This window comes from Haematobia irritans, chromosome 2, assembly GCF_050003625.1.
Source record: "Haematobia irritans isolate KBUSLIRL chromosome 2, ASM5000362v1, whole genome shotgun sequence".
In the NCBI taxonomy this organism is placed as follows: domain Eukaryota; kingdom Metazoa; phylum Arthropoda; class Insecta; order Diptera; family Muscidae; genus Haematobia; species Haematobia irritans.
In genome coordinates this window covers 213,003,440-213,075,528 of record NC_134398.1, presented here as the reverse complement: position 1 = coordinate 213,075,528, position 72,089 = coordinate 213,003,440, and the positions used below count along the sequence as shown (strand labels likewise).

Below are 72,089 nucleotides of genomic sequence, written 5' to 3'. Positions count from 1 at the left end.
ATTCGATTTTTATACAATTTTCCTAAAAAAAATTCGATTTTCATCAAATTTTCTGTTCGATTTCATCAAATTTTCTTTGAAATTTCGATTTCATAAAAATTTTTATGAAATTTCGAATTTATAAAATTGTTTATACAAATTGTATTTTCATCAAATTTTTTATAAAAATTTGATTTTCATCAAATTTTTTACGAAAATTCGTTTAAAAAATTCTATTTTCACAAGAATTTCCATAAAAAATGGATTTCTATAAATCTTTATCGATTTTATCAATTTTTTTATGATTTTCGCCAATTTTTTTTATGAAAATTCGACTGAAATAAAATTTTCATAAAAATTCGAGATTCAATTTTTTTTATGAAAATTCGATTTTATAAAATTTATTATAAAAATTCGATTTTCATAATTTTTTTATGAAAACTCAATTTTCTTCAAATTTTGTATGAAAATTCGTGTATAAAATTCGATTTTTATATAAATTTTCATGAAAATTGGATTTCTATAAAATTTTATGGATTTTATCATTTTTTTATGAAAATTCGACTACCATCAAATTTTTATGAAAATTCAATATTCATCAAATTTTCTATCATAAAAATTTTCAAATCAAATTTTCTTCATAAAAATTGCCATGAAAATTTGATTTTCATCAAACTTTTCATAAAATTCGATTTTTATAAAATTTTCTAAAAAAAATTAGATTTTCATCAAATTTTCTGTTCGATTTCATCAAATTTTCTTTGAAATTTCGATTTCATAAAAATTTTCTTTGAAATTTCGATTTTACAAAATTCTTTATAAAAATTGTATGTTCATCAAATTTGTTATGAAAATTTGATTTTCATCAAATTTTGTACGAAAATTCGTTTATGAAATTCTATTTTCACAAAAATTTCCATAAAAATTGGATTTCAATAAATCTTTATGGGTTTTATCATTTTTTATGATTTTCGTCAAATTTTTTAATTCAACTGACTTAAAATGTTCATGAAAATTAGAGATTCATTAAATTTTCTATTAAAATTGATCGATTTTATTAATTTTTTTTATGATTTTCGTCAATTTTTTTAATGAAAATTCGACTGACATAACATTTTCATAAAAATTCGAGATTCATCAAATTTTCTATTAAAATTCGATCTTCATAAAAATTGCCATAGTAATATGATTTTCATTGCGCATAAAATTCGATTTTAATAAAAATTTCCATAAAAATTGGATTTCAATAACATCCCAGTAAAAACGTTTCGTAGTGAAAATTAAATTTTCAATAAAATTTTATGGATTTTATCAATTTTTATGGTTTTCATCAATTTTTTTATGAAAATTCGACTATCATCAAATTTATATAAAAATTCTATTTTCATAATTTTTTATGAAAACTCGATTTTCTTCAAATTTTGTATGAAAATTCGTGTATAAAATTCAATTTTCATAAAAATTTTCATGAAAATTGGATTTCGATAAAATTTTATGGATTTTATCAATTTTTATGGTTTTCATCAAATTTTTTATGAAAATTCGACTATCATCAAATTTTTATGAAAATTCAAGATTCATCAAATTTTCTATCATAAAAATTTTCATATCAAATTTTCTTCATAATAATTACCCTAAAAAATTGATTTTAATCAAACTTTTCATAAAATTCTATTTTTATACAATTTTCCTAAAAAAAATTCGATTTTCATCAAATTTTCTGTTCGATTTCATCAAATTTTCTTTGAAATTTCGATTTCATAAAAATTTTTATGAAATTTCGAATTTATATAATTGTTTATACAAATTGTATTTTCATCAAATTTTTTATAAAAATTTGATTTTCATCAAATTTTGTACGAAAATTCGTTTAAAAAATTCTATTTTCACAAGAATTTCCATAAAAATTGGATTTCTATAAATCTTTATCGATTTTATCAATTTTTTTATGATTTTCGCCAATTTTTTTTATGAAAATTCGACTGAAATAAAATTTTCATAAAAATTCGAGATTCAATTTTTTTTTTATGAACATTCGATTTTATAAAATTTATTATAAAAATTCGATTTTCATAATTTTTTTATGAAAACTCAATTTTCTTCAAATTTTGTATGAAAATTCGTGTATAAAATTCGATTTTTATATAAATTTTCATGAAAATTGGATTTCTATAAAATTTTATGGATTTTATCAATTTTTTTATGAAAATTCGACTACCATCAAATTTTTATGAAAATTCAATATTCATCAAATTTTCTATCATAAAAATTTTCAAATCAAATTTTCTTCATAAAAATTGCCATGAAAATTTGATTTTCATCAAACTTTTCATAAAATTCGATTTTTATAAAATTTTCTAAAAAAAATTAGATTTTCATCAAATTTTCTGTTCGATTTCATCAAATTTTCTTTGAAATTTCGATTTCATAAAAATTTTCTTTGAAATTTCGATTTTATAAAATTCTTTATAAAAATTGTATGTTCATCAAATTTGTTATGAAAATTTGATTTTCATCAAATTTTGTACGAAAATTCGTTTATGAAATTCTATTTTCACAAAAATTTCCATAAAAATTGGATTTCAATAAATCTTTATGGGTTTTATCATTTTTTATGATTTTCGTCAAATTTTTTAATTCAACTGACTTAAAATGTTCATGAAAATTAGAGATTCATTAAATTTTCTATTAAAATTGATCGATTTTATTAATTTTTTTTATGATTTTCGTCAATTTTTTTAATGAAAATTCGACTGACATAACATTTTCATAAAAATTCGAGATTTATCAAATTTTCTATTAAAATTCGATCTTCATAAAAATTGCCATAGTAATATGATTTTCATTGCGTATAAAATTCGATTTTAATAAAAATTTCCATAAAAATTGGATTTCAATAACATCCCAGTAAAAACGTTTCGTAGTGAAAATTTAATTTTTCAATAAAATTTTATGGATTTTATCAATTTTTATGGTTTTCATCAATTTTTATATGAAAATTCGACTATCACCAAATTTATATAAAAATTCTATTTTCATAATTTTTTATGAAAACTCGATTTTCTTCAAATTTTTTATGAAAATTCGTGTATAAAATTCAATTTTCATAAAAATTTTCATGAAAATTGGATTTCGATAAAATTTTATGGATTTTATCAATTTTTATGGTTTTCATCAAATTTTTTATGAAAATTCGACTATCATCAAATTTTTATGAAAATTCAAGATTCATCAAATTTTCTATCATAAAAATTTTCATATCAAATTTTCTTCATAATAATTACCCTAAAAAATTGATTTTAATCAAACTTTTCATAAAATTCTATTTTTATACAATTTTCCTAAAAAAAATTCGATTTTCATCAAATTTTCTGTTCGATTTCATCAAATTTTCTTTGAAATTTCGATTTCATAAAAATTTTTATGAAATTTCGAATTTATATAATTGTTTATACAAATTGTATTTTCATCAAATTTTTTATAAAAATTTGATTTTCATCAAATTTTGTACGAAAATTCGTTTAAAAAATTCTATTTTCACAAGAATTTCCATAAAAATTGGATTTCTATAAATCTTTATCGATTTTATCAATTTTTTTTATGATTTTCGCCAATTTTTTTTATGAAAATTCGACTGAAATAAAATTTTCATAAAAATTCGAGATTCAATTTTTTTTTATGAAAATTCGATTTTATAAAATTTATTATAAAAATTCGATTTTCATAATTTTTTTATGAAAACTCAATTTTCTTCAAATTTTGTATGAAAATTCGTGTATAAAATTCGATTTTTATATAAATTTTCATGAAAATTGGATTTCTATAAAATTTTATGGATTTTATCAATTTTTTTATGAAAATTCGACTACCATCAAATTTTTATGAAAATTCAATATTCATCAAATTTTCTATCATAAAAATTTTCAAATCAAATTTTCTTCATAAAAATTGCCATGAAAATTTGATTTTCATCAAACTTTTCATAAAATTCGATTTTTATAAAATTTTCTAAAAAAAATTAGATTTTCATCAAATTTTCTGTTCGATTTCATCAAATTTTCTTTGAAATTTCGATTTCATAAAAATTTTCTTTGAAATTTCGATTTTATAAAATTCTTTATAAAAATTGTATGTTCATCAAATTTGTTATGAAAATTTGATTTTCATCAAATTTTGTACGAAAATTCGTTTATGAAATTCTATTTTCACAAAAATTTCCATAAAAATTGGATTTCAATAAATCTTTATGGATTTTATCATTTTTTATGATTTTCGTCAAATTTTTTAATTCAGTTGACTTAAAATTTTCATGAAAATTAGAGATTCATTAAATTTTCTATTAAAATTGATCGATTTTATTAATTTTTTTTTATGATTTTCGTCAATTTTTTTAATGAAAATTCGACTGACATAACATTTTCATAAAAATTCGAGATTCATCAAATTTTCTATTAAAATTCGATCTTCATAAAAATTGCCATAGTAATATGATTTTCATTGCGCATAAAATTCGATTTTAATAAAAATTTCCATAAAAATTGGATTTCAATAACATCCCAGTAAAAAAGTTTCGTAGTGAAAATTTTCTTTTTCGATCCGGAAGTGGTGCAAAATTGACGCAGAAGCGATAAAGTTAACATGGTCTTGTCATAGGACGGAAGTCCTCCATTTCAACCGGTGTTGCACTGAATTTTTATAATTTTTAATGGATTCTAACGCTTGTCGTAAATGTTTGACCGCAAATATTTTCAAAAATTCACAATTTTTTCACATTGGATTTAGGATTTATGTCGACAAAATTTAAATGATTTGTACCATTTTATAAATTCTTACTCTGTTTTTAACCTATTTGAGACAAAAAAAGTTAAAATTATCCATTAAATGTATGAAAAAACCAAGTTATAAAAAATTCTATTAAAGGAACTTCCATGGTAGTTAAAATAAATAACATCTTTTGGAGGACATTTTTGGAAGTGCTTTTAATGTTGTGCCTTTGGAAGAACTTCCAAATTTTTTTCTGGGATGTTCATTAAATTTTCTATGAAAATCCGATTTTAATCAGAGTTTAGTGAAAATTCTATTTTCATGGTATTTTCTATCAAAATTCGATTTTCGTTAAATTTTCTCCAAAACTGCAAATTTCAATTTTAAAAATTCAATTTTCATCAAATTCTATAAATTGGAATTTCATCAAATTTATTTATGGTGGTGTGATTATTCCGTTTTTGTCATAAAAACACAAGTGTCTCCAATCTAATAAATTGAATTTAGGAAAATTTTGTGGTAAATGTTTCTGATGTCTTCATCTGCATGCATACAATGGGAAGCAAAGGAGGTGTCTTTATGACAACGTTTCCAATTTGTTGAAGAAAGATAAGAACAATTTTGGGAATAAAAAACTGACAAAAATTTTCACTTTCAAGAACTGACAAGGATAAGAAATGGGACACCAAATATTGACATACCCACAAACTAAATGAAAAAAAATGTCTGTATGAATCCATGGTGGTTTAACGTCAACATTGTTGTCATCTTTTCCAAGATATCCAGGCTTAGAACAATTATGGGAAGACAAATTTTCATTTCACTGAATATTTGGGGCAGATAAATTGCAGAATTCATTGTTTCATAAGGGAAAAGTTTATTTTTCAAAAAGTATAAGAAATTCAAATTAAGATTAGGTATCAGTTCGTTAAGAAATTCTGAAAAAATAACATTACTTTTCCAAAATTAGCAAAATTTTATTTTTTGAGTTAAAAGCTCACAACAAATATAAAAAAAAATTATTTGAAAAATCGAATCAAAATTCTAAAGAAGTTGGTCACTTATGTTCCCGTTGCCACTTTGAAGAACTTGCAATCCGAAAATGTTGAATCCAATGATGATTAAAAAGATTCCCTTGGATACCGTCCATTCTAAAGTGTATTGCCAGTTGGGGCAATATGTTGACTTTGTCTAGGATTTGATAAATTGTTTGTTCTAAAACGGGCCTAGTTAAAAAAAAAAACAAGTATATACGGTCGTAAGATCGGCCAGGCCGAATCTTATGTACCCTCCACCATGTATTGCGTAGAAACTTCTACGAAAGACTGTAATCTACAAATTTCAACTCACTCGGATGAAATTTGCTCCTCCAAGAGGCTCCAAACCAAATCTCGGGATCGGTTTATATGGGGGCTATAAATGATTATGGACTGTTATGGACCACTTTTGGCATGGTTGTTAAATATCATATACTACCACCACGTACCAAATTTCAACCAGATCGAATGAATTTTGCTTCTCCAAAAGGCACCGGAGATCAAATCTGGTGATCGGTTTATATGGGAGCTATATATAATTATGGACTGCTAGGAACCAATTCCTGCATGGTTGTTGGATCCCATTTACTAACATCACGTACCAAATTTCAACCGAATGGGAAGAATTTTGCTCTTCCAAGGTGCTCCGGAGGTCTAATCTGGGGCCATATATTAACATGACGTACCAAATTTCAACTGAATCAGATGAATTTTGGTCTTCCAAGAGGCTCCGAAGGTCAAATCTGGTGATCGGTTTATATGGGGGCTATATATAATTATTGACCGATATTTTGCATGGTCATTTGAGACCATATACTAACATCACGTACCAAATTTAAGCCGGATCGGATGAAATTTGTTTCTCTTAGAGGCTCTGAAAGCCAAAACGGGGGATCGGTTTACATGGGGGCTATATATAATTATGGACCGATGTGGACCAATTTTTGCATGGTTGTTAGAGACCATATACTAACACCATGTACCAAATTTCCGCCGGATCAGATGAAATTTGCTTCTCTTAGAGGCTCCGCAAGCAAAATCGGGGGATCGGTTTATATGGGGGCTATACATAATTATGGACCGATATCTACCAATTTTTGTATGGTCATTTGGGACCATATACTAACATCATGTACCAAATTTCAGCCGGATCGGATGAAATTTGTTTCTCTTAGAGGCTCTGCAAGCCAAATCGGGGGATCGGTTTATATGGGGGCTATATATAATTATGGACCGAGGTGAACCAATTTTTGTATGGTCATTTGAAACCATATACTAACACCATGTACCAAATATCAGCCGGATCAGATGAAATTTACTTCTCTTAGAGGCTCCGCAAGCCAAATCGAGGGATCGGTTTATATGGGGGCTATATATAATTATGGACCGATATCGACCAATTTTTGCATGGTCAGTAGAGACTATATACTAACATCATGTACCAAATTTCAGCCGGATCGGATGAAATTTGTTTCTCTTAGAGGCTCTGAAAGCCAAATCGGGGGATCGGTTCATATGGGCGCTGTATATACTTATGGACCGATGTGAACCAATTTCTGCATGGTTGTTAGAGACCATATACTAACACCATGTACCAAATTTCAGCCGGATCAGATGAAATTTGCTTCTCTTAGAGGCTCTGCAAGCCAAATCGGGGGATCGGTTTATATGGGGGCTATATATAATTATGGACCGATGTGGACCAATTTTTGCATGGTTGTTAGAGACCATATACTAACACCATGTACCAAATTTCAGCCGGATCAGATGAAATTTGCTTCTCTTAGAGGCTCCGCAAGCCAAATCGGGGGATCGGTTTATATGGGGGCTGTATATAATTATGGACCGATTTGAACCAATTTTTCCATGGTTGTTAGAGACCATATACTAACATCATGTACCAAATTTCAGCCGGATCGGATGAAATTTGTTTCTCTTAGAGGCTCTGAAAGCCAAATCGGGGGATCGGTTTATATGGGGGCTATATATAATTATGGACCGATTTGAACCAATTTTTGCATGGTTGTTAGAGACCATATACTAACACCGCGTACCAAATTTCAGCCGGATCAGATGAAATTTGCTTCTCTTAGAGGCTCTGCAAGCCAAATCGGGGGATCGGTTTATATGGGGGCTATATATAATTATGGACCGATGTGAACCAATTTCTGCATGGTTGTTAGAGACCATATACTAACACCATTTACCAAATTTTAGCCGGATCAGATGAAATTTGCTTCTCTTAGAGACTCTGCAAGCCAAATCGGGGGATCGGTTTATATGGGGGCTATATATAATTATGGACCGATGTGGACCAATTTTTGCATGGTTGTTAGAGACCATATACTTACACCATGTACCAAATTTCAGCCGGATCAGATGAAATTTGCTTCTCTTAGAGGCTCCGCAAGCCAAATCGGGGGATCGGTTTATATGGGGGCTGTATATAATTATGGACCGATTTGAACCAATTTTTCCATGGTTGTTAGAGACCATATACTAACATCATGTACCAAATTTCAGCCGGATCGGATGAAATTTGTTTCTCTTAGAGGCTCTGAAAGCCAAATCGGGGGATCGGTTTATATGGGGGCTATATATAATTATGGACCGATTTGAACCAATTTTTGCATGGTTGTTAGAGACCATATACTAACACCGCGTACCAAATTTCAGCCGGATCAGATGAAATTTGCTTCTCTTAGAGGCTCTGCAAGCCAAATCGGGGGATCGGTTTATATGGGGGCTATATATAATTATGGACCGATGTGAACCAATTTCTTCATGGTTGTTAGAGACCATATACTAACACCATTTACCAAATTTTAGCCGGATCAGATGAAATTTGCTTCTCTTAGAGACTCTGCAAGCCAAATCGGGGGATCGGTTTATATGGGGGCTATATATAATTATGGACCGATATCTACCAATTTTTGTATGGTCATTTGAGACCATATACTAACATCATGTACCAAATTTCAGCCGGATCGGATGAAATTTGTTTCTCTTAGAGGCTCTGAAAGCCAAATCGGGGGATCGGTTTATATGGGGGCTATATATAATTATGGACCGATGTGAACCAATTTTTGCATGGTTGTTAGAGATCATATACTAACACCATGTACCAAATATCAGCCGGGGCTATATATAATTATGGACCGATATCTACCAATTTTTGTATGGTCATTTGAGACCATATACGAACATCATGTACCAAATTTCAGCCGGATCGGATGAAATTTGTTTCTCTTAGAGGCTCTGAAAGCCAAATCGGGGGATCGGTTTATAGGGTGGCTATATATAATTATGGACCGATGTGAACCAATTTTTGCATGGTTGTTAGAGACCATGTACCAAATTTTAGCCGGATCGGATGAAATTTGCTTCTCTTAGAGGGTCTGCAAGCCAAAATTGGGGGTCCGTTTATATGGGGGCTATACGTAAAAGTGGACCGATATGGCCCATTTGGAATGCCATCCGACTTACATCAATAACAACTACTTGTGCCAAGTTTTAAGTCGATAGCTTGTTTCGTTCGGAAGTTAGCGTGATTTCAACAGACGGACGGACGGACATGCTCAGATCGACTCAGAATTTCACCACGACCCAGAATATATATACTTTATGGGGTCTTAGATCAATATTTCGATGTGTTACAAACGGAATGACAAAGTTAATAAACCCCCCATCCTATGGTGGAGGGTATAAAAAAGGATGAAAACACATCTGGTCCAAGGGTATCCAATCCACTCCATTCCGTGTTCGTGTACGCTTGGCTCGTCGCCGTAATGACGATGAAGACTCTCCCAACAAATTGTACGCATTGGGGGTACGTGAAGGAGTGGTCCGATCGGAACCAAATTTGTCTTAGTTTTGACTATCAACAAGGCTCTCCAAAGTTTCGCTTTCCTACGATGTCTCCTTCTATTTTTGTTCATTCGTTGTATGGAATCGAAGCACTGTGGGACAGCCAGACACAAGGACATCGCTAGATCGACCCAGAATTACACCACCACACAGAATATAACGTATATTATCGGGTCTGAGACCATATTGGTTGTTAGAATACCCAACTTTATCATTCCTATGATGAAGGATATAAAAATAGATATAGAGCATATTAGCCACCCAGGATTACCATGGTGTAATTTGGGCAGATTTAAGTCGTACAACCCTCCTATTAATTAGTTTCAAACAGCTCTCTAGATCAACCCGCATTATTCATAAACTCCTTGGTAACAAAAAATTTAAAATTTTGATATTCATAATTACCTGTCTTCTACTTAAATCATTTTTGGGCAATTTAATGTATTTTTTAGGCTATCAAAGGAAATGGAAACCATAACCGAAATTTAACATAAAAGTAAAGCAATTCCATTAAAATTTTGAGCCTAATATAAAATTGTAGAAAAACTTTTGATGCATCTGCTATGGGTTACCAAAAACAGAGAAGAGATAGGACTTTATAGCAGACAATTTTATGCAAATCACGTCAACGCCCGATATAATTATGCAAATACCATAAAAGGCCGGGTGAAATGAAATATTGACAAAAAAAAACAACAAAACAAAGAAGGTAAAACTAGGTACGAAAACAATTCCAATCTAATGACAAGCGGATGGCAATGCCCGGGCTGGCAATGGTCCCCATGTACCATGCACAGTGAAAACAATGAAAATTGATGAAGAAATTAAATCAAACTGCACTTCGGCAGCATTAAAATCAAAGGAACTTCAATTGAAAGGACATGCAAACATGTACTCACACACATACACATTAATGCTTAGCCCACCCCACAATGCCTTGGCTACCAAAAACAAATTGTAGATGATCATCATTGAAGATGGCAAATAAATGGATGCTGATGATATCGACGTTGGCATAGATGCTTAGGTTAGTCCACAAATGCAGATTGCATGCTGGAAGTGAATGAGTAGAATACAAAAAAAAAAAAATAATGATGGTGATGATAATAATGGAACAAACCAACAACTACAACAACAACAGCAATTGCATTACTGTCCCTTGCCTCTGGCCGGAATTATGGGGTGAATGAAATGAGTCAGACCATCATCTAACAATGAGGAGATTACGTACAAGCGGGAGTCGTCGAATGAATGAATGAATTATGAATTCATAGAAAGATGGCAATAATACAGGACCAACATCAACTGCTCGCAGTAATTACAACTGCTCAAACTTCCGAACTATAACTAGAAGTTTGATAAGGACAATTGTGAGCTAACTATGTGTTTGCGTGTATGTTTGCAATGGGCCTGAATGTCTGTCCACATGCCTACCTATCGGCCTGACTGTCTGTCTGTCTTTCTGATAAAGGTCATATGAAATCCGGCATTGTTAAATCCCCTAAAGAATTGTTAAATTGTTCCAGGCATTCATGGCCAGATTGAATTTGATATCTATGCAAGAAATGCCAGATAGGGGTGGCATGGTGTAATTTGGGCAGATTTCTGTTTTTTTCTTTTTTGATAACACCTCCCCCTTTTACTAGTTTTATTTTTCAAATTACTGAAAGCACAGTGTTTAAAAAAGAATTACACACGGCACATTCAGTAATTTGCACTACAAACGACAATAGACTTGTTCTCTATTCTATTCTAGTATTGGAGAACCAAGCCATGAGGGACAATTTTTCCATATAGCTCTAGACTTGGCTCTTTGGCACACACAACCCATTTTCTTTTACTCGATATGAACAATTATTGCCTTGATTATTTCTCCCAGCGTGGTGATTATTATTATTTCTTGATTATTTGATTATTTCTCCCAGAGCCAGCGTGGTGCAATGGTTAGAATGTCCGCCTTGTATACATAGGATTGTGGGTTGAATCCCAGTTTCGATTAAATACCAAATAGTTGTTGTGCCGTGGATTATCCCTTCCCAGTAATGTGAGTGACATTTCTAATTGATTCAAAATTATTCCAAATGATTTCACCGTAATGTGAATATCCTTTGACATTCAACTAAAACATCACCTTAGACGGAAAAAACTCATTAAATTTTGAGTCGATTTAGCGACGTTCGTCAGTCTGTTCGTGTATTTTTTGTGTGTACAAAGTACAGCCAGCAGTTTAAGTCCAATCGTCCTGAAATGGGGCATGGGGTCTTATTTCGGGTCAATGATAATCCCTATTTGAAAAAAATCGGTTCAGATTAAGAAATATCTGCCGTATATATTTATCACCGATATTTCCATAATTCACGTGTTTATTAACCGAAATTTCATACATTCGAATGTTTTGCGAGTCTTGTTTTGTAATGTTCCAAAATCGTGAACAGAAGGTAACAAAATGAAACGGAAACATTCAGGAAAAATCAAAATTGAATTTTAATGTTTTCGACCACGGAGTTCACAATTTCATGAAAGGCTTTTGTTGTTGTTTTTTTGTTTTTTGCCAATAAAAATAATCGTTAGAGGTTATTATGGCAATTCCATAGGTGATGCAACATGCTAAGGCGACTGTTACCCATTAAGTTTTCAAATAATTTTTCCGTTGTCAGATAGACACCATATGCTCTTCGTTTGACACCATATGAATTTTGATTCATTTGCAATGAAATGTTGACAAAATTTTCTGTAGAAATAAAATTTTGACCAAATTTTCTGTAGAAATAAAATTTTGACAAAATTTTCTATAGAAATAAAATTTTGACAATATTTTCTACAGAAATAAAAATTTGAGAATATTTTTTATAGAAATAAAATGTTGACAAAATTTTCTATAGAAATAAAAATAAAACTAAATATTCTATAGAAATAAAAATTTGTTTTTATAGAAATAAAATTTTAACAAAATTTTCTATAGAAATAATATGTTGACAAAATTTTCTATAAAAATAAAATGTTGAAAAATTTTTTATGAAAAATTTTGACAAATTTTTTATAGAAATAAAATTTTGACAAAATTTTATATAGAGATGCAATTTTGAAAAAAAAAAAAATTAAAAATTAAATTTTAACAAAACTCTCTATAGAAATACTATATTGACAAAATCTATATATATATAATTCAATCTATGTTTGTTTATTTGTTTGTTTGTTTGTTTGTATGTTCCGAGTTGGCTCCGAAACGGCTGAACCGATTTACTTGAAACTTTCAGAGATCGTAGGGGGCGTTCATGTGGTGAAAATAGGGTACCTCGTTTTTTGACACCTGGTCGCGGAGGGGGACATCCCCTTTGTCGGACTTTTTGAAAATTGGACCAAAGTTGACCAATTTGCTTGAAATTTTCATTGAAGGTTGGGGTTGGCATCTAGACAAAGATCCGCTACTTTATATTTCGATATTTGGTGGCGGAGGGGGACCTCCCCTTTGTTCGACTTTTTTTTAAAGTAGAGTGAAAAAACTAAAATTCTCTAAATTATCTGAGATTTACAGAGAACATGCGGTGAAGTTATTGAATTAATATGGGGTACCTGATGATTTCATATGTGGACGGGGGGGCCCCCCGCACCTTGCCCTACTTTTTGAAACTTGGAACAAAATTATGCTTGAAATTTTCATAAAATGTTGGGGTTGGTATCTAGAAAAAATCCGCTACATTATTTTTCGATATTTGGTCGGGGAGGGGCGCCACCCCTTTGCCCGACTTTTTTTTAAAGTACAGTGAAAACAAAACTAAACTCCCCCGACTGAAATTTTACGGAACAAATGGGTGAGGTTATGAAATTTATATCAGGTTCCTGATTTTTTAATAAAAATAAAAGGGCATAGGGAGACATCCGCTTCTCTTAAGTACAACAGAGAAACAATTCAACTTTACCGAGTTACTTGAAATTTACAGAGGACTGGGGATAGGTTACGATATTTATAGTTGATACCTGATATTTGAATGGAAGAGAGGTCGCCCCTTTAGGCTTATAATTTGCTTGAAATTTTCTGGGACGTTTACAAAAGATACGCTACATCACTTTTCGATATTTGGTCGGGGAGGAGGTCCTCCTCTAAAGCTGAAAAAAAAATTCTTAAGTTTTCTTGAAATTAACAAAGGCAGTGGGGGAAGGTTATGAACGAAGAGGCAACCTTCCTTGCCCCACACTTGAAGGAAAGTTTCAAGAATTTTCAGGGAAAGTTAGGGGTGCTATTCACAACGGTGTTTGTCGATATTGTATCGGGGAAAGTGACGTCCCTTTAAAACAATAGAGCAAAATTTAAACATCTCCGATCTACTTGAAATTTACAGGGAACGTGGGAGGAGGTGATTAAATTTATACATGATTTTTAAATTAGTATATGATTTTTCGATATCTGGTTGGGGAAGGGGAAAATTGAAATAAACTTTGTCGATTTACTTCGATAGAATTTATAGGGACCATTGAGTAGTTGTCAAATTAATATATGGTACGTGATAGTCCGATATCAGGTCGGAGTAGAGCGAAGGTGGGGAGAGGGTTCCCTTTTGTCCGTTTTTTTTTTTTCTTAAATTGAAAGTAGAGGGTTTTCTGTAAATGGGAACTCGGTACATAATTTTATGACATATTTTATGCACAGGCTTCTGCCAGACTTCTTTTTAGTAAAGAACTTAAATTTACATGAAATTGGCAGCCAACGTAGAGGGTGCATCATTTTCAAACATTTTAACAAATGTTAATGTGGTAATATTTTTTACTACTTTTGCTTTTTCCGATTTATTGGATGGGAAACAGTAATTCTTTGTATGTTATTATAATGTAGTGCTTAATTTTCAGATATGTTGAGGAGAAGGATACCTTTCCTTGCAAACCACACTTAAAATTCACAAGAAATATAGAAGATTGTCCAACTACTTGAATACAGAACATTATTTAAAACATTTGGAGGAAAGGGTACACCCTCTCCCCCACATTTTTTAGGACGAACCGTTTTACATACGCATATCCGTCGTACTTGTACCTAACGAAAAAGCACGTAGTCGGATTTGTTTGAAATAATTCAAATCTTTTCGAATTTGTTTTCAGCACGAAGGATATGGTTGACTAAGTTAACGCAAAATATTCCTACAAATACGCTTTGGAAGGCGCAGCGAAGCGGGCCGGGTTACGCTAGTTTTCTATAAAATTAAAATTTTGACAATTTTTTGTAGAAATAAAATTTCAACAAAATTTTCTATAGAAATAAAATTTTGACAAAATTTTCTCTAAAAATACATTTTTGACAAAATCTTCTATAGAAATAAAATTTTATCAAAATTTTGACAAAATTCTCTAAATAAATAAGATTTCAACAAAATTTTCTGTATAAATAAAATTTTGACAAAATTCTCTAAAGAAATAAAATTTTGAGAAAATTTCCTGGAAAAATAAAATTTTGACGAAATTCTCCATAGAAATACAATTTTAACTAAATATTTTATAGAAATAAAAATTTGTTTTTATAGAAATAAAATTTTAACAAAATTTTCTACAGAAATAAAATTTTGCCAAATTTTCTATAAAAATAAAATTTTGACAAATTTTTTATGAAAATAAAATTTTGACAAATTTTTATAGAAATAAAGTTTTCATAAAATTTTCAATAGGAATAAAATTTTTATAAAATTTTCTATACAAGTAAATTTTCGACAAAATTTTCTATATAAATAAAGTTTTGACAAAATACTCTAACGAAACAAAATTTTGACAAAATTTTCTATGGAAATAAAATTTTGACAAAATCTTCTATATAAATAAAGTTTTGACAATATTCTCTATAGAAATAAATGACCAAATTTTCTGTAGAAATAAAATTTTCTATAGAAATAAAAATTTGAAAAAATGTTCTATAGAAATTTTGACAAAATTTTCTATAAAAATAAAATTTTGACAAAATTTTCTACAGAAATAAAATTTTGACAAAATTTTCTATAGAGATAAAATGTTGACAATTTTTTTATGAAAATAAAATTTTGACAAATTTTCTATAGGAGTAAAATTTTGACAAAATTTTCGACAAAATTTTCTATATAAATAATTTTTTGACAATATCCTCTATAGAAATAAATTTTTGAAAAAAATTTTTTTAGAAATAAAATTTTCTAAAGAAATTTTGAAATGTTTTTATAGAAATAAAATTTTGACAAAATTGTCTATAGGAAGAAAATTTTGACAGTATCATCTATAGAAATAATATATTGATAAAATGTTCTATAAAAATAAAATGTTGACAAATTTTTCTATAGAAACAAAAGTTGGAAAATTTTCTATAAAAATAAAATTTTGATAAAATTTCCTATATTTTCACAAAATTTTTTATAGAAATAAAATTTTGACACAATTTTGTATGGAAATAAAATTTGGAAAAATTTCTATAGAAAAAAAATTTTGAAAAAATTTTCTATAGAAATAAAATTTAAACAAAATAAAATTTTGACAAAATTTGCTTTAGAAAAAAATTTTAACAAAATGTTCTATAGAAATCAAATTTTGACAATTTTTTTTATATAGAAATAAAATTTTGACAAAATTTTCTATAGGAATAAAATTTTGACAAAATTTTCTATAGGAATAAAATTTTGACAACATTTTCTATAGAAATAAAATTTTCCATTCGTTTTGTTTCGTTATTGTTGGTTTCTTTCTTTAATCATTGTTGCTGTTTTTGATTTCAGCTTAAAACCATGCATTGACTAAACTACAAGTGTATCTTAACCAACAGAGGAAAAGTATGCTTGTCAAATTTATTTGGGCAAAGCCCTATAGACTGCAAGATGGTTGGATGTACAGCTGTTTCGGAATAACCACATTCCTCATCAGCATCCTCTACTTGCAGCAAAACTAGCAACCAATTATCAGAATAAATTCGGGTAATTCACTCAACCCAAAGTAAACTACACTTGAACCTTCCGAAACAAGGTTTGATAGTCGGCTACTGCCTAAACAAATTTATAAGCATATCTCTTTTCCTTTGCAAAATTTAAATCATCGATTTGAATGTAGTTGGCTGGGTTTGTTTTTGAGCGTTCTTTGGCCAAATTTTCTATAGAAAAAAACTTGTAACCTAATTTTCTATATAAATAAAGCTTTGACAAAATTCGCTATAGAAATAACATTTTGACAAAATTTTTTATAGAAATAAAATTTTGAGAACATATCCTATAGAACTAAAATTTTGACGAAATTTTCTATAGAAATAAAATTTTGACAAAGTTTTCCATAGAAATAAAATTTGAACAAAATTTTCTATAGAAATAAAATGTTGAGAAAATTTCTATTGAAATAAAATTAAAAAAAAAAATTCTAGAGAAATAAAATGTTGACCAAATTTTCATTAAAAATAACATTTTGACCAACTTTTCTATAGAAATAAAATTTTGACAAAATTTTCTATAGAAATAAAATTTTGACAAAATTTTTTTATAGAAATAAAATTTTGAGAACATTTCCTATATAACTAAAATTTTGACGAAATTTGACGAAAAATACTCTAAAGAAACAAAGTTTTGACAAAATTTTCTTTAAGAATAAAATTTTGACAAAATTTTCTAAAGAAATGTTCAAATGTTTTTGTAGAAATAAAAATTTTATAAAATTTTCTATAGGAATAACATGTTGACAAAATTGTCTATAGGAATAAAATTTTGACAATATTAGCTATAGAAATAATATTTTGACAAAATTTTCTATACAAGTAAATTTTCGACAAAATTTTTTATATAAATAAAGTTTTGACAAAATACTCTAAAGAAACAAAGTTTTGACAAAATTTTCTTTAGAAATAAAATTTTGACAAAATTTTCTAAGGAAATGTTGAAATGTTTTTATAGAAATAAAAATTTGATAAAATTTTCTATAGGAATAACATTTTGACAAAATTGTCTGTAGGAATAAAATTTTGACTATATTATCTATAGAAATAATATTTGGACAAAATTTTCTATACAAGTAAAATTTGGACAAAATTTTTCATACAAATAAAATTTTGACAAAATTTTCTATAGAAATAACATTTTGACAAAATTTTCTATAGAAATAAAATTTTGACAACATTTTTTATAGAAATAAAATTTTGATAAATTTTTTATAGAAACAAAATTTTTATAAAATTTTTATAGGAATAAAATTTTGACAAAATTTTCTATACAAGTAAACTTTCGACAAAATTTTTTATATAAATAAAGTTTTGACAAAATACTCTAAAGAAACAAAGTTTTGACAAAATTTTCTTTAGAAATAAAATTTTGACATAATTTTCTAAGGAAACGTTGAAATGTTTTTATAGAAATAAAAATTTGATAAAATTTTCTATAGGAATAACATTTTAACAAAATTGTCTATAGGAATAAAATTTTGACTATATTATCTATAGAAATAATATTTTGACAAAATTTTCTATACAAGTAAAATTTGGACAAAATTTTTCATAGAAATAAAATGTTGACAAAATTTTCTATAGAAATAATATTTTGACAAAATTTTCTATAGAAATAAAAATTTGACAACATTTTTTATAGAAATAAAATTTTGATAAATTTTTTATAGAAACAAAATTTTGATAAAATTTTTATAGGAATAAAATTTTGACAAAATTTTCTATACAAGTAAATTTTCGACAAAATGTTTTATATAAATAAAGTTTTGACAAAATACTCTAAAAAAACAAAGTTTTGACAAAATTTTCTTTAGAAATAAAATTTTGACAAAATTTTCTAAGGAAATGTTGAAATCTTTTTATAGAAATAAAAATTTGATAAAATTTTCTATAGGAATAACATTTTGACAAAATTGTCTATAGGAATAAAATTTTTACTATATTATCTATAGAAATAATATTTTGACAAAATTTTCTATAGAAATAAAATTTTGAAAAAATTTTCTATAAAAATAAATTTTTGGTAAAATTTTTTATAGAAATAAAATTTTATCAAAACTTTCTATAGAAAGAAAATTTTGTCAAAATTTTCCATAGAAATAAAATTTTGAAAAATTTTGTATAGAGCAAAATTTCTACAAAATTTTCTATATAAATAAAGTTTTGACAAAATACTCTAAAGAAATAAAATTTTGATAAAATTTTCTATGGAAATAACATTTTGAGAACATTTCCTGTAGAAATAAAATTTTGATAAAATTCTCTATGGACATAAAATTTTGACAAAATTTTCAATAGAAATAAAATGTTGACAAAATTTTCTACAGAAATAAAAATTTGACAAGATTTGTTAGAGAAATAAAATTTTGACAATATTTTCTATAGAAATAAAATTTGGAAAAATTTCTATAGAAATAAAAGTTTGAAAACATTTTCTATAGAAATAAAATTCTGGCAAAATAAGATTTTAACATAATGCTCTATAGAAATAAAATTTTGACAATTTTTTGTAGAAATAAAATTTTAACAAAATTTTTATAGAAATAAAATTTTGACAACATTTTCTTTTGAAATAAAATTTTAACAAAATGTTCTTTAGATATAAAATTTTGACAAATTTTCTTATAGAAACGAAATTTTGACAAAATTTTCAATAGAATAAAATTTTGACAACTTTTTCTATAGAAATAAAATTTTGACAAAATTATCTATTAAAATAGATTTGGACCTAATTTTCTATAGAAATAAAATTTTGTCAAAATTTTTTGAAGAAATAACTTTTTGACAAACCGAAAATCGGTAGAAATAAAATTTTGCAAATCTTTAAATATGGTATAAATTATACAATATGATAAGTTTTACTAAGGTTGTGTTTCATCCGAGTCGAATTTTAAGTAAGGAGAATTTGTAGGAGTGTACAAACTTTTGTCTAAAATATATTCTTTGTCATCAGTCAAGAAATTAATTGATCCAGTTAGTGTCTGATTAATTTTTTTCCATCACAGTGATAATAATAATCCAGAAAAAAAAAATCATTGGTACAATTAATTGTGTTTAATAAAAATTTAGTTGAATTCATTAAATTAAATTTAATTGAAAGTTTTTAAATTTCAATTTTAATATTAATTTACTTAAAATTTAAATTTTGTTTGGAAATTTGTTTATTATTTTGTATTTTTTCTATTTTCTAAAATTTTCCCACAAACTAATATCCAACCCACTGTACACCAATTGTGCGTTTGCAATCTCCATTTCCGTTTATGTTTAATTTGCAATAAGCGTACATTCTCATTCAGACACAATGCTGTCACCGTTATTATGGACTACTTTTGTAGTCCATGGCGTAATCGTCCTCTTTGCAATTACATTCGAAAACAGCAAATTCGGCAAAGCAGTTACGACAGGCACGGCGATGAACGTTGCGCAGATGAAGCGACAACTTATGCAATAATAATAATAATAATAACAGAATATGAAGATAAAATGCGTACATATACCAAGGGAATAGATAGACAGTGCGTTTGAAGAGAATACATCATTGGAGTAATTTCATTACACATAAATAAAAAAAAATCATAAAAATTGAGCCAACGAATTTTTTTCATTTAAGACAATGATAATGTTCATTAATGGTATGAAATTTAATAAATAGAAAAATTATTGTAATAATGAGTGGTTAGCAAGGCATGTCCAAGATTATCCAAACAATTTTGAAAATGTTGCATATTTTATTAGAATCGAAATCGCCAAAAATCGTATAGTGTACCCCCAAAAACATCTGGCCATTAATGTATGGACTCCATTGCAACCGGTAGAATTATTTGCACGAAGAGAAGGAATATGATCACCCCAAACATAAACCAAAATGTCATTGAATATATAATATTTTCGTTGTAAAAATGTTGTTTCGCGTCAATCATATACATTTTTGCAGAAATCTGATTTCGGCATACATAATTTTAGAGAATATAACATGGTTGCCACTAATATGTTACATGTTCACTATCCAAAAGTAACATTGTGCTCTTAAAACATGTTTGAGGTGATCATATTCCTTTTCGAGATGTGGGTCATACTGATGATAGAATTTTTCAATGGTCTAAGAAGAAATCAAATTTTGATTAAACGAAATTTTGTGGTTCCCAAAACCGACTTTTCATGTTAGCCATAATCGATAAATTTGTAATAAAAAATTAAAAACTTCTCCCAACTTTGTTTTGCTTTCTATAGTGATTCGTTTTTGGTCTTCCCATGTCATTTCTCAAATTTTCCCATCAAAAGACGTGTAGCCAAAAATTAATGAAAATATTCGTTTTTGGTTCGAAGGTGGTGTAAATCGGCTCAGAAGTTATACATTTTACATGGGCTGCTCATATGGCGAAAGTCATCGCTATATTAATTTCGAATAAATTGTTCAGATGTGATTCTATTTCAGTCGTACATACTTTATTGCAAATTTAATGTCGGCTGAGAAATGGTTCGATATTTAAAATATCCCAAAAATTTATATATCTAATTTTTTAAATTTATTTTTTGTTTAAATTTATTTTTTGTTTATAAAAATCTCGATATGTCGACTCTTAGCCTCTTATTGCAATCCCTTAGATGGGAAATCTAAACCCCCACTAGATGGAATTATGTTTCTCACCATTGGTCGATAAATACCCATCTTGTGAAACTCACTGTATATCCTCTTACTTCATCGTAGAATAGCAATATAATGACATTTGACACAATAGCACTATTTCAGCTTGAACCATCATCAAATTCATAGTAATTGTAAGCAGAATAGTTGCAGCTAAAACAAAATCTAGGAAAAATCATACAAAGAATAAAAAAACAAAAAAAAAAACAAAATTATAACAGACGCTAGAGAAAACGACATCTGACACCCGACAACAATAAAACCAGGATACCCAAATACACTCCAAAATTCAATGCATCAAAAAATATTGAAACCAAAGCATTAACCACACACACGCACACAGGCATTACACAAAACAAAACGACCGGATGGAATTTTTATCAGATTTTTCATCATTGCCATTAAGAAGAAGGACGTTCGCCCGTTTCCTCCAGTCAGGGGTTATGTTTAATTGTGAAACTGTAATTTCCCTGCACATGCTATCATTATAAAAGATTCCCAATTCACAATTTTAGATATTAGATTTTTTTTAAGTTTAAATTGGCATAATTAAGTTGCCTACATCATAGGCTTGCAAGAGAGTCCTAACGCAGGACACTTTTTATTTGCCGAAATGGGGTGTCCAGATCACGGAAATGAAACAGAAATAAAATTTTGATAAAATTTTCTATAGAAAAAAAAAATTTCACTAAATTTTCTAAATAAACGAAATTTTGACAAAACTTCCCATGGAAATATTTTTTTTGACATAATTTTCAAAATTTTAACAACATTTTCTATAGAAATAAAATTTTGACAAAATTTCCTATAGAAATAAAATTGTACCAAATATTCAATAGAAATAAAATTTTCACAAAATATTCTATAGAAAAAAAAAATCAAAAAATTTTTCTATAGAAATGAAATTTTGACAAAACTTCCCATGGGAATAAGTTTTTGGCATAATTTTTTATAGAAATAAAATTTTAACAAAATTTTCTATAGAAATAAAATTTTGACACAATTTTCACTCAAAAAAAGTCAACCCTTTCACTAAAGCCAATTTAACTCTCTTGTAGTTCATGGAATTATTACAGTTTAAGAAAGTTTCCATGTTTTTATTATTTTTTTGCTTACGTTAGTAAAATTAACTAAAACAGAGGAAAAATTATACACAAATGAAGCATAACGATTAACTAAAATCGTGTCTCCAACAAAATAGTTCAGAATTTCTTAAAATTTGTAGATTTTCCCAATAATGCGCACATCTTGAACTTCGTATGTCACTAAAGACATTCTTGCATTTTAAAACTCCAATTTTATTTATCAAGTGAAAAAAATTATTTATTTCTTATTTTTATGATATCGGCGTGATGTTAGCATTTGTAATACTGTTTTGTTAAAATTTTCTAAAAATATACAAAACTTTCTCAAATAAACCAGAAGTTTTCTTCCTAGTGGGTTCACTGTTTTTTCAGTGTTCTATGGAAATAAAATTTTGACACAATTTTCTATAGAAATAAAATTTTGATAAAATTTTCTATAGAAAAAAAATTGTGATCCAATTTTCCATAGAAATAAAGTTTAGACAACATTTTCTATAGCAATTAAATTTTGAAAAAATATTCTATAGCAATTAAATTTTGACATAATTTTCTATAAAAATAAAATTTTGAAAAAATTTTCTATAGAAAAAAATTGTGACAAAATTTTCTATAGAAATAAAGTTTAGACAAAATTTTCTATAGCAATTCAATGTTGAAAAAATATTCTGTAGCAATTAAATTTTGACAAAATTTTCTATAGAAATATAATTTTGACAAAATTTTCTATGGCAATTAAAGTTTGACAAAAAATTTTCTATAAAAATAAAATCTTGACAAAATTCTCTATGGAAATACAATTTTGACAAAATATTCTATAGAAATAAAATTTTAACAACATTTTTCTGTAGCAATTACATTTTGACAAAATTTTCTATAGAAAAAAAAAATTATTTTCTATAGCAATTAAATTGTGACAAAATTTTCTAAAAAAATAAACTTAAAACAACATTTTCTACAGAATTAACATTTTGACAAATTTTTCGATAGCAATTAAATTTTGACAATATTTTCTATAGAAATCAAATTTTGACAAAATTTTCTTTGGAAATAATTTTTTGACAAAATTGTCTAAAGAAATATAATTTTGACAAAATTTTCTATATAAATAAGATTTTAATAAAATTTTCTATAGCAATATAATTTTGACAAAATTTTCCATAGAAATAAAATTTTGAAAAAAAAAATCTCTAAAAATAAAATTTTGACAACATTTTCTATAGAAATAACATTTTGACAAAATTGTCTATAGAACTAAAATTTTGATCATAATTTCTATAGAATAAAATTTTTGACAAAATATTCTTAGAAATAACATTTTGAGAAAATTTTCTGTAGAAATAAAATGTAGAGAAAATTTTCTATAGGAATAAAATTTTGACAAAATTTTGTATAGAAATAAAATGTAGAGAAAATTTTCTATAGGAATACATTTTTGTTAAAATGTTCTATAGAAATAACACTTTGAAAAAACTTTCTATAGAAATAAAATTTTGATAAAATTGTCTATAGAAATATAATTTTGATAAAATTTTCTATGGAAATAAAATTTTGATAAAATTTTCTAAAGAAATATAATTTTGACAAAATTTTCTATAGAAATATAATTTTAACAAAATTTTCTATAGAAATAAAATTAAAAAAAAAAAACAAGTATATACAGCACTAAGTTCGGCATGGCCGAATCTTAAATACCCACCACCATGAACCAAATATTAGGGTTTCTTTTGAAATTTCAGGAGGGCTTGAGGACTTGAGGAAGATACATTTAAAGATTTCACCTATGAGGACTATATCAGATTCTGGATTTATAAGAACCATTTTTGTTTGAGTTTTAGAGGAATCATTAACATCTCTTTTAAGTGTGTAAGAAAATTATAACATAACGTCTTGATTTGAAATCTTAAATCTGTAGAAGTAAAATCTGGAAAATTTACATTGAGTTTCAAGCAATTTTCATGATCAGTGGGCCTTCTACACCCTCAAGAAGTGAAGTCGGTCAATATGGAGGCATTACCAAATGGACCGATAAAAACTTAATCCGATACACGTTTTTGTGACCCTAAAATACCAGAATATTTACAATTTCAGGCAAATGAGATAAAAACTACGGTTTCTAGAAACCCAAGGAGTTAAATCGGGAGATCGTTCTTATGGGGGATATACTAAAATATGGACAGATATTCACCGTTTTCGGCACACCTCTTTATGACCCGAAAATACCTCTAGATTTCCAATTTCAGGCAAATAGGATAAAAACTTCGGATTCTAGAAGCCCAAGAAGTAAAATCGGGAAATCGGTCTATATGAGGGATATACCAAAATATGGACCGATACTCACCATTTTCGGCACACCTCTTTATGGTCCTAAAATACTTCTAGATTTCCAATTTCAGACAAATTGGATAAAAACTACGGTTTCTATAAGCCCAAGACCCCAAATCGGGAGGTCGTTTTATATGGGGACCATACCAAAACATGGACCGATACTCACAATTTTTGGCACACGTATTTGTGGTCCTACAATACCTCTAGATTTCCAATTTCAGGTAAATTGAATAAAAACTGCGGTTTCTACAAGCCCAAGAAGTAAAATCGGGAGATCAGTCTATATGGTGGCTATACCAAAATATGGACCGATACTCACAATTTTTGGCACAGGTATTTGTGGTCCTACAATACCTCTAGATTTCCAATTTCAGGTAAATTGAATAAAAACTGCGGTTTCTATAAGCCCAAGAAGTAAAATCGGGAGATCGGTCTATATGGGGGCTATACCAAAACATGGACCGATACTCACCATTTTCGGCACACCTCTTTATGGTCATAAAATACCTCTCGATTTCCAATGTCAGGCAAATTGGATAAAAACTTCGATTTCTATAAGCCCAAGACCCCAAATCGGGAGTCGGTTTATATGGGGACTATATCAAAACCTGGACCGATATAGCCCATATTCGAACTTGACCTGCCTGCAGACAAAAGACGAGTTTGTGCCAAATTTCAGCACGATTGCTTCATTATTGAAGACTGTAGCGTGATTACAACAGACAGACAGAAGGACAGACGGACATCGTTATATGGTCTTAGAATTTCTCCCTGATCAAGAATATATACTTTATATAGTCGGAAATCGATATTTCGATGTGTTACAAACGGAATGACAAACTGATTATATCCCCGTCACCATTCTATGGTGGTGGGTATAAAAATATCATAAAATAAAATTTTGACAAAATTTTCTACAGAAATACAATTTTGATAAAATTGTCTATAGAACTAAAATGTAGACAAAAATTTCTATAGAAATAAATCTTTGACAAATGTGCTATGAAAATAAAATTTTGACACAATTTTCTATGGAAATAACATTTTGACACAATTTTCTAAGGAAATAAAATTTTGACATAATTTTCTTTAAAAATAAAATTTTTAAAAAAAATTCTATAGAAATAAAATTGTGACAAAATTTTCTATGGAAATAAAGTTTAGACAGAATTGTCTATTGCAATTCAATGTTGAAAAAATAATCTATAGCAATTAAATTTTGACAAAATTTTCTATAGCAATTAAAGTTTGACAAAAATTTTTTTTTAAAAATAAAATTTTGACAAAATTCTCTATGGAAATAAAATTTTGACAGAATTTTCTATAGAAATAAAATTTTTACAAAATTTTCTATAGCAATTGAATTTTGGCAAGATTTTCTATAGAAATAAAATTTAGACAAAATTTTCTATAGCAATTAAATTGTGACAAAATTTTCTATAGAAATAAAATTAAAACAAAATTTTCTACAGAATTAACATTTTGACAAATTTTTCTATAGCAATTAAATTTTGACAACATTTTCTATAGAAATAAAATTTTTACAAAATTTTCTTTGGAAATAATTTTTTGACAAAATTTTCTATAGAAATAAAATTTTGACAAAATTTTCAATAGAAATAAAATTTTGGCAAAATTTTCTATAGAAATAAAATTTTGACAAAATTTTTTATAGAAATAAAATTTTGGCAAAATTTTCTATAGAAATAAAATTTTGACAAAATTTTCTATAAAAATAAAATTTTCACAAAATTGTCTATAGAAATAAAATTTTGATAAAATTTTCCATAGAAATATAATTTCGACAAAATTTTCTATAGAAATAAAATTTTGAAAAAAATCTCTAAAAATAAAATTTTGACAACATTTTGTATAGAAATAAAATGAAGAGAAAATTTTCTATAGGAATAAATTTTTGTTAAAATTTTCTATAGAACTAAAATTTAGAAATAAAATTTTGCATAATATTCTATAGAAATAACATTTTGAGAAAATTTTGTATAGAAATAAAATGTAGAGAAAATTTTCTATAGGAATAAATTTTTGTTAAAATTTTCTATAGAAATAATATTTTGACAAAATTTTCTATATAAATAAAATTTTGACAAAATTTTTTATAGAAATAAAATTTTGACAAAACTTTCTATAGAAATAAAATTTTGACAAAATTTCCTATAGAAATAAAATTTTTCCAAATTTTGTATAAAAACAAAATTTTGACAAAAATGTCTATAGAAATAAAATTTTGACAAAATTTTCTACAGAAATAAAAATTTGACAAAATTTTCTACAGAAATAAAATTTTGACAAAATTTTCTACAGAAATAAAATTTTGACAAAATTTTCTGTAGAAATAAAATGTTGACAAAATTTTCTATAGAAATTAAATTTTGACAAAATATTCTATAGACAAAAACATTTGGAGAAAATTTTCTATAGAAATAAAATTTTAACAAAATTTTGTATAGAAATCAAATGTAGAGAAAATTTTCTATAGGAATAAATTTTTGTTAAAATGTTATTTTGTTAAAATGTTATTTTGAAAAAATTTTCTATAGAAATAAAATTTTTATAAAATTTTCTTTAGAAATATAATTTTGAAAAAATTTTCTATAGAAATAAAATTTTGACAAAATTTTCTACAGAAATAAAATTTTAACAAAATTGTCTATAGAAATAAAATTAAGACAAAATTTTCTATAGAAATAAATTTTTGAAAAAATGTGCTATGAAAATAAAATTTTGTCACAATTTTCTGTGGAAATAACATTTTTACAAAATTGTCTATAGATATAAAAATGTTACAAATAAATTTTTTTATTTGGTAGGTTCTTGGTAAAATGTTTTCCATATTTTGGTAGATTATTTTTGGCTCGAGTGGAAGTAGGGCATTGGTTGGTCGAATTGCCTAATATGTCATTTAGTTCAGCTTCCATGGCAGCAGTTTTCACCAGATTTGATAACAGAATCTGTTCTCTGGCTACCATGCAAAAATTAATCCACATCGTTAATTAATAATACATCTCAAATACAAATCGGTTCCCAAAAAACTTCTCAAGTTTTAAAGCTTTCTTTTTATTAGCTGACATCTCTAGCGTCATTGTTAAATGTTGAAGTTGAACGAAAACTTGGCCAAGGATACTTTGTGAAAACAATGTAAAGAAATAAATTGAATGCCCTTAGGCCCCGTTTTAAAAATTTTGCTTTTTGCTATAATTTTTGTTTGATATAGCTATTGACAACATTTCGTGTCAGCTACCCTATATTTCATAGTTTTAACTCCTCTCTTGATTATTGTAACGAAGTCACAAACCATGGTAAGATTGTCGTAGAATATCGCTCTTACCTTTAAATAAAAGCATAAGGGTCTAAATTCATGCTGGTGAGTAAGAGAATTTAATCCTATTACATAATTTATATCAAAACTATAAAAGGATTCCAATCTCCAAAATTGTTCACCTCCCTCTACCATTTCGATAAAAAAAGAAAAACTTGACATCTGATGTTCTCCTATACTTTCAACAAAAACAACGACAACAAAAAAAAGAAAGAAAAGCTATACCACTATTCATAATTTGATATGACACGAATCGTTGAAACCGGTTCGTCTACAGCTGTACTTCAACCGATTTAAATCGCAACCAACCAACCCCTGCAACAACAAGAGCAACAAAGAGAACTATGCCAACTATTTGTTCCAAAGGCAATGCCACATTGTAGCAGTGAAGTTCTGATTTAAAGGAGTTTACGTTGGCATGTGCCATTTATGGCATTGTTCCAACGTAGCAAATGTTCTCTGGGCAAATCCCCGAGAAAACATACAAAACAAAAGCAACATCGACAACATGCAGCAGCTATCAAGCGAGAGCAGCCCAAACTACAAAGGACATTAAGAACAGAAACCAAATCCTTCAAACGCTCAGAAACCACACATACACACACCAATGTACTCGTGGGCACAATGAACGATTTATACGAGAGTCGTTGTAGCAGTATAAGTTAAAGGAAATTAAAACAATGTCGCTTTTGGGAATAGTGAATAGCGTTCGGATCTTTTTGGGCAGAGATGCAGATAAAATCAGAAAGCCATAACTGCCCAGCAAAAAAAGGGCTTGGTTCTAAGAAAAATAAAATTGTCCTCATCTAAAATGTTATTATATTGATAAAAATAATTTAGTTTTAATCAAAAGACAATGGTCACGATCTAAAATGTTATAGTATTCGACAAAAATGTTTTTCTTCCAGTTAAAAGAATATGGTCACTACCTAAAATGTTTTGATCTTTATGAAAAAACTTTTTTCATCGTCGTGAAAGGACGCCACTTGAGAAAAAAACACAAAATAAACTTTATTTATTTGTTTTTATTTATTTATAAAATAATTCATTGTTTATTTGTATTTATAATGTCCTGTAAGCAAATATCACATAATTTTACACACTCTATTTTGGTTCAATTTCAACAATATGTAATCATTCCATATTTACGTCGCTTTGCGACTAATGCGCAAAATGAAAATCGTGTGTACCTACCTACTCAGTGTTTTTATAAAAGTCTTTTCGCTGCAAAAAAAGTAAAAAAATTAAATGGTCACGAAAAAAATGTACATGATCTTTATGGCCACACAGAAAAAACTGAAGCAAAATAAAAATCAATTATTGGCATAATTGAATGAAAAAATTATATCAAATACGATTTTTATTAAGTCAAACATGAAAATAATTGGTTGAATGAAAAACTGGCAAAAATATCAAAATTCTCTGGTAATTGAATTCACAACACATCAATTACTATATTCAATTGGACCAAGTATAAAAGTTATTGATTTAAGTATAATGCGTAATTGCCTCATAAAACTGTTTATGACGTTGCTACGTAACGAAAAATAAATAAATAGAAACAATAAAATGTCATTTATTTTTATTATTAAGAAACTTCGTAAGTAACATACATGGTCGAATTTACCCGCAAATAAACCGTCGTATCTGTACCGCGAGTCGAAATGATTACATTAATAACATTTTTGCCGCATCATATTTTATTTTTCTCCCAGGTAAGTACCTTTATCTAAATACTAGTGTTTTTGGTCAAACGCATTTTTTTTTGTGGAAACTACACTCAAAGAATTCTCTTAGTAAAAATGAACATTTTCATTGTGAGTCTAACGTGTGAGGTGTTAGAGTAACTCTTTCTCTCTCAAGCATATTTACGAAATACTAATGTACGTTCACGCATACAGAACTCTTAAAGACGGTTAATAATTTTTAGACTCTTCGATTATTAGTCGGAATCATGAATGTTTCACGGCACTAACTTCTTACGATGGAAAGTTACTATAATATATTTAGTTATATTTCGTGTATTCGTAAAAACCGTTCGTAAAATTTGCAAAATTCACAGACAACTTTAATAAAATATGTAAATGAATTCTTTTGTTGTATAAACGTATGTTACACACATCCTGAGTTGGACCATTCTAAAACTTGCGAAAAAGCTTTGGAATATACATATAATTACATTCTTTCTATTTATACCCTTCACCACTACTGTGGTACAGGGTATAATAAGTTTGTGCATTTGTATGTAAAGCCAAGAAGGAAAAGTCTGAGACCCATCGTTTAGTATATACAGAGTTGTACATTGATTCAAAGACAATCGCTATTGATTTTGGAAAAAATCGGTTCAGATTTAGATATAGCTGCCATATATATTTATCACCGATGTGGTCATAATTGACGTATTTATCAACTTATTTTCTTAAAATTTCGCACAGCCACGTGCACTGAAAAAAAGCATACTCGGTTCCAAAGATTTTGTCTTTACTTTAAAATATTTGGTATTGATTCCGAGCCATAGAAGCGGAGAATACAAGTAAGGATACCTTTAAGACACAATTCTCTTTTAAATTTAGGTTTTGTGTACTTGCTTCTAGGAAACAAATTTTAATTTTTCGCTTTCTTAGCTTTTTTTCTTCATATGCTATCAAAGTCCTTTAAAAACGAGTTAACGGCAACTTTATTTTCCAAATTAGGACTCGACTTCCAGTAGAAATTATGCTATGTTTGAAGTAAAAAACTTCTTTAAAATAAAGTTTTGAAAAACATGTCCTATATTTGAACGATTTTTTGCTTTGTAGTCAAGATGCAAAAAGACAACAACATTTAAAGACAATTACATTAAATTTAAAGAATTTTTCTGAATTATTAAAGTCAAGTTGACCTTAGCCTATAAATTTTTTCTTTCATGTTAAGATACCCATTTTTAAGTCATCGACCTTTGGACAAGGAAAATAACTTTATTTTAGAGAAATGCGAATTCTATGCTAAGCAAACTTTGTATTCGTACTTTAAAGACATGAAATCTTTGACCTCACGACAATATTTTTCTCAGTGTGCAAAATATTAGCCAAATCGGTTCAGATTTAGATATAGCTCCCATATATATCTTTCGTCCGATTTGCACCTATATGATTATTAATAAATTTATATTTATTTTTATCTTCAGATTGATATTGATTTTGCTTTAAAATTTCCTTTTGCAAAAGATATGAAAATTACATGGACATCTTTGGAAAATAACATTTTTAAAAACCAAATTGCCGAACTCTACTTTACATAAGAAATTCGATGACGGGTATACATCTTCAAATCAAGGTTTGTATTATTATATAGTCGATACTTATGTAAATAAGCAATCTTATGATTTCAGAATCGAAACAATTTGCAATATTCTGGACTTTGCATCAAAGGGTAAACTCTGATGAAAATGGGTGCAAAATAAGGAAGACATATAGTATTTTAGTCTCGCAAGAATCTTTTGCATTTATAAGAAGTATATTTAAAATATTTTATGTCTTTAATTTACAATATCCAGAAGAATCAGATATTTTTTATAACTTCATTCAATACTTTTTTTATGACATGCCTAAAAAGAAAAAATACGAAAAAGTTTCCGTTATAAAAAATTAAATTTTAACACTTGACTTATAATGTTTAACTTAAATTGTTTCATTTACCAACACATTATCTGAAACCATTTCAATCTTTAACTGATATATGAATTATACGTATTTCATATCTATACAAAAAATTGTTACAAAAAACTATTCTGAATTATCGTTTGTAAGTTTTTTTTTATATTTTTAGTGTTATAGATTTAACACAATTATTCATATTGCTTTTTTCTCCAACTCGTCCATATTTTATATAAATTTGTATTATTTTATATTATTCATTTCACTTATATATGTTTGTAAAATAAAACTTAATCTTAATAAAAACCAAAAAACAAAACATTTCTCAGTGTATTTATTCATAAAAATTTTTTATGGGAATTTAATAATCTATATACTTAAATCAAATATCATAGTAATTGAATGAAATGGGAACACCAATTACTTCGTCACTTGAACTCAATACAGAAGTAATTGGCTTACAGTACTAAATTGATTACCATCGTATTAAACTTAATTACGATTTTAATTGATTTACCGCACAAAATTTAATAAACATTTAACTCAGTTCAATTACGACCGTAATTGAAAAGAAGCATATGATTCAAGTACAAATGTATTTAGATTGATTACTATCTCATTTGAATGTCATGCCAAATTCCAATTACGTTTCTACTCAATACAAATACCCCATCATTTGAAAATAATTTTACAATGAAATTACAATTTGGGTAATTGGATTTACAATTTTCGTCATAAGCTGAAAATCAAATACAAAAATAATTGAATTCACAATTTTTGTATTTGGTTCAAATATTCACTTTTTTCTGTGCATGTAATGGTTCTAGAAGTGTCTATACCTAACCTAAAACAATACTTTTTTCCCTGCAAAAAATCGAAAAATTGAATGGTCAGGTACATGATTTTCGTGACCATGTAATGGTCTCAAATTCTATCATTTAAATAACAGAACCGGTTTGCAGCATTTAAATGCTTATTGCCAGCATACAATTTTCTCTGCTCGAAAATTATTATTATCAACTTAAAAAAAAAAAAATATTCATATAATCTCATGTGTAGAAAATTTTATTTATGCAAAGGTATGTATACAATATTTTTATAATATTAAATTGAGCCGACGGCCTTTTTGGGCAGCAAATAAATCAATGACTTATTCAGTCGGCACATTTATTCGGCCATGAACCGACATTAATGCCAATCCATTGAGTCTACTCTCGACAGTCGAATTTCTAAGATACGTCTTTAATCTCTTCATTTTTGAAAATGAACGTTCGGATGAGCACGTAGTAACTGCAGGGATGGAAAATGCAGTACTAAAGTACTTTTTTCAATACTTTTACACCCCGGTCAGTACCGTAGTACCCCCGCGAATGATTTAGTACCTTTTGTGTAGACATTTATGAGTCGATATCAGATTTATGGTACAATAGCTTTGTCAAATTATTTTAATATTTTGAGAAAGTCTTTATCAACCTTATTTGCTAATAGTCTTTCACAAATATGGCAAAACAGACATGTTCATGTGGGAAGAAAATCTCGATTTTGTAAAAGATATAGTCAAAAACAGGATTTTATTGAACTTCAAGAATGTTTTAGTCGAAAAAAGAATGCGATTCTATATTATCAATTTTTTATTTCGGTAGAAAATGTTGTCTAAATTTGATTTCTATATAGAATTTTTGCAAAATTTTATTTTTATAGATAATTTTGTCAAAATTTTATTTCAATTGAAAATTTTGTAAAAATGTTATTTCTAGAGGAAATTTTTGCAAAACTTTATTTCTATAGAAAAAATTTTGCAAAATTATTTTCTATAGAATTTTTTTGCAAAATTTTATTTCCCTTCGTTTTGTTTTGTTATTGTTGGTTTTGTTCTTTAAGCATTGTTGTTGTTTTTTATTGCAGCTTAAAACCATACATTGACTAAACTACAAGTGTAGCTTAACCAACAGAGGAAAAGAATGTTTGTCAAATTTATTTGGGCAAAGCCCTATAGACTGCAAGAAGGTTGGATGGACGCACGTTTCGGAATTACGACATTCCTCATCAGCATCCCCTACTTGCAGCAAAACTATCAACCAATTATAATAATAAATTCAGGCAGTTCATTAAACCCAACAATAAACCACACTTGAACCTTACGAAAAAAAAGGTTTTTGTATGATAGCCGGCTATAGAAAAATTTTGCAAAATTTTATTTATGAAATTTTTTTCAAAATTTTAATTTCTTTAAAATTCAGTCTCTTGACAATAATCTTCCAGTGAAATTTTTGTTGAAATTTATTAAAAAGTACCTTTCCGATCCAAAAATATCTTTTTTTTTTACTTTCTTAAAAATTGTATTTTCCATCCCTGAGTTACTGGCAAAGTGATCAAAATTTTTAAAAGAATATGCACGTTTGGAAATATCTCTTTATTGCACTCTCCAAGTGCTTCCATCGCTGAGTTAGGCAGGTTCTTTTCGCAGGTTTTGCGCCATTTCATTTACACATGTGTGTTTGGCTGTTTCGTTGTTGTTGCTATGGCCAAACAAAGCGTGTCATGTTCACAAAAAGAACAACAAACACACATAAAAAGCAGAAATACATTTTCCAAAAATGAAATTTGTGGTGAGAGAACAAAAACAATTTGTTTTTTTCGACCGTCGTTTGACGGGCTTTTCAACTAGTATTCTAGGATTTGTGCAAGTTTTATAGGTAAGCGTTTTCAAAATAAAACCTTCAGCTTTCCTTCAACATCTTCCATAAGATTTTTCTATGCAGCTCAAAATATATATTTATTTATATAAAAATATTCATTCATTTCGTGGGGGGTTTGATCCCCCTCACACCCCCCCCCCTTGAATACGGCCTTGTATATAGCCCCCATATAAACCGTTCCCCAGATTTGTCCTCCGGAGCCTCTTGGAGGAGGAAAATTCATCCGATCTGGTTTAAATTTGGTACGTGGTGTTAGTATATGGTGTCTAACAACCATGCAAGAATTGGTCCATATCGGTCCATAATTATATATAGCCCCCATATAAACCGTTCCCCAGATTTGGAGGAGGAAAATTCATCCGATCCGGTTGAAATTTGGAACGTGGTGTTAGTATATGGTCTCTAACAACCATGCAAGAATTGGTCCATATCGGTCCATAATCATACATAGCCCCCATATAAACCGTTCCCCAGATTTGTCCTTCGGAGCCTCTTAGAGGAGCAAAATTCATCCGATCCGGTTGAAATTTTGTACATGGTATAAGTATATGGCCTCCAACAACCATGCAAACATTGGTCCATATCGACCCATAATTATATATAGCCCCCATATAAACGGACCCCCAGAGTTGGCTTGCGGAGCCTATAAGAGTAGCATATTTCATCCGATCTGGTTTAAATTTGGTACGTGGTGTTAGTATATGGTGTCTAACAACCATGCAAGAATTGGTCCATATCGGTCCATAATTATATATAGCCCCCATATAAACCGTTCCCCAGATTTGTCCTCCGGAGCCTCTTGGAGGAGGAAAATTCATCCGATCCGGTTGAAATTTGGTACGTGGTGTTGGCATATGCAAGAATTGGTCCATATCGGTCCATAATTATATATAGCCCCCATATAAACCGTTCCCCAGATTTGTCCTCCGGAGCCTTTTGGAGGAGGAAAATTCATCCGATCCGGTTGAAATTTGGAACGTGGTGTTAGTATATCGTCTCTAACAACCATGCAAGAATTGGTCCATATCGGTCCATAATTATATATAGCCCCCATATAAACCGTTCCCCAGATTTGTCCTCCGGAGCCTTTTGGAGGAGGAAAATTCATCCGATCCGGTTGAAATTTGGAACGTGGTGTTAGTATATCGTCTCTAACAACCATGCAAGAATTGATCCATATCGGTACATAATTATATATAGCCCCCATATAAACCGACCACCAGATTTGTCCTCCGGACCTCTTGGATGAGCAAAATGCATCCGATCCGGTTGAAATTTGGAACGTGGTGTTAGTATATGGTCTCTAACAACCGTGCAAGAATTGGTCCATATCGGTCCATAATTATATATAGCCCCCATATAAACCGTTCCCCCGATTTGGCTTGCGGAGCCTCTAAGAGAAGCAAATTTCATCCGATCCGGCTGAAATTTGGTTCATGGTGTTGGTATATGTTCTCTAATGACCATGCAAAAATTGGTCCATATCGGCCCATAATTATATATAGCCCCCATATAAACCGATTCCCAGATTTGACCTCCGGAGCCTCTTAGAGGAGCAAAATTCATCCGATCCGGTTGAAATTTGGTACGTGGTGTTAGTATATGGTCTTTAACAACCATGCAAGAATTGGTCCATATCGGTCCATAATTATATATAACCGATCCCCAATCACACAAAAATTGGTCCATATCGGTTCATAATCATGGCTGCCACTCGAGCCAAATATAATGTACCAAAATTTTATTTTTGTAGAAAACATTGTCAAAATGTTTTTATATAGAAAATTTTGTCAAAATTTTATTTCTATAGAAAATTTTGTCAAAATTTTATTTTTATATAAAATTTTGTCAAAATTTTATTTCTATAGAAATTTTTTCCAAATTTTATTTCTATAGAAAATTTTGTCAAAATTTTATTTCTATAGAAAATTTTTTCCAAATTTTATTTTTATAGAAAAATTTTTCCAAATATTACTTCTATAGAAAATGATGCCAAAATTTTTTTTTGTCAAAATTTTATTTCTATAGAAACTTTAAACTTAATTATATACGTATTAAGTCGGCCTTTTTATTCCACGTATGGACTATCACAATGGACTGAATAGTTTAAGTGAGCCTGAATTTTAATCGGGCTGCCACTTTAACCTAATGGACTATGTGGTATATATTACGGTGTTAGGAAGTTTTAAGATACCTTGCCATCAGCAAGTGTTACCGCAACCCAAGTAATTCGATTGTGGATGACAGTCTTTCGTAGAAGTTTCTACGCTATTCATGGTGGAGGGTAAATAAGATTCGGCCTGGCCGAACTTACGGCCATATATACATGTTATTTTTTTACTTTTTTATTGATTTTCTATTTCTTTTTGCGAAATTTTTTTGTCCAAAACTTAAAATTTCACTTAAAACGGCCAAATTCCATACTTTCTAAGACATGTCCAAAAGGATTGCTTCGGAAGTGAAAAATAATCGATAGGAGATCCCGGGATGGGCTTTAAAATGTTTGTAGACTTGTCCAATAGGACTGCATCGGAAGTGGAAAAAAATTTTAAAAGAAATGTTGCAACAACCTCCATTTTTTTTATGGGTAGCCCTCATATAAATCGATTATCAGATTTGATTTTCGGAGCCTCTTGGAGGTACAAATTTCATCCGATCCTTTTGAGATTTAGACCACTAATAACCGTGCGAACATTGTTTTATAGAAATAAAATGTTTCAAGGTACAAATGTTATGTTTGAACGGGAAGCATGAAATATTTTGGTCACAAAAATGATGTTTCCACGCCATGATTCTCGGAACCAGATACATAATTTCCCAGAAAATACCATGGTTGTTTTACCTATTTTAAAACAACATAATAGTGAAAGTAACCTACAAAATTATTGCCTTATAATACGAATTGTCATCACTTTTTAGGATATGGATATCGCTTCAATGATTTCGAGGACGACACACCTACATAAAGCGAATGCTGAAAGTACGTCATCATGATGATACATCAGTAACACCATCGTAAAACGATTAGATTCAGTTACATTGTGTTATCAGGACAAAACGAAAAATTGAAAAGCTTTAAGGATGCGGACAAAATACTGAAGGCAGCAAACAAGGCATAACAGCGGTAAATCAAAATTGAAACCATTATACAGGACACCCCATACCAGGACCCATCTCTACTGAACTAAAGCGATAACGTTTGGATTAATGTTGCCGTTGTCAATGAAATGGAGAAGGGTAAACGCGAGCCTGAAGATGAATCAGAAATCATAAAAAGATTAAAAACATTTCACATTTGTATTTGTTACACTTCAATACACACAAAACCATTTACACGCATATACATAAGCACTCGTTATCATTGGAATTGTTATGTTCGAATTGATGCCTTGGTTAAAGGATACTCTGATGTCGTTTATCGGGATTCTGGTGTTGATGTGATACTCACAAACCCTACACACATACATATATACACTCACACAAATATTTGTGAATACTATAGTAGAATGACATCCCACTTTACTTTGTAAAGGGTGATTCTTTTGAGGTTAGGATTTTCATGCATTAGTATTTGACAGATCACGTGGGATTTCAGACATGGTGTCAAAGAGAAAGATGCTCAGTATGCTTTGACATTTCATCATGAATAGACTTACTAACGAGCAACGCTTGCAAATCATTGAATTTTATTACCAAAATCAGTGGCAGAAAATCCGCTTTTTTATCGACAAATTTTGTTCAGCGATGAGGCTCATTTCTGGTTGAATGGCTACGTAATAAGGAAAATTGCCGCATTTGGAGTGAAGAGCAACCAGAAGCCGTTCAAGAACTGCCCATGCATCCCGAAAAATGCACTGTTTGGTGTGGTTTGTACGCTGGTGGAATCATTGGACCGTATTTTTTCAAAGATGCTGTTGGACGCAACGTTACGGTGAATGGCGATCGCTATCGTTCGATGCTAACAAACTTTTTGTTGCCAAAAATGGAAGAACTGAACTTGGTTGACATGTGGTTTCAACAAGATGGCGCTACATGCCACACAGCTCGCGATTCTATGGCCATTTTGAGGGAAAACTTCGGAGAACAATTCATCTCAAGAAATGGACCGGTAAGTTGGCCACCAAGATCATGCGATTTGACGCCTTTAGACTATTTTTTGTGGGGCTACGTCAAGTCTAAAGTCTACAGAAATAAGCCAGCAACTATTCCAGCTTTGGAAGACAACATTTCCGAAGAAATTCGGGCTATTCCGGCCGAAATGCTCGAAAAAGTTGCCCAAAATTGGACTTTCCGAATGGACCACCTAAGACGCAGCCGCGGTCAACATTTAAATGAAATTATCTTCAAAAAGTAAATGTCATGGACCAATCTAACGTTTCAAATAAAGAACCGATGAGATTTTGCAAATTTCATGCGTTTTTTTTTTTTAAAAAGTTATCAAGCTCTTAACAAATCACCCTTTATTACTTTTACCACCCCTGCTGCCTTATTTATGAGAGAACCAAAGACATAATGACAAACACTCAGATTTTTGAAATGCTTAAAATAACTTTTGGTTCTCATTGTTTTTTGTCGCATAAGACGATTAACAACTACATCAATAACAGCATGAACTTTGAACGGATATCGAAGAAGGGACAATAGTGGAGTAGTAAATTGTTATTTGTGATGAAAATCACACACATTTTTCCACTGTATAAACAGATAATTGGGTGTACGATAAAATTGTATTTCGTTTGGTTACATACATACACATTTTCCAGGAGCATTACATCAGGCACAAAGGGGCAACCACAAATGAAATAAGTTCCTCAATTTTGGGAACTTATACGATTATTTTGTAGAAATTTTAGTTCTATAGAAACTTTTGTCAAAATTTTATTTCCATAGAAAATTTTGTTAAAACTTTATTTCTAAAGAAAGTTATGTCAAAATTTTATTTCTTAGTAAATTTTGTCAAAATTTTATTTCTATAGAAAATTTTGTCACAATTTTATTGCTATAGAAAATTTTGTCAAAATTTTATTACTATAGAAATTTTTGTTAAAATTTTATTTTTATAGGAAATTTTGTCAAAAATTTATTTCTTAGAAAATTTTGTCAAAATTTTATTACTATAGAAATTTTTGTTAAAATTTTATTTTTATAGGAAATTTTGTCAAAAATTTATTTCTTAGAAAATTTTGTCAAAATTTTATTTCTATAGAAAATTTTGTCAAAAATTTATTTCTATAGAAAATTTTGTCAAAATTTTATTTTTATCGAAAATTTTGTCAAAATTTTCTTTCTATAGAAAATTTTGTCAAAATTTTATTTCTATAGAAAATTTTGTCAAAATTTTATTTCTATAGATAATTTTGTCAAAATTTTATTTCTATAGAGAATTTTGTCAAAATTTTATTTCTATAGAGAATTTTGTCAAAATTTTATTTCTATAGAAAATTTTGTCAAAATTTTATTTCTATAGAAAGTTTTGTCAAAATTTTATTTCTATAGAAAATTTTTTCAAAATTTTATTTCTACAGAAAATTTTGTCAAAATTTTATTTCTATAGAAAAATTTGTCAACATTTTATTTTTATAGAAAACTTTGTCAAAATTTTATTTCTATAGAAAATTTTGTCAAAATTTTATTTCTATAGAAAATTTTGTCAAAATTTTATTTCTTTAGAAAATTTTATGAAAATTTTATTTCTATAGATAATTTTATCAAAAGTTTATTACTATAGAAAATATTGCCAACATTTTATTCCTATAGATAATTTTGTCTAAATTTTATTTCTATAGAAAATTTTGTCAAAATTTTATTTCTATAGAAAATTTTGTCAAAATTTTATTTCTGTAGAAAATTTTGTCAAAATTGTATTGCTATAGAAAATTTTGTCAAAATTTTATTTCTATAGAAAATTTTGTCAAATTTTTATACCCTTCACCACTACTGTGGTACAGGGTATAATAAGTTTGTGCATTTGTATGTAACGCCAAGAAGGGGTAAGCATAGACCAACCTTTTTGTATACGGATCGGCTTAGAATTAAATTCTGAGTCGATTCAGCGATGTCCGTCTGTCCGTCTGTCTGTCCGTCTGTCTGTCTGTCTGTCAATGGTCAAAATACCTACATTTTCCTTGTAAAATCACCACTGCTTAGTCGAAAAGTTGTAAAAATGACTATAATTTTCCTAAACTTCTAATATATCGAGCGATAAATCATAAATAAACTTTTTCGAAGTTTCCTTAAAATTGCTTCAGATTTAAACGTTTCCCATATTTTTTTACTAACATTGTGTTCCACCCTAGTGCATTAGCCGACTTAAACTTCGAGTCTATAGATTTTGTAGAAGTCTATCAAATTCTTCCAGATCGAGTGATATTTAAATGTATGTATTTGGGACAAACCTTTATATATAGCCCCCAACACATTTGACGGATGTGATATGGTGTCGAAAATTTAGATCAACAAAGTGGTGCAGGGTATAATATAGTCGGCCCCGCCCGACTTTAGACTTTCCTTACTTGTTATTTCTATAGAAAATGTTGTCACCATTTTATTTCTATAGAAAATTTTGTCAAAATTTTATTTCTATAGATAATTTTGTAAAAATTTTATTTCTATAGAGAATTTTGTCAAAATTTTCTTTCTATAGAAAATTTTGCCAAAATTTTCTTTCTATAGAAAATTTTGTCAAAATTTTATTTCTTTAGAAAATTTTGTCAAAATTTTATTTCTATAGAGAATTTTGTCAAAATTTTATTTCTATAGAAAATTTTGTCAAAATTTTATTTCTATAGAAAATTTTGTCAAAATATTTTTTCTATAGAGAATTTTGTCAAAATTTTATTTCTATAGAGAATTTTGTCAAAATTTTATTTCTATAGAAAATGTTGTTAAAATTTTATTTCTATTTAAAATGTTGTCAAAATTTTATTTCTATAGAAAATTTTGTCAATATTTTATTTCTATATAAAATGTTGTCAACATTGTGTTTCTATAGAAAATTTTGTCAAAATTTTATTTCTATAGAAAATTTTGTGAAAAATTTACTTTGATAGAAAATGTTGTCAAAATTTTATTTCTATAGAAAATTTATTCAAAATTTTATATCTATAGAAAATTGTGTTAAAATTTATATTTTCATAGAAAATTTTGTTAAAATTTTATTTTTATAGAAAATTTTGTTAAAATTTTATTTCCACAGAAAATTTTGTTAAAATTTATTTTTATAAATAATTGTGTGAAAATTTAATTTCTATAGAAAATTTTGTCAAAATTCAATTTCAAAAGAAAGTGTTGTCAAAAATGTATTCCATTTTTCATTTCATTTAATTTTTATTGAGTACCTACACAACAAGATTAAAATCTTATAATTATAAGTGTTAAAACATCTCCGACTTATAATAAATATATATAATAATTAAATTTTGAAGATAAAAAGAAAATAAATAAAAATTAAAGTAAAAAATAATAATTAATATTAATAGAAAAAAAATATAGAAAAAAAAAATATTAATATTCAAATATATTGTATTTTTGATGGTTGAAATTGTGAGTCGATATTATATCTAAAGGGTGATTTGTTAAGAGCTTGATAACTTTTTTTTTAAAAAAACGCATAAAATTTGCAAAATCTCATCGGTTCTTTATTTGAAACGTTAGATTGGTCCATGACATTTACTTTTTGAAGATAATTTCATTTAAATGTTGACCGCGGCTGCGTCTTAGGTGGTCCATTCGGAAAGTCCAATTTTGGGCAACTTTTTCGAGCATTTCGGCCGGAATAGCCCGAATTTCTTCGGAAATGTTGTCTTCCGAAGCTGGAATAGTTGCTGGCTTATTTCTGTAGACTTTAGACTTGACGTAGCCCCACAAAAAATAGTCTAAAGGCGTCAAATCGCATGATCTTGGTGGCCAACTTACCGGTCCATTTCTTGAGATGAATTGTTTTCCGAAGTTTTCCCTCAAAATGGCCATAGAATCGCGAGCTGTGTGGCATGTAGCGCCATCTTGTTGAAACCACATGTCAACCAAGTTCAGTTCTTCCATTTTTGGCAACAAAAAGTTTGTTAGCATCGAACGATAGCGATCGCCATTCACCGTAACGTTGCGTCCAACAGCATCTTTGAAAAAATACGGTCCAATGATTCCACCAGCGTACAAACCACACCAAACAGTGCTTTTTTCGGGATGCATGGGCAGTTCTTGAACGGCTTCTGGTTGCTCTTCACTCCAAATGCGGCAATTTTGCTTATTTACGTAGCCATTCAACCAGAAATGAGCCTCATCGCTGAACAAAATTTGTCGGACGTAAAGCGCGAAACACATTTCGAACCGAACACTGATTTTGGTAATAAAATTCAATGATTTGCAAGCGTTGCTCGTTAGTAAGTCTATTCATGATGAAATGTCAAAGCATACTGAGCATCTTTCTCTTTGACACCATGTCTGAAATCCCACGTGATCTGTCAAATACTAATGCATGAAAATCCTAACCTCAAAAGAATCACCCTTTATAAGCAAAATTTTTATATTAGATATTTTAATTGTGAAATAAATTTGGAATATTCTTTTTAAAGAGGATGCGTTGCTTATGCATTGTATATCGGATGTTAGAGTGTTTCTATAGAAAGTTTTGTCAAGATTTTTTTCTATAGAAAATTTGGTCCCGATCGGCCCATGATTGTATATAGCACCCATATAAACCGGCACCCAGATATTGTTTCCGGGGGCTCTAGAAGGGGAACATTTCATACGATAGGTTTAAACTTTGGCTCTCAAATTACCATGTGAACATTTTTATATAGCTACATAATTATTTATAGACTCCTCTATATAAACCAATCAAGAAATTAATTGGTTTATATAGGGATTTAATCTGCCATTTTTATTTAACATAGATTCGTCCCTGCCGATCTTACGACCGTATATTCTTGTTTCCAGCAAAAACCGCATCGCCAAAAATTAGTGAAAATGTTCTTTTTTCATCCGGAATCGATGAAAAATTTGTGCAAGGGCGATGAATTTAACATAGGACGGTTATCCACCACCATCAACAGCCGTTGCACTGAATTTGCAGCACTTCTTAAGGATTGATCCCAATTCAGGGGTTTGGATGTAAATTAAAAAATATTGTGATATTTTGCCAAATAAATATTTTTAATATTTTTTTTTTTTTTGACACCTTTGAATTCAAATATTTTCAAACTTTTTCTAGTATGGTTTTACCATTTTATTCGACAAAATATTAAAAATTTGTATAATTTTATTAGTTTCGACGTTGTTTTTAAACTATTTGAAAAAATTCAAAATTATCTATTAAAAATTTTAAAATACCTAGAATAAATATAGAACACCATTAGGAGAACATTTTTGAGAGTGATTTTAAAGTTTTGTCTTTAGAATAAGTTTAAAATTTTTTGCTTGGTATAATTGTATTTATTGCCCTCCGGAATAGCGTCATAATATTTTGTAATACAACCCCGCTTAGTTCGATTTTATAATCATATTAAAAATTTTTTAGTTTAAACTCAAAATAAAGTTTTCTTGGATCCAGAGATTTGAAACGTTCCTTTAGGATTTCGATTCTGAGGCAAAGATGCGGCTTCTTCGAAAGATATAAATTTTTCAGGAAGCTATATTGTTTAAATTGGAGGTCCCTTATTGTTAATCTAACAAAGAATCGGGCAGACCTCATTGATGGGATAGTAGTTGTGATATCACCACTGTTCCCAATCTAAGGCCCTTCATTTTAACGGCCTCAAATTGACATAAAATATATGGCAAACACAAATATCCAACACTTGAAACAAATAAACTTTTCGCACATAAATATATTCAAAAAGATAAAACATTGAGCAAAAGAAAACAGTTCGTGGTTCATGACAATGATGAAAATGTCCTAGGAAAAAAAAAACAATCGTAATAGCAACAACAAATATCAGCAGCATACAAAATAATAAAATCAGGATTCAGGATACCACAAAGCGGTGGTCGTAATAGTGGTGGCTTTTTGTGTGCTTAACAATTGAATCTGTGTGTGCATGAGTGTGTGTGTGTGTGTGTGTGATAGTCCTTTTTGCCACAATACTACTGTCTACAACACTGTGTACACAATTGCTATTGTTCGTCGTTTGTATTTGTGAGCCGACGAGGTGTGAGTGTGTATGCCTTTCGGTTTGTTTGACTGGCTGGTAGTTCTCTACTCGGTTGGTCGACACTTTTTGGTGTTTTGCGGTATTATTCTTCGGTTGTTTTTCGCACATTGCTGTTGTTGTTTTGAGGTCCGCTGTTGTTGACATACGACTCGACACTTGCCGATTGTAATGACGACGGCGGTCAAAAGTAGTCAGCTGTGTACCATTTCTTGTGCTACAATAAAAATTGATGCTGTCAAACGTGGCAAATAGCAGGACCTTTGTGTTAGTGGGGGCTACCAGCCATTCTAAATTGCTTACGTCCGTCCCATCCATCCAACAACTATGCTGAAGCTATGTTTACCTACGAACTTTTACTCAATCAATAAAGACAAATGCCGCCGGTATTAAATGGTGTTTTTTTCACAACTGTATGTGTATGTGTGTGAGAGTGTGTGTGCGGTTAATCGCTAGAAATAAATTATGCATCATCCACCAGAGCATAAAGTGATAACATCCCACAATAACAACAACGCTTCAAATTGACAAAAAAAAAAGAAAAACAAATGGAAAATAAATTTGTTACAACCTGAAACGTTTGTGGTATTCTCAAAAAATTCGCTGATGTTGTGGTTTTTGTGTTAAATTGTTAGCAAACAAAAGTGACAAATAAAATATAAATAATAGCAAAAATCTATTAACGAAAAAAAGTTATAACAAAGTCTGTCAAGCAAACAAAACTTAATTGAAAACAAACAAAACTCACAGCACCTTTGCAGAGATATAGGGGAGAGGCGATCTGTTATATATATATAGACAGCCTTCTAAAGGCAATTTATATATTAAAGTTTACATTTAAAGGTATGTATAAGCCCGATTTTATTAATATTTTGTGCAATTGTTTACATCATATTTATATATACGCTTGGTAGACATACATCGTCCCTCTAACTACCCCATATATGAGAATTTAGGTAGCGCCATCTGTTGCCAAATATACATCATCACATTCGTAAACATCAACTCGGCAACAATCCTTTGTGAGTTAGTTGTGGCAGAGCCCTCTGTTGGCGAGTCGACAAGTAAATTGCTAGACACGTAAGCAATTATTGTAAACTATCAAGCAATAGATGACTCTATCCACCACTTTCATGAAGCTCCGTTAGTGCTACGTTAGCTAACGAACTTTTCAACCGTACTAACATATAAACGGTGGTTAAAATTTCAAGGGCCGATGTTGATTTTGAATAAAACACAAACTATTTAGGAAATTATTGTAATTTTATTTTATTATGATATATTGGTATTACTCAATTATGTATGGAACAAAATATCGGCCAAATGGGCGCCGCGACCTCGGTGGCACACCTTCATCCGATGGTCCAAATTTTCGATGACGCTGAGGCATTATGGAGGTTCGATGCCGTTAATGTGCCGAATTATCTCATCCTTTAGCTCTTGAATTGTTGCTGGCTTATCGACGTTCACCTTTTCTTTCAAATAACCCCAAAGAAAAAAGTCCAACGGTGTCAAATCACATGATCTTGGCGGCCAATTGACATCGCCATTACGTGAGATAACACGGCCATTGAATTTGTTTCGCAAAAGAGCCATTGTTTCGTTAGCTGTGTGGCAAGTGGCACCGTCCTGCTGAAACCACATATCGTCCACATCCATATCTTCCAATTCGGGCCATAAAAATTTCGTTATCATCTCACGATAGCGAACACCATTCACACCATTCACCTGACCGGCCTCATTTTGGAAAAAATACGGTCCGATGATGCCGCCAGCCCATAAACCGCACCAAACAGTCACTCTTTGTGGGTGCATTGGTTTTTCGACAATCACTCTTGGATTCTCATTCGCCCAAATGCGGCAATTCTGTTTATTGACGAATCCACTGAGGTGAAAATGTGCCTCATCACTGAAGATGATTTTCTTCGAAAATTGATCATCCACTGTTGTCATTTCTTGGAACCATTTAACACGTTGTTGGATTGTGTATCTCTCCATGGTTCATATTGAAATAGAGAAAAATTCGGAAAAAAAATTGGCGTTTAGGTGTGGTTCACATTCAACATCGGCCCTTACAATTAAACCACCAATTTCATCTTGCCTTTATATTCTATAGTGCTAGTTAGCGACTTAACTGCTAAAAAAATTTTCAATTAAAGTTAACCGGGGAGAAGATATTTCAATTTTACATTCTGTTAACTGGGAGTTAAAGTCTAACGGAGCTAAATGAAAATTACCGTTTTTGTACTCTTACAATCAGAGAATGACGCCTACACATTTTTATCGACGGCGGCTTCACAGCTAAGTCGATATAAATTTGTCTATTCGGCGGCCGACAGTTATACAATATAAAACCAATTTGAACTTATCCGAACGATAATGAGATTAGTTATACAACTAATCTTATAATGAAATTTACATTTCATTAAAATTTTCTGAGCTAAATTTTTGCCATATTATTATAAGAGCATGATAGTGATTGATGGTGGTTGGAAGGTTCGAAAATTGTGCTAAAATACAACAATTATTAAATCACGTATCTATTTTAAATTAATATTTTAAATTAATTGGCGGCTAAATTTCAGTCAAGATGAGTCGACATATTCGGCTAAAATAGGCGCCTTCATTCTCTGCTCACAATGTGCAACCAGAGCGGAGAGGGAACCCGATCCATTGTTAACGGCGGCGGATATCACTTAATTATACCCTCCACCATAGGATGGGGGGTATATTAACTTTGTCATTCCGTTTGTAACACATCGAAATATTGCTTTAAGACCCCATAAAGTATATATATTCTGGGTTGTGGTGAAATTCTGAGTCGATCTGAGCATGTCCGTCCGTCCATCTGTTGAAATCACGCTAACTTCCGAACGAAACAAGCTATCGACTTGCAACTTGGCACAAGTAGTTGTTATTGGTGTAGGTCGGATGGTATTGCAAATGGGCCATATCGGTCTACTTTTATGTATAGCCCTCATATAAACGGACCCCTAAATTTGGCTTGCGAATCCTCTAAGAGAAGCAGATTTCATCCGATCCGCCTGAAATTTGGTACATGGTGTTTATACATGGTCTCTAACAACCATGCAAAAATTGGTCCATATCGGTCCACTTTTACGTATAGCCCCCATATAAACCGATCCCCCGATTTTGCCTGCGAGGCCTCTAAGAGAAGCAAATTTCATCCGATCCAGCTGAAATTTGGTACATTGTGTTAGTATATAGTCCCTAACAACCATGCAAAAATTGGTCCACATCGGTCCATAATTATATATAGCCCCCATATAAACCGATCCCCCGATTTGGCTTGCGGAGCCTCTAAGAGAAGCAAATTTCATCCGATCCGGTTGAAATTTGGTAAGTATATGATCTCTAATGACCATGCAAAAATTGGTCAACATCGGTCCATAATTATATATAGCCGCCATATAAACCGATCACCAGATTTGACCTCCGGAGCCTCTTGGAAGACCAAAATTCATCTGATTCAGTTCAAATTTGGTACGTGGCCTCAAACACCCATGCAAAAATTGGTCGAAATCGGTCCATAATTATATATAGGCCCCATATAAACCGATCCCCAAATTTGACCTCCGGAGCCCCTTGGATGAGCAAAATTCATCCGATTCGGTTGAAATTTTGTACGTGATATTAGTATATTGTATCCAACAACCACGCAGGAATTGGTTCATATCAGACCATAATTATATATAGCCCCCATATAAACCGATCCCCAGATTTAGCTTGCGGGGCCTCTAAGCAAATTTCACCCGATCTGGTTGAAATTTGGTACGTGGTGGTCCATATCAGTCATATTTCAATTCTGGCTCTCTACGTATGTGCAAAAAGTCCATATCGATTCGTAATTATTTGTAGAATTACCTATGCATAACCTTTTTGTCTAATATATAGCACGTATGGACTAACTCACAATTTAGAAAACGATGTTAAGAAGTTTTAAGATACCACAACCCAAGTAATTCGATTGTGGATGACATTCTTTCGTAGAAGTTTCTACGCAATCCATGGTGGAGGGTACATAAGATTCGGCCTGGCCGAACTTACGGCCGTATATACTTGTTTTTACCATCGGTTGAGCTTGTGGATCCGCCTGCCAATTATCCGCTAAATGTCACCAGCAGAAATGTCACCAGCATTACTGAGGTGGGATAATCCACCGCTGAAAAACTTTTTAGTGTTCGGTCGAAGCAGAAATCGAGCCCACGACCCTGTATATGCAAGGCGGGCATGCTAACCATTGCACCGCGGTGGCTCCTACCAATATTACAATTATTATATAAACTTAGTCTTGAATTAGTCTTTCGAAATCTGTCTTAGACAGAAAGCAACATAGTTGGAAGCAACTTTCAGTGTTAAATTGAAATTGAGTCGAATGTAACGAAGATCACTTTTGATACTGGTGACTCAACATTGAGTCGCGGAAAACTTTTGAGAATTTACTGGGGGCCCTGATTGAAGCCGTGATCATGATACAGCGTTATTATACCCTATATCAAAGGAGGAGTAAGAGGGGGGGAGGGAGTCAAAAAATTTTATCCGATCCAGTTGATGTTGGTATAAGCCCTCTAACAATCTTGCAAAAATTGGTTCATATTGTTTTATAATTATATATAGCCCACATTTAACCGATCCACAGATTTGGCTTATGGAGTCTATTGGAGAAGTAAAAGGTTGAAATTTAGAACGTGATGTCTGTATATACTCTCCATCAGCCATAAACAAAGTGGTCCATACTTAATATAGACTCCATATAAAGCGACCCCAACGTTTCAGTTCCGAAGCTTCACGAAAGAGCAAATTTAATCCGATGCGGTTGAAATTTGACCTTCTAATTATCATGCGAAAATTGGTTCATACCGTTTGTTATTTATTTACAGTCTCCTCTTTTTAAAGCGATCAATACCTTAAGCCGCTTATATAGGTATTTTATGTGTCTTTTTATACCCACCACCATATGTTTGTAATTCCGTTTGTAATACATCGAAATATCGATTTCCGACATAAAGTACACATTCTTGATGAGGGAGAAATTCTAAGACGATATAAAGATGTCCGTCTGTGTGTCTATTTTAACCATGCTACAATCTTCAATAGTCAAGCTATCGTGCTGAAATTCTGCATAATCTCGTTTTTTGTCTGCAGGCAGGGCAAGTGGGTTATATCGGTCCAGAGTTTGGTTTGGATTTGGGTCTTGAGCGTCTAGACATCCCAATATTTATCAGATGTGTCTGAATTTAAAAATCTATAGGAATTTTTGGTGTATAAATAAGCGTGCCGAATATTGTGTAATTCGGTCCACATTTCGATTCAGCCCCCACATACACCGATTTCTCGATTTGACTTTTTGAGTTTCTAGGCCCGATTTGCCTGAAATTCATCAATCTAGAGGTATCTTGGGTCCACACATAAGTTAGGTTAGGTTAGGTTCTGTGGCAGCCCGATGTATCAGGCTCACTTAGACTATTCAGTCCATTGTGATACCACAGTGGTGAACTTCTCTCTTATCACTGAGTGCTGCCCGATTCCATGTTAAGCTCAATGACAAGGGACCTCCTTTTTATAGCCGAGTCCGAACGGCGTTCCACATTCCAGTGAAACCACTTAGAGAAGCTTTGAAACCCTCAGAAATGTCACCAGTATTACTGAGGTGGGATAATCCACCGCTGAAAAACTTTTTGGTGTTCGGTCGTAGCAGGAATCGAACCCACGACCTTGTGTATGCAAGGCGGGCATGCTAACCATTGCACCACGGTGGCTCCCCCACACATAAGTGCGTCAAATATGGTGCGTATCGGTCCATATTTTGATATACGCCCAGTCTCTCGATTTCACTTCTTGGGCTTCTAAATACTGCAATTTTTATTCGATTTTCTTGAAATTCAGAGTGGTATTTTAGGTCAGTAAGTAGGTATGGCGAATATGGTGTTATTCGATTCACGTTTTGATATAGCCCCCAAGGTTAGGTTAGGTGGCAGCCCGATGTATCAGGCTCACTTAGACTATTCAGTCCATTGTGATACCACATTGGTGAACTTCTTTCTTATCACTGAGTTCTGCCCGATTCTATGTTAAGCTCAATGACAAGGGACCTCCTGTTTATAGCCGATTCCGAACGGCGTTCCACATTGCAGTGAAACCACTTAGAGTCGAAGCAGGACTTAAAGTCGAAGCTTTGAAAACCTCCGAAATGTCACCAGCATTACTGAGGTGGGATAATCCATCGCTGAAAAACTTTTTGATGTTCGGTCGAAACTGGGTTTGAACCCACGACTTGTGTATGCAAGGCAGGCATGCTAACCATTACACCACGGTGGCTCCCCCCCCAAACAGGCGGATCCCTCGATTTGACTTCATACGCTTCTAGACACCGACATTTTTGTCCGATTTGCTTGAAACTCAAAGTCAAAGGTAAAGGGTGATTCTTTTGAGGTTAGGATTTTCATGCATTAGTATTTGACAGATCACGTGGGATTTCAGACATGGTGTCAAAGAGAAAGATGCTCAGTATGCTTTGACATTTCATCATGAATAGACTTACTAACGAGCAACGCTTGCAAATCATTGAATTTTATTACCAAAATCAGTGGCAGAAAATCCGCTTTTTTATCGACAAATTTTGTTCAGCGATGAGGCTCATTTCTGGTTGAATGATTACGTAAATAAGCAAAATTGCCGCATTTGGAGTGAAGAGCAACCAGAAGCCGTTCAAGAACTGCCCATGCATCCCGAAAAATGCACTGTTTGGTGTGGTTTGTACGCTGGTGGAATCATTGGACCGTATTTTTTCAAAGATGCTGTTGGACGCAACGTTACGGTGAATGGCGATCGCTATCGTTCGATGCTAACAAACTTTTTGTTGCCAAAAATGGAAGAACTGAACTTGGTTGACATGTGGTTTCAACAAGATGGCGCTACATGCCACACAGCTCGCGATTCTATGGCCATTTTGAGGGAAAACTTCGGAGAACAATTCATCTCAAGAAATGGACCGGTAAGTTGGCCACCAAGATCATGCGATTTGACGCCTTTAGACTATTTTTTGTGGGGCTACGTCAAGTCTAAAGTCTACAGAAATAAGCCAGCAACTATTCCAGCTTTGGAAGACAACATTTCCGAAGAAATTCGGGCTATTCCGGCCGAAATGCTCGAAAAAGTTGCCCAAAATTGGACTTTCCGAATGGACCACCTAAGACGCAGCCGCGGTCAACATTTAAATGAAATTATCTTCAAAAAGTAAATGTCATGGACCAATCTAACGTTTCAAATAAAGAACCGATGAGATTTTGCAAATTTTATGCGTTTTTTTTAAAAAAAAAAGTTATCAAGCTCTTAACAAATCACCCTTTATTTTGAGTCCACACATAAGTACGCCGAATATGGTGTAATTCGGTGCCCGTTTCGATATAGCACCCGTATAACCCGATTTGACTTCTTGGGCAATTTCTCGCAATTTTTATTCGATTTTCTTGAAATTCTAAATTTAGAGGTAGTTTCTGACATTAATAGGTGTACGAAATGTGGTGTGATTCGGTCGACGTTTCGATATAGCCCTCATATAGGCTGATCTCTCGATTTGGCCTCTTGGGCTTCTAGATACTGAAATTTTTGTCCGATTCGCACGAAATTCAAAATCTAGAGGTATTATTGATCCATACATAAGTACGCCGAATATGGTGTGTTTCGGTGCACTTTTGATATAGCCCCTGTTATAGCCCGTTCTCCTAATTTGACTTCTTGAACAGTTAGATACCGCATTTTGTTTTCGATTTGCCTTAAATTCAAAATCTAGTGGTATTTTGGGTCCGTAATAAGTGTACTGAATATAGTTTGTATTGGTCCATATTTTGGTATCTCGCTCGTATATACCGATCTCCCTATTTTACCTCTTGAACCTATTGACATCCCAGTTCTTATTCTATTTGCTTCAAATTCAAAATCTAAAGGTATTTTAAATGCACACATAACTATGCTAAATATTGTGCGTATCCGTCCATATTTTGATATACCCCCCATATAGACTGATCTTCCGATTTGACTTCTTAGGAGGTCTAGAACCTCCCAATTAGCCTGAAATTCAAAATCCGTGGTTCAGACTCAGCTATAAAAAAGGTGGTCCCTTGTCATAGAGCAGCACTCAGTGATCCTTTGTGTCCATTGTGATATCACAATGGAGAGAATAGTCTAAGTGAGCCTGAAATATTGGGCTGCCATTACACCTTACAGTGGTGCAATGGTTAGCATCCCGCCTTGCATACACAAGATCATGGGTTCGATTCCTGCTTCGACCGAACACCAAAAAGCTTGGATTATCCCACTCATTAATGCTGGTGACATTGCTGAGGGTTTCAAAGCTTTTCTAAGTGCACTGAAAAAAAGCATGCCGGGTTCCAAATATTTTGTCTTTACTTTAAAAATGTTGGTATTGATTCCGAACCAAAAAGGCGAAGAACACAAGTAGGGATACTTTTAAGACACAAATTTTAATTTTTCACTTGTTCAGCTTTTTCTCTTCATATGCTATCAAAATCCTTTAAAATCGAGTTACGACAACTTTCATTCACGGACAATATTTTTTTCAGTGTGGTTTCACTGCAATGTTAACATGGAATCGAGCAGCACTCAGTGATAAGAGAGAAGTTCACCAATGTGGTATCACAAAGGACTGAATAGTCTGAGTGAGCCTAATACATCAGGCTGCCACCTAACGTAACCGTAACTAGGAGTTGCGAATATGGTGCGAATCGATTGATGTTCTGGTATAGCGCCCATATAGACCGATCTTCCGATTTGACGGTCCATCTTATTGTATATACACACAAAAAATTTTTTTTCTGATTCAATCACGAAATTAATTTATCCAATTTTTAATGGAAATGTCTTCAATCACAGAAACGATAGTTTCAATTAAAAAATTAATTCAAGGTCAATTAAAAAGTTAATTGGTCCAATTAAAAAATTAATTGATACTATTATTTTTGTGAATGATTTTTGTTTCAATTAAAAAATTTGTTGAATCAATTAAATTTTTAATTGAATATTTTTAAAAACTCAATTAAAATTTTAATTGGAAAAATTTTCGTAATTTTTTTTTTTTTTTTGTAAGTTTGCTTGGCATTGCATCTGTCATCAAATCCATCTGAAATACTATATAAGTTCAAGTAACCCGCTACGACGAATACTTTTCAAAGGAAACAATTATATTATTTGATTCACGGTGGTGGGTCCGGCCGAAAGGATCGTCCATCTAACCTTGCAATCTGAAGGGTTTTGCCCGAATAAATTTTACAAACATATTTTTTCTCTGTTCGTTGGAGTGCGCATGATTCTCGTAATTTAGTGTACGCATGATTTTAAATGAAATAATTGAGGTAAAATCCAACAATAATAAAACAAATGACATGTCTACAAATACATAAAAGAGAATTCATTCATTTAAGTTGGGTATTAAGTTCGAGTTTAGGGTGGGTACTATGTTCGGTTTTCGAGTTGAAAATCACTATATTTTCGCGACAACTTTTCCTGAAATAATCTAAATTGAAAATGAAAACAAACATATTCCTGTAAAGTCTTCCCGAAATCCAGATGAACAAGAAACTGCGAACCAATTGAGTTAATTTACCTACTTTATATTGAAATGTTTTAGTAAAGTAACCACGAAAAATTCAACGCGAAAAGCGAACATAGTACTGACCTTTAGCCGCTAAAATCTTCATTTTTTCACGATTACTTTTGTTAATCAATCGATTTTAAAGAATAACAAGTAAAGGGTGATTCTTTTGAGGTTAGGATTTTCATGCATTAGTATTTGACAGATCACGTGGGATTTCAGACATGGTGTCAAAGAGAAAGATGCTCAGTATGCTTTGACATTTCATCATGAATAGACTTACTAACGAGCAACGCTTGCAAATCATTGAATTTTATTACCAAAATCAGTGTTCGGTTCGAAATGTGTTTCGCGCTTTACGTCCGATTTATGGTCTACATAATCGACCAAGTGAGCAAACAATTAATGCGATTGTGACCAAGTTTCGCACTCAGTTTACTTTATTGGACATTAAACCAACCACACGAATGCGTACAGTGCGTACAGAAGAGAATATTGCGTCTGTTTCTGAGAGTGTTGCTGAAGACCGTGAAATGTCGATTCGTCGCCGTTCGCAGCAATTGGGTTTGTGTTATTCGACCACATGGAAGATTTTACTCAAAGATCTTGGTGTAAAACCGTATAAAATACAGCTCGTGCAAGAACTGAAGCCGAACGATCTGCCACAACGTCGAATTTTCAGTGAATGGGCCCTAGAAAAGTTGGCAGAAAATCCGCTTTTTTATCGACAAATTTTGTTCAGCGATGAGGCTCATTTCTGGTTGAATGGCTACGTAAATAAGCAAAATTGCCGCATTTGGAGTGAAGAGCAACCAGAAGCCGTTCAAGAACTGCCCATGCATCCCGAAAAATGCACTGTTTGGTGTGGTTTGTACGCTGGTGGAATCATTGGACCGTATTTTTTCAAAGATGCTGTTGGACGCAACGTTACGGTGAATGGCGATCGCTATCGTTCGATGCTAACAAACTTTTTGTTGCCAAAAATGGAAGAACTGAACTTGGTTGACATGTGGTTTCAACAAGATGGCGCTACATGCCACACAGCTCGCGATTCTATGGCCATTTTGAGGGAAAACTTCGGAGAACAATTCATCTCAAGAAATGGACCGGTAAGTTGGCCACCAAGATCATGCGATTTGACACCTTTAGACTATTTTTTGTGGGGCTACGTCAAGTCTAAAGTCTACAGAAATAAGCCAGCAACTATTCCAGCTTTGGAAGACAACATTTCCGAAGAAATTCGGGCTATTCCGGCCGAAATGCTCGAAAAAGTTGCCCAAAATTGGACTTTCCGAATGGACCACCTAAGACGCAGCCACGGTCAACATTTAAATGAAATTATCTTCAAAAAGTAAATGTCATGGACCAATCTAACGTTTCAAATAAAGAACCGATGAGATTTTGCAAATTTTATGCGTTTTTTTAAAAAAAAAAAGTTATCAAGCTCTTAACAAATCACCCTTTATAAACGGCCGTTAGTTCGGCCAGGCCGAATCTTATGTACCCTCCACCCTAGATTGCGTAGAAGCTTCTACGAAAGACTGTCATCCACAATCGAATTACTTGGGTTGTGGTATCTTAAATCGTTTTCTAAATTGTGAGTTAGTCCATACATTAGACAAAAAAAATATGTGTAAGTAAGTCTACAAAAAATTACGAATCGATATGGACTTTTGCACGGTACGTAGGGAGCCAGAATTGAAATATGGGGGTCGCTTATATGGGGGCTATATACAATTATTGATATGGACCAATTTTTGTGTGATTGGGGATCGATTTATCTGAGGGCTATATATAACTATAGACCGATATGGACCTAGTTATGCATGGTTGTTATCGGCCATATACTAGCACAATTTCAACTGACTCGGATGCAATTTGCTCCTCCAAGAGGCTCCAAAACCAAATCTCGGGATCGGTTTATTTGGGGGCTATATATAATTGTGGACTGATATGGACCACTTTTGGCATGGTTGTTAAATATCATATACTACCACCACGTACAAAATGTCAACCAGATCGGATGAATTTTGCTTCTCCAAAAGGCACCGGAGGTCAAATCTGGGGATCGGTTTATATGGGTGCTATATATAATTATGGACTGACATAAACCAATTCCTGTATGGTTGTTGGATACCATATACTAACATCACGTACCAAATTTCAACCCAATCGGATGAATTTTGCTCTTCCAAGGGGCTCCGGAGGTCAAATCGGGGGATCGGTTTATATGGGGGCTATATATAATTGTGGACCGATTTCGACCAATTTTTGCATGGGAGTTTGAGGCTATATACTAACACCATGTACCAAATTTCAGCCGGATCGGATGAAACTTGCTTCTCTTAGAGGCCTCGCAAGCCAAATTTGGGGGTCCGTTTATATGGGGGCTATACGTAAAAGTGGACCGATATGGCCCGTTTGCAATACCATCCGACCTACATCAATAACAACTACTTGTGCCAAGTTTCAAGTCGATAGCTTGTTTCGTTCGGAAGTTAGCGTGATTTCAACAGACGGACGGGCGGACGGACATGCTCAGATCGACTCAGAATTTCACCACGACCCAGAATATATATACTTTATGGGGTCTTAGAGCAATATTTCGATGTGTTACAAACGGAATGACAAAGTTAATATACCCCCCATCCTATGGTGGAGGGTATAAAAACTTTATAAAACGTTGCTCCGGGTTATTCCCCATGAAGGTATATCAAAATTTGCATCTAATACGCATAATTTTATACCTTTTTTACTGATTTATTTTTGGTTTAGCGGCTAAACTCGAACTTAGTACTCACCTTTAGTATTGAAAAATCATCGGTTAAGCAAACCAATCTAACTTCTAAACACTGCAAACATAACTTTAGCGTCATCTACAAATACTATTCAAAACTTCCCATGTAATGCAATGCCCGTTGTATACTTTTTGTAGCGCCTCTACTCTCCGCTAGATGTCACAATTTTGGAAATTGTCTACTACATTTTCATACAACCATGCCCTGTCGATTTCCCTTAGAGCACAGAGGGTTTAAACACACAACTAAATGAATGAATGAATAGTGTAACGGACAAAACTACTGATACACACACATATGTATTGCAATTGGCATCCTTTGAAATCGTTATTTAAGGGTGAAACAGATTTATATTTTTGGAAAAGAAAATCATAACAGTTGTTCAGTTTTTGTGATTGTTTTGTTCATTGAATGGAATGGAACAATTAAGCATACCAAACAAGTGCTTAGAAATGTCAGGTTTTTACGACCAGCATAATTCATAAAAATTTTGCCCTAAGCATTTCTTTTTATAGAAATATAAACTTTGGAAGGGATGTTTTGAGCAAGCATAGAATAATGGTAATTGCAAAGAAATGTGCAAGGAATTGTTAAGGGATGGGATTTTTCGGAATTGGATTTGGATTACCAAAACTAAATATGTGTTTCATGGTATTTTGCCATAAATTAATGGAAATGATTTTGTAATGCAAAATTAACGAGGGTATATTAAGAATATATAACATATGGTTCATACAAATATTCCTTTACTTATACGAATAAACTCAATCAAAGTGTCTAAATTCAATCCTAGAGTCGGAACAAAATCCCACACATATTTTTCAATGGTAATTAAATCAAAAAAAAGTTTACTTGGACGCAAAGATTGTGATCTTCCCTTAAGGGGTTTGGTAATGATTCTATACCAAATATGCTGCTTCTTTCTTTTAATGAAATTTGTCTTTAGTACTGTGTTAATCATTCATTTCAATTTCTGATTTGTCAAAACTCCTACTTAGTAGGACGCTGTAAAGAATCGGCTAGCAAACATCCATATCCATGAGGTGACAACAGAATCCGGATCATTGATATGAACAAGGGACATATACTAGAGGTGTGCATGTGCGTAATAGTTTACTCACGCTCACGCACACTCACGACAGAAAAATCATACTCACGCACGATATTTTTTGATAGGACTCACGAAAAAAAAATTTGTACTCACGCACGAAAACGTCGTGGCTCACGAAAAATACCGTGACTCACGAAAAATATCGTGTCACACGAATATTTTTATACCCTCCATCATAGGATGGGGGTATATTAACTTTGTCATTCCGTTTGTAACACATCGAAATATTGCTCTAAGACCCCATAAAGTATATATATTCTGGGTCGTGGTGAAATTCTGAGTCGATCTAAGCATGTCCGTCCGTCCGTCCGTCTGTTGAAATCACGCTAACTTCCGAACGAAACAAGCTATCGACTTGAAACTTGGCACAAGTAGTTGTTATCGATGTAGGTCGGATGGTATTGAAAATGGGCCATATCGGTCCACTTTTACGTATAGCCCCCATATAAAGGGACCCTCAGATTTGGCTTGTGGAGCCTCTAACAGAAGCATATGTCATCCGATCCGGCTGAAATTTTGTACATAGTGTTGGTATATGGTCTCTAACAACCATGCAAAATTTGGTCCACATCGGTCCATAATTATATATAGCCCCCATATAAACCGATCCCCAGATTTGGCTTGCGGAGCCTAAAACAGAAGCAAATTTCATCCGATCCGGCTGAAATTTGGTACATGGTGTTGGTATATGGTATCTAACAACCATGCAAAAATTGGTCCACATCGGTTCATAATTATATATAGCCCCCATATAAACCGATCCCCAGATTTGGCTTGCGAAGTCTCCAAGAGAAGCAAATTTCATCCAAGCCGGTTGTAATTTGGAACATGGTGTTAGTATATGATATTTAACAACCGTGCGAGAATTGGTCCATATCGGTCCATAATTATATATAGCCCCCATATAAAATGTTCTCCAGATTTGACCTCCGGAGCCTCTTGGAGGAGCAAAATTCATCCGATCCGGTTCAAATTAGGAACGTGGTGTTAGTATATGGTCGCTAACAACCATACCAATATTGGTCCAATCACACAAAAATTGGTCCATATCGGTTCATAATCATGGTTGCCACTAGAGCCAAAAATAATCTACCAAAATTTTATTTCTATAGAAAATTTTGTCAAAATTTTATTTCTATAGAAAATTTTGTCAAAATTTTATTTCGATAGAAAATTTTGTCAAAATTTTATTTCTAGAGAAAATTTTGTTAAAATTTTATTCGGTTCATAATAAAATTTTCATCATTTTCAAAATTTTATTTCTATAGAAAATTTTGTCAAAATTTTATTTCTATAGAAAATTTTGTTCAAATTTTATTCGGTTCATAATCATGGTTGCCACTCGAGCTACAAATAATCTACCAAGATTTTATTTCTATAGAAAATTTTGTCAAAAGTTTATTTCTATAGAAAAGTTTGTTAAAATTTTATTTCTGTAGAAATTTTTGTCAAAATTTTCTTTCTATAGAATATTTTGTCAACATTTTTATTTCTATAGAAAATTTTGTGAAAATATTATTTCTGTAGAAAATTTTGTCAAAATTGTATGTCTACTTTGCCAAACTGAATTATATACGTATTGGATCGATCTTTTTTGATTTATTATATACCACGTATGGACTTACATACAATTTAGAAGATGGTGTTAGGAGGTTTTGAGATACCTTGAGATACCATCGGCAAGCGTTACCGCAACTTAAGTAATTCGATTGTGGATGGCAGTGTTTAGAAGAAGTTTCTACGCAATACATGATGGAGGGTACATAAGTTTCGGCCTGGCCGAACTTACGGCCGTATATACTTGTTATGATTAATTTACCTTACCGAAGTGTCTGAAAACATGAGCATTATTAAAATCGGGAGTTTTATTAAACTCTTAACATCCCAGGTGTCATTAAAATTGTAATTGAATTTAACTCTTAAGCGTTCTATGTTGGTGAGAAGGAATATTTTCGTGAGTGAAATTCATTACTCACACACACTCACGAAGATATTATTTTCGTGACTCACGCTCACGCACGACATTTTGGTTTGTTAATCACGCTCACGCACACTCACGCTGTTGTCATGAGCGTGACACACGACTCACGCACGAATCACGAACATTTTCATGAGTCATGACAATTTCGAGTCACATGCACACCTCTAATATATACAATAGTTCCAAATTGCTTGAAGCGTATATTCCGACATCGACTCTGTTGTCAATCCCGCATTACTAATTTGTGCACACAATATTTATACCCTGCGCCACACTGTGGAACAGGGTATTATAAGTTAGTGCATATGTTTGCAACAACTAGAAGGAGCAGTGCTGCCGCTACTACTTCAATCGAAGTATTTTGCTTAATTTTCACAAAATTTACTTCGTCACTCCTTCTTCCAAAAATTTGCTTCACTTTTTGTCCTGCTTCAAATTTTTAAAATTTTCCCCATATTACCTAATTGTTTTTCCTATTCCTTTAATTACGATGAACATAGCGGTTTTAATCATTGAATTATTAACCGATGTGGACCAATTTTTGCATAGTAGTTAGAGAACATATACTTACACCATGTACCAAATTTCATCTGGATCGGATGAAATTTGCTTCTCTAAGAAGCCTCGCAAGCCAAATCGGGGGATCGGTTTATATGGGGGCTATATATAATTATGGACCGATGTGGACCAATTTTTGCATGGTTGCTGGAGACCATATACTAACACCATGTACCAAATTTCAGCCGGATCGGATGAAATTTGCTTCTCTTAGAGGCATCGCAAGCCAAATTTGGGGGTCCGTTTATATGGGGGCTATACTTAAAAGTGGACCGATATGGCCCATTTGCAATACCATCCGACCTACATCAATAATAACTACTTGTGCCAAATTTCAAGTCAATAGCTTCTTTCGTTCGGAAGTTAGCGTGATTTCAACAGACGGACGGGCGGACGGACATGCTCAGATCGACTCAGAATTTCACCACGACCCAGAATATATATACTTTATGGGGTCTTAGAGCAATATTTCGATGTGTTACAAACGGAATGACAAAGTTAATATACCCCCATCCTATGGTGGAGGGTATAATAAAATGAATTCTATTGCTTTGTTTTCAAAAATGTATGCTACTTCAATTTTATTCAATCTACTCCACTTCTTTCCAAAATCTACTTCACTCAATTTTTCACTAGCGGTAGCACTGAGAAGGAGACGAGATAGACATATGGTGTCTTTGTCAATATTGCTCAGGGCGGGTCCCTGAGTCGATATAGCCATGTCCATCTGTCTGTGAACACATTTTTGTGATCAAAGCCCAGGTCGGAGTTTTAGTCCAATCAATTTCATATTTGACACAACTTTCTTTTTTTTTTTTTTGGTCACAATAGAACTCTATTCATTTTGGAAGAAATCGGTTCAGATTTAAGTACCCGATATAGCCCCAGAAATTTTGCACACGGAGAACAATTAGTACTGTATTCAGGTATGCCAAATTTTATTGAAATCGGTTCAGATTTAGATATAGCTCCCATATATATCTTTCGCCCGACATCCTCTTATATGGCCCCAGAAGCCAGAGTTTTACCCCAATTTGGTTGAAATTTTGTACACGGAGAACAATTAGTAGTGTAATCAAGTGTGCTAAATTTTGTTGAAATCGGTTCAGATTTAGATATAGCTTCCATATATATGGTTTTCCGATTTGGGCAAAAATAGCCAAAATACCCACATTTTCCTTATAAAATCACCACGGCTAAGTCAAAAACTTGTAAAAATGACTATAATTTGCCCATACTTCTCATACATATTTATCGACGGTTAAATCATAAATACACGTTTGCCAAGTTTGCTCAAAATTGGTTCCGATTTAAATATTTCCCACATTTGTTTACCAACGTTATGCTCCACCCCAGGGCATTAGCCGACTTACATTTAAAGTCAATAAATTTTATAGAACTTTAACAAATTTTGTCCAAATCGGGTCAGCACCGAACAAATTGAACGGATTTGATATGCTATAGAAAATGATGATCTACAAAGTGGTGCAGAGTACAAGATAGTCGGTCCCGCCAGACTATAGACTTTCCTTACAAATTTATAAATATGTTTTATTTGTTTTATATTTATTTATATATGAATATGTTTTTGGTTTTATTTCCAGCTACAAGTTTTCGCTAGACCCTTTAAAATGGATCATCCAAATTTACCTTTCGGTTTTGCCTTACCCGGTCATCCACCAATACCGCCCACAGCAAATATGATGGCTGCTCATCCTTCGGCACATCCTGGGCCAACAGCCAGTCCTCCACAAAGTGTTCCTGGTCGTCGAACCCCATTGGGGTCGGTAGGCCTTGGGGGATTCTATGCTCAAGGTTTGGGTATGATGCAGGGAGCTTCAATGCCACCCGGTGATGAGAATAAATCAGATTCAGGATCCATTAGTAGTATGGATAAAACAGTGGCTAGCCTAATGATGGGACCTTCGACAAGTGGTGGTGGTCCAAATTCTCTAATGTCTGGATCTGGCTTATCCGGTGGAGGAGGTAGAAGTGGTAGAGGCGGTGGTGGTGGTGGTGGCGGCTGCAGCAGTGGTACAGATTCCGATAATATCAGTGTTGGCGGAGCTGGAGGAAAACAAAAGAATAGACAAGGCAAAACAGTGAGACTGAATATAAATGCAAGGTGAGTATAAGTGTACTAAATACTATGTACTAAATAGTATAGATTGAGTACAAAAATGTGCAACCCTGTTATCGGCTGTTTAAATAAAAGTTTAATTTAAATTTTTAATTCATAAAATGCTCAAATGAAAATACAGTGAAACTTCTGAAATGTGGACACCCACGGTCGCCTAAATTTTGTCCACATTTAAGAGGTGTCCAGCTGTGAGAGTTTAATTTTAATGTATTAATATAGCAAATGTCCCCAGACAACTGTCCACATTTGGGAGGTGTCGGGTTTTCAGAGTGTCCCAGTTTGAGAGGTGTCACTGTAAATAGTTGTGGGTTTTGCTAACGTAATTTAATTATTATTCATTAGTAAGTGAAAAATCTTATATATCTCTAAAATTTACAGAGAACGCCGTCGAATGCATGATTTGAATGATGCCTTGGATGAATTACGCACTGTGATACCCTATGCTCACTCACCTTCGGTTCGTAAACTTTCCAAAATAGCCACCCTACTATTGGCTAAGAACTACATTCTCATGCAACAAAATGCCATTGAAGAGTTGAGAAGGTATGATCAAATATATATGAAATATTTTACAGAAATATAATTAATGTTATTTCTATTTTTAATTTTCAATAGATTATTGGCCTATATTCAAAGTACTACCGGAGCTGCTCCCTTAGATTTGGCTTCATTCCCTGCAGCAGCAAAACTTCAAGCCTTATTACAAGGAGCTGGATTAGAACCACCAGCGGGTGGGAATAGTTAAGTAGGAAATAAAAATTAAAAATTTTAGAAATTTTATTGAGAAAAGGAAATTCAAAAATTTTCATCAAATTGTAAAAAAAATTTAAAAATGTTTAAGAGGAAAAAAATTGAAGATGATTTTGTTTCTTTGTGTACAATATTATCATCGATTTTCGAAAATTAAAAGAAATACTTCATTAAATTTTCTTACGTAACCCGAAATTTTTTTTTAATATTTTAAAAATATTGAAATATTATTGCAAGGGTCTGTACGAGTAATAGAACCACCAAGTAAAAAAAGAAATTTAAATATTTTATTTTTTTTTTTTAAGAAAAGGTAATGCAAAAATATTTTCTAAATATTACATCAAATTGTTGTTTAAAATATATTTGAGAGAAAATTCTGATGTTATTTTATTTCTTATGGAAGATACAACATTTTTTGAATTTTTCAAAATAAGGAGAAATACCTCATTAACTTCTCTTATATAATTCGAAAAATTAAATGCACTAAATTCATTAGTTTTAAGATATTTAAAAATAATGGAAATATCTTAAAGGATTTTTTCCATATACCAAAGAGATATAATTCTACAAAAAAAAAATGGTTATTTCATTTTTTTTTCTTTTTTGAACAGATGGAATAAGAGAATAAAATAATTCCTCAAAAATATTTTAAAACATTAGAATGTGAACACTTAAATGCATTTAAAATTTATTTCCTAATAATGTGGGGAAAATTTCCAATATATTTTTAAGAGCATAAAATCAATCTAGTCACCACGGAAATATTAAAAAAATATTTAAATAATAATAAAAGAAAGTGATTTTCCCGAAAGCAATTAATAGCAATTTATTAAAGAAACATAATTTTAATTGTATTTTTAATTTATTATTATAAACCAAAAAAAAAATTGTGAAATTGATGATATTATAAATATAAGTATTATAATCGACATTATTCGAAGAAACTAAAAATAAAAACATATTTAATGAAAAGTAAAACTGAATTATTAAGGTTTTTAACAGCAGCAGGAAAAATAGGTAATTTTTCATATTTTTTGTCAACTCAACTAAATTCTCTAGTATTCATTGATTTTTTAAAAAGTCCGCCCGTTGCTAAAATTAACTTATGTTTAGTGAAAAATATATTTTTTATTTATGTTGAAAAAATGTTTAACGAATTTCCAGCCCCAGCCCAATGGAATTGAGTTTATACAAAGTATGTCTCCAACATTTTACGAACTGAACGTTGGTATAAACATATAATAATATCAATTAAATAAAATAAATCCCAATTTGTGCCACCAAAAAACAGAGTTTTTTTTACGATTTTCATTTTCTTTCACTCACTCGCCTAAATTCCAAGGCAAAGTTCTACACTTCATACATTGCCTTCGGAGCCTTGTTCCTTGAAATAAAACTCCACTAAATATCCTCCTTACCTTGGAGAGAGAGAGGCCAATTATTTACTGCTCGATGCACTCAAAAAAGAAAAAAAGTTTACTCGGATCCAAAGATTTTGACCAGTAAATAAGAATTTTGGTATTGATTCCGAGCCAGAGATGTGACTTCTTTAAAATAAAGAAATTTTTTAAATCTAGGATCAATAAAATTAAAATTAGGATACATATTTCATTTATGGAATTTTTATTTTCTTTTCGCGGTATATTAATGAAGCTATTCACGTACAAACAAATGACAGTTAAAAATCCAAATTAACAGGTTGGCTGATAAGTCCCCGGTCTGACACATAGATGGCGTCGCTAGTATTAAATGCATATTATTTTTATATAGTACCAACCTTCAAATGATTAGTGTCATAATTTGACGTCTGTAAGTCAATTAGTTTGTGAGATAAAGCGTCTTTTGTGAAGCAACTTTTGTTATTGTGAAAAAAAAATGGAAAAAAAAGGAATTTCGTGTTTTCTGAAGGGGAAAACATACGGTGGAAGCAAAAACTTGGCTTGATAATGAGTTTCCGGACTCTGCCCCAGGTAAATCAACAATAATTGATTGGTATGCAAAATTCAAGCGTGGTGAAATGAGCACGGAGGACGGTGAACGCAGTGGACGCCCGAAAGAGGTGGTTACCGACGAGTTTTTTCGTCGATATGTGAGCGTGAAAACTCTCAAAAGTCCGCTGGCAAAGTAATGGCCTCGGTTTTTTGGGATGTGCATGGAATAATTTTTATCGATTATCTTGAGAAGGGAAAAGCCATCAACAGTGACTATTATATGGCGTTATTGGAGCGTTTGAAGGTCGAAATCGCGGCAAAACGGCCCCATATGAAGAAGAAAAAAGTGTTGTTCCACCAAGACAACGCACCGTGCCGCAAGTCATTGAGAACGATGGCAAAAATTCATGAATTGGGCTTCGAATTGCTTCCCCACCCACCGCATTCTCCAGATCTGGCCCCCAGCGACTTTATCTTGTTCTCAGACCTCAAAAGGACCTCAAAGGCTCGGGAAAAAATTTGGCTGCAATGAAGAGGTGATCGCCCAAAACTGAGGCCTACTTTGAGGCAAAACCGAAGGAGTACACCAAAATGGTATCAAAAAATTGGAAGGTCGTTATAATCGTTGTATTGCTCTTGAAGGGAACTATGATGAATAATAAAAACGAATTTTGACAAAAAAAATGTGTTTTTCTTTGTTAGACCGGGGACTTATCAGCCAACCTGTTACATGGGTGAATGTCATGATGCCCGTGTAGAGTGAAAGAAATTCCTGGCAGAATGTGTGCTTGATGGTGGAAAAAATTGGGATTTGTTTTCCTTAATTGATAGATATTATAACTTCGACTTTAGCAGTCGAAAAAGTCCACAAAGAGAGCGGAAAACTATCGTTAAATAAGCAGGCAAACTTGCAGCAAAAAATTCAATACAAAATATGGAGCTGCCAAAACTCCACTAAACAGTACGAATTATGGCCTTAACCCATTCCTTGCCATTGTACTCGCTTGAGTACAGAAAATTGGCAACATTTAATCTCGCAGAGCCAGAGAGAATAAAAACACAAGAGGACGAAAATTTCTCTTCTACAAAAACAACAAATGTCAACTGTATAGATGTCGCACAATGCCTGCAGCTTTAGTATTACCGACGTTGCGGTGGAAGCGCTGTTTTGATAAATTGTTTATAAAGGGATCGGCAGATTGTCTGCCAAAAAATTTAATAGAATGAAAAGATTTATATAAAAGAACATTTGTTATTACAAAGTAGGTTCTAAATTCTATTTTCCTTATGTTTCGTAAAGCCGGCAGTGAACTGAACTGGGTGACGCCGTCGCAAACTGTATGATATTTGATGGAAGCGCCGACGAAAACTGCATGATATTAATTTTCCTCATGACTGCCACCTACTGACGCAGTTTCGCTTCACAGTTTCGTCCTCTTGTCTTTTTATTCTCTCTGGCAGAACTTTGTTTATAAATGAAATTAGGCAACGTTTCTTTTTATTTTTTTGTTGCATTTATTACAGAAGTTAAGTGTATATATAAAAATGAAGTTATTTATTTTTTATTTTTAATCTTGGCGTGTAATGGGTTAAAACAGTTGATATGGCCATCAAACGCTGAACACCAGAGGCTCTGTGGTATTTCGACCCATTCCCAGAGAAGTGCCGTTTTGAGGTGATCGACACTGGAATATTTTTGTGCCAACCTTACTCTCCAAAATGCCCTAGAAGCAAGAGTCTACTATATTGAGATCCGGAGACTTTAGGGCACAAATAGTGTTGGACCGGTCGGTCAGTGACCGGTTCATTTCAACTTCTGTTGTTGCTTGTCAATTTTTTATAACTCGCTTTTTTCATATTTTTAATAGGAAATTTAAAATTTTGTTGTTTCAAATGGGTTAAAAACAGATTAAAAATTAATAAAATAGTACAAATTATTTAAATTTTGCCGAAAAAATGCTAAATCCTCTCTAGAAAAATTGCGAATTTTTGAAAATATTTAATGTCAAACGTTCCAGCGTTATAAGCATTAAAAATCATAAAAAATTTTAAAAATTATTTATTCGTCCAAATATCACAAAATTTCTTTATTCACATCCAAAACACTGGATTCGCATCACACCTTAAGAAGTGATGCAAATTCAGTGCAACGTCTGTTGAAATGGTGGACATCCGTCCTATGACAAGCTCATGTTAAAATCATCGCTTCTGCGCCAATTTTACACCACTTCCGGATCCACACATTTTGACTACTTTTTTGGCGACGCTTTTTTTGCTGGGATGTTCTTATTTAGCTAAATTGACATGATGAACGGAAAAGAATGATATATGTGAACTAATTCAGCTCGCTCTTTTCAGGGAACGGTTCAATTGAGCTAGTTCGTTCGCGAACTACCCAACTCTAGGAAGAATTAAAGCGAGAATACTGCTTTTTTAAGACATTCTTACTTCACCCCTGCACCCAGAGAAGGAATATGATCACCTCAAACATGTTTTAAGAGCAAAATGTTATTTTTGGGTGGTGACCATGTAACACCATACAAAAATAACATTTTGCTCTTGAAATATGTTTGAGGTGATCATATTCCTTCTCTGCGTGTGTTGAGTGCAATGGTTCTAAGTCCGTGGTCTGCGGCCGACATATGTGTTTGCGCAGGTTTTCAGGTACTGTCTTTGGAACAATACTAGCGAGGAGGGCTCATTGTCCTTAAGGGCGGCCCATATCATTAGGTTCAGTATAGAGGCAGCCCATGTTTTTATACCCACCACCATAAAATGGTGACGGGGGTATAATAAGTTTGTCATTCCGTTTGTAACACATCGAAATATCGATTTCCGACTATATAAAGTATATATATTCTTGATCAGGGAGAAATTCTAAGACGATATAAGCATGTCCGTCTGTCCGTCTGTCTGTCTGTCTGTTGTAATCACGCTACAGCCTTCAATAATGGCGCTATCGTCCCGAAATTTGGCACAGATTAGTTTTTTGTTTGCAGGCAGGTCAAGTTCGAAGATGGGCTATATCGGTCCAAGTTTTGATATAGTCCCCATATAAACCGACCTCCCGATTTGGGGTCTTGAGCCTATAAAAATCGTAGTTTTTATCAGATTTGCCTGAAATTGGAAATCCAGAGGTATTTTGGGACCATAAAGAGGTGTGTCGAAAATGGTCCGTATCGGTCCATGTTTTGGTATAGCCCCCATATAGACCGATCTCCCGATTTTGCTTCTTAGGCGTCTAGAAACAGTATTTTCTATCCGATTTGTCTGAAATTGAAAATCTAGAGGTATTTTAGGACCATAAGGAGGTGTGTCGAAAATGGTCCGTATCGGTCCATGTTTTGATATAGCCCCCATATAGACCGATCTCCCGATTTTGCTTCTTGGGCGTCTAGAAACTATATTTTCCATCCGATTTACCTCAAATTGGAAATCTAGAGGTATTGTGGGACTATAAAGAGGTGTGTCGAAAATGGTCCGTATCGGTCCACGTTTTGGTATAGCTCCCATATAGACCGATCTCCCGATTTTGCTTCTTGCGCGTCTAGAAACAGTATTTTCTATCCGATTTGTATGAAATTGAAAATCTAGAGGTATTTTGGGAGCATAAAGAGGTGAGTCGAGAATGGTCCGTATCGGTCCATGGTTTGATATAGCCCCCATATAAACCAACCTCCCGATTTGGAGTCTTGGGCCTATAAAAACCGTAGTTTTTATCCAATTTGGCTGATATTGGAAATATAGAGGTATTTGAGAACCATAAAAAGGTGTGCCGAAAATGGTGCTCATCGGTCCATGTTTTGATATAGTCCCCATAGAGATTGATCTCCCGATTTTGCTTCTTGGGCTTCTAGAAACTATATTTACCATCCGCTTTGCCTGAAATTCATGAGCTTCTATAAACTGTATTTATTACCCGATTTGCCTGAAATTCGAAATCTAGAGGTATTTTTAGACCACAAATAAGTGTGCCGAAATTGAGGTATATCGGTCCATTTTTTGGTATAACCCCTATATAGACTGATCTCTCGATTTTTACTTCTTGGGCGTCTAGAGACTATGTTTTCTAGCCGATTTGTTTGAAATTCTGGAGGTATTTTAAGATCACAAATATGTGAGCAGCAAATGGTACCTATCGGTCCATGTTTTGGTATAGCCCTCATATACACCGATCTCCCGACTTTATTTCTTGGGCTTCTATAATCCGTAGTTTTTACCCAATTTGGCTGAAATTGGAAATCTATAAAAAATTTAGACAAACGAAATTTCCTTTTCTTATAAAGTATTTTCGTTTATTCAACTCTAAAATTCTCTAATATAGCAGGCGCACTGATCATGAAAATTGCTTCAAACTGAAAGTAAAATTTCCAGATTTTACTCATCGCATTTATTTAAATAATGGCAGAAAAAATCTACAGATTTAAGATTTCAAATCAAGGCGTAATTTAATCATATACACGATATGTTTATAATTTCTCTAAAACTCAAACAAAATTGGTTCTCATAAATCTAGAACCTTATCTGGTCTTCAAAGGTGGAATCTTTAAAGTTTGTCTTCGGGAGCTGACTGCCTTGGGAGAAGATTTGTCATCAAACCCCCTAAAATTCTATATATTATCAAGTAACCCACTATGATGAAGAGTTTTCAAAGTAAACTATCATATTTGATTCATGTGGTGGGTATTTAAAATTCGGCCCGGCCGAATTTACTGCTGTATATACTTGTTTCAGGCTCACTTAGACTATTCAGCCCATTATGATGCCACGGTGGTGAATTTCTCTCTTATCACTGAGTGCTGCTCGATTCCAAAGTTTGGCTCAATAACAAGAGACGTCCTTTTATACCCGAATCCGAACGGCATTCCACATTGCAGTGAAACCATTTAGAGAAGCTTTGAAATATTCAGAAATGTCACCAGCATTACAGAGAGGGGATAATCAACCGCGAGAAAAACTTTTTGTTTGATCTATAAAGGGTTTGAACTCTCAACCCTATGTAAGGTGGGCATGCTAACTGTTACTTGGCGGCCTTGGAGTTATGGTGGTCAATTTTTACCTGATCTCCTTCTAGAAATAAGAAAATAATTTTTCGCCCAACAATTTCCAATTCCGAGTTGCAATTATTTCCAAGTCGGAAATGATTTTACTTTCTTGTCAAGGCACAATAATCTGTGCTACAATGTTATTGTCGAAATATAATAGCATCCTACGATTTGTCTTTATTATCTCAAACGTTTTGTATATATTTACTTTGTTTGGCTTCAGATGTATTTTCATTAAACCATGGTTGTAGCTTATACTGTCAAATACCAGAATACGTTACAACACTTAAAATTGTATGCTTATATGTTCATTCATTCCCATATATCTCTAGATCACATTGATGTGTCTTAGTCCATTGTAATAAATGGCTTGCAAACATGTCAGATTCAATGTTGAACCTTTGTTTGTCTCCAGCAATTCGATATCACAAGCATAAATGTTGCAAGTGATTGCCAACCAATATCCAATGCAAATGCAAATGTAGCGTAGCATATGACAAATAATACTGAAGCTGACTGAACTGGCGTAGATTGATTGAACAAAGTAAATAATTTGCTAAGAACATACGAGAGTATAATATCATTATAACATAACCTATGGCTAATGTATTTGTAGATAAAGTTAAATAAGATTGTTTTATGTTAACGCTTTTAATGCACTCAAAGAAAATTTAGGCGAATCGAATTTTTATACCCTGTACCACACTGTGGTATTATAAGATAGTGCATATGTTTGCAACACCCAGAAGGAGACGAGATAGACACATGGTGTCTTTAGCAAAAATGCTCTGGGTGGACTCCTGAGTCGATATAGCCATGTCCGTCTGTCCATCCGTCCGTCCGTCTGTCCGTCTGTCCGTCCGTCCGTCCGTCTGTCTGTGAACACATTTTTGTGATCAAAGTCTAGATCGCAATTTAAGTCCAATCGCCTTCAAATTTGGCACATTTTCCTAATTTGGGTCAGAATAGAACCCTATTGATTTAGGAAGAAATCGGTTCTGATTTAGATATAGCTCCCATATATATCTTTCGCCCGATATGCACTAATATGGACCTAGCAGCCAGAGTTTTATACCGATTTACTTAAAATTTTGTACAAACATAACACTTAGTTGTATAGTCAAGTGTGCAAAATTTGATTGAAATCGGTTCAGATTTAGATATAGCTCCCATATATATCTTTCGCCCGATATGGACCTAAATGGCCCCAGAAGCCAGATTTTTTGCCGAATTTGGTTTAAATTTTGCACTAGGAGTACAATTAGTAGTATAGTCAAGTGTGCAAAATTTGATTGAAATCGGTTCAGATTTAGATATAGCTCCCATATATATCTTTCGCCCGATATGGACTAATATGGTCCTAAAAGCCAGAGTTTTGGCCCAATTTGGTTGAAATTTTGCACAGGGAGTAGATTTAGCATTGTAGCTATGCGTGCCAAATGTGGTTGAAATCGATTCAGATTTAGATATAGCTCCCATATATATCTTTCGCCCGATATGGACTAATATGGTCCTAGAAGTCAGAGTTTTGGCCCAATTTGTTTGAAATTTTGCACTAGGAGTACAATTAGTAGTGCAGTTAAGTGTGCAAAATTTGATTGAAATCGGGTCAGATTTAGATATAGCTTCCATATATATCTTTCGCCCGATATGGACTAATATGGTTCTAATAGCCAGAGTTTTGGCCCAATTTGGTTGAAATTT

The 72,089-nt window shown here is 31.9% G+C and overlaps 1 protein-coding gene across 1 annotated transcript; it reads left to right on the top strand.

The window, feature by feature from the left end:
* Positions 1-44,536: 44,536 nt before the first annotated feature.
* Positions 44,537-63,843, top strand: Oli (basic helix-loop-helix family member olig). The gene is made up of 4 exons (XM_075297358.1): positions 44,537-45,283; positions 62,124-62,644; positions 63,038-63,202; positions 63,275-63,843. The coding sequence occupies exons 2-4, from the start codon at positions 62,151-62,153 to the stop codon at positions 63,402-63,404; spliced, it is 789 nt and encodes a 262-aa protein (XP_075153473.1). The 5' UTR covers positions 44,537-45,283; positions 62,124-62,150; the 3' UTR covers positions 63,405-63,843.
* Positions 63,844-72,089: the final 8,246 nt, after the last annotated feature.

Excerpts from the sequence above, each read along its gene's own strand:
- Oli (XM_075297358.1), top strand. The coding sequence starts at position 62,151 with ATGGATCATCCAAATTTACCTTTCGGTTTTGCCTTACCCGGTCATCCA. Across the intron at positions 62,645-63,037 it reads AGACTGAATATAAATGCAAG|AGAACGCCGTCGAATGCATG; the intron begins GTGAGTATAAGT and ends TAAAATTTACAG. Across the intron at positions 63,203-63,274 it reads GCCATTGAAGAGTTGAGAAG|ATTATTGGCCTATATTCAAA; the intron begins GTATGATCAAAT and ends AATTTTCAATAG.